The 72,089-nt window shown below is 36.8% G+C and overlaps 3 protein-coding genes across 4 annotated transcripts; all 3 read left to right on the top strand.

Annotated features, from left to right (window-relative positions):
• Positions 1-36,840: 36,840 nt before the first annotated feature.
• Positions 36,841-42,536, top strand: LOC104247004 (acetate--CoA ligase CCL3). Its single transcript, XM_009802931.2, has 3 exons — positions 36,841-37,104; positions 40,181-40,771; positions 41,400-42,536. The coding sequence occupies exons 1-3, from the start codon at positions 36,892-36,894 to the stop codon at positions 42,294-42,296; spliced, it is 1,701 nt and encodes a 566-aa protein (XP_009801233.1). The 5' UTR covers positions 36,841-36,891; the 3' UTR covers positions 42,297-42,536.
• Positions 42,537-43,609: 1,073 nt separating this feature from the next.
• On the top strand, positions 43,610-47,240 carry LOC104247005 (mitochondrial import inner membrane translocase subunit TIM22-4-like). 2 transcript variants are annotated; one of them, XM_009802933.2, is made up of 4 exons: positions 43,610-43,897; positions 45,062-45,252; positions 45,437-45,509; positions 46,749-47,240. In XM_009802933.2, the coding sequence occupies exons 1-4, from the start codon at positions 43,738-43,740 to the stop codon at positions 46,832-46,834; spliced, it is 510 nt and encodes a 169-aa protein (XP_009801235.1). In that variant the 5' UTR covers positions 43,610-43,737; the 3' UTR covers positions 46,835-47,240. The 2 variants fall into 2 exon arrangements, with proteins under 2 accessions (XP_009801235.1, XP_009801234.1); XM_009802932.2 differs by lacking the exon at positions 46,749-47,240 and adding an exon at positions 45,755-46,654.
• A 2,379-nt stretch (positions 47,241-49,619) lies between these two features.
• Positions 49,620-54,109, top strand: LOC104247007 (uncharacterized). The gene is made up of 5 exons (XM_009802935.2): positions 49,620-49,769; positions 52,327-52,389; positions 52,486-52,533; positions 53,740-53,802; positions 53,932-54,109. The coding sequence occupies exons 1-5, from the start codon at positions 49,716-49,718 to the stop codon at positions 53,980-53,982; spliced, it is 279 nt and encodes a 92-aa protein (XP_009801237.1). The 5' UTR covers positions 49,620-49,715; the 3' UTR covers positions 53,983-54,109.
• Positions 54,110-72,089: the final 17,980 nt, after the last annotated feature.

Below are 72,089 nucleotides of genomic sequence, written 5' to 3'. Positions count from 1 at the left end.
AAAGAAATGAAAGAAATAAGCCAAATCCGTGTTTAAAAGAATCTGCCCGTGCTTCGTCGAGTTGTACCTTGCACTTGTGTTATACAAGTTGTACATCCTATTAAAAATTTCCTTGTCGGATACCTTCTGTTTAAACATCCATAACGTATTGTATAAGTATCCAAATGACAAACGGTTTGAAGATTTAGAAACTAGACTCGAAGATCTTTAATTTGATAGGTTCTACACCATATAACTCTTTATATATCCCGAAATATGAGCTTCTAAAGTAGGCTCCCCGAATCAGAAAATTCTGGAGAACGAGCTCCACCAGTAATATTCAATCGACCGTAACATTCTCTACAGATGTCCAAATTACGATTTATTTAGCTTTCTGGAAACTAGACATGAAGGGCTACAACTTTCGTTTTTGAACCTTCTCAACATTCCTTGTAAATCAAAAGATATAGGCCTCCGAAATACGCTCCACGATTGCAGTCCAAAGACCTTCTGCAGAAAATTGCAGCAGAAATTTCTGCAGCTTTTTCTTTTCTTTTTGGTCCGAATTTCATTCTGTTAACCTTCCGAAATCCACCCGAGTCCCTCGTGACCTTAACCAATTATATCAACATGTCCCACAATATCATTCAAACTTGTCCCAACCTTCGAAACACCCAAAATAACATCAAATCGTCATCGGATTCAAGCCTATGAATCTCACGAACTTCCAAATTCCATTTTTGATCAAAAACCCAACCAAACCACGTTCGAATGACCTCAAATTTTGAAGACAAGTCCAAAATAACATAACGAAGCTACATCAACTCTCGGAATTCTATTCCAACTTTCGGATCAAAATCTCACCTATCAACCGGAATTCGCCAAAATACTAACTTTGCCAATTCAAGCTTAATTCTACACCGGTCATCACAAAAATATTCCGGACACACTCCTAAGTCCCAAATCACCTAACGAAGCTATCCGAACCATAAAATTCGCATTTCGAGCTCTCTAACACATAAGTCAATATTCGGTTGACTTTTCCAACTTAAGCTTCCTTAAAAGAGACTAAGTGTCTCAAATCTTACCACAATCATTCCGGAATGACTTCAAATTTTGCACACAAGTCACATTCGACATTGCGGACTTGCCCCAACTTTCGGATTCGCATTCCGACTCCGATATCAAAATTTTCCCTTCCGGTCGAATTTTTCTCAAAAACCTTCAAATTTCTATATTTAGCCAAATGACTTCAAAATGACCTCCAGACATCCGAATTCACTTCCGATAGCGCTACCAATCCTTAAGTCATCCCCCGAAACTAACCGAATTATCGGAAATAAATTCCGAGACTCCTACCTCACAAGTCAACTTCCGATTGACTTTTCCAAACTAATTCTTCATTAAAGAGACTATTTGTCCCAATTTCTACCAAACTCGATCCGAATTGACTCAAATTCACCAAGTACACATATTGAAGCATGAATAAGCATATAACGGGGAATACGGAACGGAATTACAGGAGACGACGGGTCGGGTCGTCACACTCAACTTCGCCAATTCAAGCCTAAATCTATTTCGAACCTCCAAAACTCATTCCTATCACACTCCTAAGTCCCAAAGCACCTCCTGAAGCTAACCGAACCACCATAACTCACATCCGATTCCTCTAACACATCAGTCAACGTCCGGTTGATTTTTCCAACTTAGACTTCCTTAAAAGAGACTAAGTATCTCATACCTTACCAAAATCATTCCAGATTAGATCTGACCAACTCGATACCATAAAACACGGATAACAAGGCATAAAGAAGCAGAAATGGGAGAAACAGAGCGGTAACTGATGACTGGCCGGGTCGTCACAGATTCACATGCCTAATGAAGACTTCTATAATAACAGACACTTGAAATCAACTAAGACCTTGATTCATGAATTCTAACGTAGTATGCACAAAGTTTAACACGAGATTGACGGTCAAAACAAGCCTAACAAAATTAATAAATAGAAATCAATTAAGGCAAACTAAAGCTTGGGTCGTGTATCTCAACATAGGGCACACGAATGTTGAACATGAAAAAGAGCCTAATAATACAAATACAGTTTCACACTAAAACTGAGAAAAATCAGTCAAAACAATACCAAACAGACCATTCAAATCAAAATATCAAACTTTATGTTTCAGCCAAACACTTTCACAATCAAAACCTTCAAACTTCATTCATTAGTGATAAAATTTAGATGCATTTGACCATGGAATAAAAGTAGACATTTATTCTCTTTAATAAACTTAGATCAATTTCATATCCTACAACTCATTTTAACCTAAAGCCCTCATCATGCTTTTTATCACACCAAAAACAGAGCAAAAGAACCAGAAACGAACCTGAGAAAAGCAAATTATCGATTAATAAAGAGATTCCGACAAATTACACGAACAGAAGAAAACCACAACTTCGATCAAAATTTGAAGCAGCGGTCAACTCGAACGGAACCCCGAATCTACCCAGAAACCTCAAACTACGACCTTCGACGAACTCGGAACTCGTCGAAAAACTTGAATTAAACCAAAACAACTTTTCATTTCATTTCGTTTCTCAACTTTGGTATTTTGGCTTTTTTCCGTTCTCTTTTTTTTTGCTTTGATCGAGTCCCTGTTGTGTGTCTCTTAGGAGATTAAATTTTGGTTCCTTTCTTTGTCTTCTTTCAATTGAGAAAGAGAAATCAAAAAATCAAGGGGGTGTCGTTCTCAGCTCTAGGTAGTTCGTCTCTTCTAGCTTAAAAAATTAGGTTAGGGTTTCTAACTATGGATATTTTATACGGAGGTGGGAAGGGATGATGGCCACTGAATAAGAATGGATGGCTAAGATTAATTTTTGCATTTTAAAGGGAGAGTTGGCTAATGGATTAGGAAGAATGGACATTTGTCTTGGCGGGCCACTAAAATCCAAAAATGCTCCCAATTGGCCCAAATTTAATTCTTTTTTATTGACTAAAAAATAAAAATAAAAAAATACTACCAAAATATAGTAATTAATCTTAGTTAATAAGAATAAACTATTAAAGCGAACTATATATTAAAAATAAAAATATTTTTGGTAATTTTTAAATGTTATAAATATTATAAAATAATAATAAGCTAAAAAATGTTATAAAACTATTTTAATGTTTTTAAACTTATGTTTCAAAATTAAAACTAAAATTTGACTGAAATCCTATTGAAATAAAAATAAATAAATATTTTTAAAAATACTACTTTTAAAAGTTGCGCGGGTCAAAAATTACGTGCTTACAATAAATACAGAATTTATGTATTATATATGTATAATTATTGATATTCTATGTATATGGCTAGAAAAAATAAACAATAAATATGAACGGTTGTTTATGTAAAGATCCCCTTTTATTAGGCTTCCATTTGTAGACGTTTGTTGCACTGGGATTAGACGTTTGATTTCCTAATGTTATTAGCAAATTTCTTGATTTTACTTTATCTAAACATTTTTTCGATGCTATTCTAATATAGGTAGTTTAATTTTTGTCCTACGCAAAGAAACGTGTATATGATAAAATCGGAGGGTCCAATTCCCTGTCATCGAGGCACTTCAGATGATCGTCTCGAAGGCTCGAGGCTACAAGGCTATTATCGAGTTTCCTCCCTCGAGGTTCGTCGACGCCCGACCTTGGGACAATGTTGACCGCGGCAATGGTAGAAATGAGGAGTTCCCAAGGCACATGGATAGGACTGACAGAGCCTAATGGACTACCCTAACCCTGAATAAGGGTGTCATCTAGTTGTCCCATCTCCGCTTATTTGTCATTAATGAGGGAAAAATAAAGCCAATAAAGGGTCTCTTTGACCCAAGGCGTAAGAGCCATTGTCACCAGCTCGCATAAAAGGCCCCATCAGCCCAAGGCGTAAGAGCCATAGTCGCCAGCCCACATAAAAGGTCGCTTCGACCCAAGGCGTAAGAGCCATTGTTGTCAGCCCACACAAATCCAAAACTTGAGGGTCGAATGAGCTCGAGTCGAAACCCGATTCGGATACTGAACCCAAATAGTTAACTAAAATGGTCGCATCAACCAAATGTGTAAGAGCCTACGGGCCAGCCTTATGAGCCTCAGGTCCACACACATCAAAGTTTGCTTAGACCCAAGGCATAAGAGCCATTGTCGCCAGCCCGCACAAATACAAAACTTGATGGTCGAACGAGCTCGAGTCGAAACCCGATTCGGAGACTGAAGCCAAAATAGTTAACTAAATATGCCTAAGGGTAAAGCGTAAGAGCCATTGTCGCCAGCCTCATGAGCCTCAGGGCCACACACATAAAAGGTCGCTTCGACCCAAGGTGTAAGAGCCATTTTCTCCAGCCCACACAAATCCAAAACTTGAGGGTCGAATGAGCTCGAGTCGAAACCCGACTCAAAGATTGAACCCAAAATAGTTAACTAAAAAGGTCGCATCGACCAAATACGTAAGAGCCTACGGGACAGACTAATGAGCCCCAGAGCCATATCACGAATCTAAGGATTCCTACCAACTCAAAGACCAGTTCACCTGGCCAAATTCGAGATAGAAAGAGATACAGAAGAAATAAAGCCGCAAGGTTTTCTTTTATACACATATACGAAAAATGCAATCTACATCTACAAACATGCTTTGAAAATGCTATATACAGATGAAGAATTCTACGCCCCCTGGGAGCTATGGCCTGCCTGCCTCATCTTCACTTTCTTCTTCGTCGGACAGAAGTAACCGAGCATCACGTTCGTCCGCCCTCGCTCGCGCCAACTCTTCCGAGAGGGTGAAACCCCTAACACGGATCTCCTCGAGGGTCTTTCTTTGAGACTTGCAATGAGCATATTCTTCAATCCTCTTTTCGTGGTCGAGGATCCTTCTCATCTCAGCTTGAGCATCGGTAGCGTCCTTTAAATAGATCGCCATCTCCTGGTCAGCCTTAGTTCGGATTATTACGGCTTTAGCCCGGGCATCAATGATCTCACCCCTGACCTTTGAAAGCTTTGATTCGAGCTTCGTAATCATATCTATTTGAACCAAAGCGTTATCACGAGCTAAGCAAAGTTGAGCCTCAAAAGCGAGAACTTTAGCCGGAGCACCCTTCCCCTCTAAAGCCTGAGCCTCCGCCCGAGCTTTTAGCTCATCATGCTCACACCTGGCTTGGCCAGCTTCATCTCGAAGGTGCTCCAGGGCCTCCGTCTTTTTCTGCAACTGAAATAAGCAAAGCATTAGCCTCAGAAGCTAGAAGGCAAAATGCAAGCTAACCCAAGACAGAAAATTACCTGCTCTTTCAAATAGTTCTCATAATTCAAGCTCCGGCTCGCCTCATACCACAAGTGTAACAACTCGACTTCCCTTTCATCATAAAGGAGCCTAAGGGATCTTTCTTCATCTAGAGCTTTCCGCAGCCTGGCCTCACGACGAAGCAGCCCAGACTTAAGCTTGTCGAAGGCCTGCAAAGGAAAACCCAATAAGGAAGGGAGGGCGCAAAGCTCGAAAGGCCTGTGCCAAAACTCACCACGAAGTAAAGCCGCTGGGCTTCCTCGAAGGCTGAACATACATCTGCCAACCTAGTTCCCTCAGCTCTGAAAGGATCGACTCCGATCGAGGCATGGTCACTCGATATATGCAACCCGGGTTTCTAGTATCCCTCGAAGTACTATCGACGAAAAAAGAAGGCGACAACAATGGAGAAACCATCTTTCTTGAACCAGGAACCACGACGAGGCAGGCTCAGACGATGTTTCCTCTCCGAAGCCCAGGTCCCGTTTTGCCTTGCTTTGAGCGTCATTGCCCCGTAAAAACATCTCCCATTTATTGTTGTCTTTCTTTAACCTGGAAGCTGGCAACCCTTCCCCCTCTCCAGAGGAGCGCGGCCTTATCTCGGAAGGCTCTCTGATGCCTACAACAGCAAGATTAATATGTGGAAAGGGAAAATGCCTCTCCAAATGAAGGAAGGGAAAGGAAAAAATAGCACAACACACACCATGATGTTTTGCTTCCCATTTGCACCAGGACAAAACTCGCCACTTGCGCTCATCACTAGTCGGGTGGGTCGCCAACTTCCGAACCCAATCCGACAAATCAGGAACGTCGCCTGGCGCCCATGAAATTGCTGTAGAAAAATAAAAGAAGGCACAGTTACGAAACCAGTTTTCGCCATAGACAAAACTGAAAAAGAAGGGTAGCTACTTAAAAAACGACCATATATATGGAAAAAAATGGAGACGATCCGCTTGCCTAAAAGGCCAACGCCATCATCGCCAGTCTCGAGGTGGTACCCGACCTCGAGGACCTCCATAAAAAAGAAGTTAGGCTCTAAAAGGCCAACGGTATCATCGCTAGTCCCGAGGTGGTACCTGACCTCGAGGACCTCCATCAAAAAGAAGTTAGGCTCTAAAAGGCCAACGGCATCATCGCCAGTCCCGAGGTGGTACCCGACCTCGAGAACCTCCATCAAAAAGAAGTTAGGCTCTAAAAGGCCAACGACATTATCGCCAGTGCGGAGGTGGTATCCGACCTCGAGGACCTCCATCAAAAAGAAGTTAGGCTCTAAAAGGCCAACAACATCATCGCTAGTCTCGAGGTGGTACCTAACCTCGAGGACCTCCATTAAAAAGAAGTTAGGATCTCAAAGGCCAACGACATTATCGCCAATCCTAAGGTGGTACCCGACCTCGAGGACCTCCATAAAAAAGAAGTTAGGCTCTAAGAAGCCAATGACATCGTTACAAGTCTCGAGGTGGTACCCAATCTCGGGGACTTTCGTCAAAAAAGAGTTATGATCCAAAGAAATAAGCATTTAAGATCCACCCACATAGGCTTGGCCCCAGGGTACCGTCTGAGTTCGGGCAAACCCTCTTCCAAGATCTATCTACAGCACCTTCAGGCTATCTACGCTAGGTTCAAAGCGAGTTTCCAGGTGGCCGAGTTTGAACGAACCCCTACTCGGGGACTACTCTCGAAAGCTTAAAGGAAGTCCCTATCCTCGAACCTCCGAGCAAATTTCCCTTCAAAGATTACCGTGAGGTCTAAATGATAAATCACGGTCTCAAGGCTCAAAACATTACTTTCCTTCAACTCGAAGTAAGGGTCCCGATGACCCGAGTTTATTGGCCAATCCATGCTCGATCTAAAGGACCGCAAAGGGTTCTGCAGGAAGCCGTATTAGTCAATCAAAGGTCAGGAGAAATACTCATACCTGGGCTCGATGTTGGCAGCAGCCGATAGAAGCATGCATTTAGAGTCTCCATAAACGTAAATAATAGGAAATATAGCAAACATCAAAGACAAAATTGAAGAAACATCTTCACATTCATAAAAATTTGATTACAAAATCCCACGAGGGGTCCTTACATACGATTACAAACGCCTACAAGGGGTCTTTACACTGAAACAAAGAAGAGAAAAAGTACACATATAGCAAAAGACAAGAGCCTAATCCTTTCTCAAAGGTTCATCCTCGGCAGTAGCATTTTCGAACACCACCTATTCGGGAGTCTTATCTCGATCCTCCAGAATGACATCTTCAAAAGGGAAGATGAAGAAGAGGAAAGCGATGGAGAAGAACAAAGTGAAGCAGAAGAGGCAGAAAGGAACAAAGAAGTGGCTGGGTGAAAAATCTGGCTAGTATGGATTTCGCTAGTGCTACTATTGTAAAGCCACTTCTTGGGACGTTGCCCCGGTACGGGATGCAATAGTTAGTAGATAGTACCACCTCACTCCACGAAAAGCAAAGAGAGTGAGGCGTCTCACCAGGTAATCAGGGGAGGTGAGCAGCAGTGTATAGTCCATGCTCCCTCGTGAGCAGCGGTGTAGAGTCCAAATATTTTCCTGAGTTAGAAGAAATCGGCCCCCTGCTTCATCGTCCCGAGCCAATTATGACAATAATAACAACAATAACAAAGCAGTGTAGTCTCGCTCGATAAAAGAAAGGCCAGTGATAGGCCATGGCATGGCTGATAGAAACGCCATCGTATGATCTTGAGGCTCTGTGCCTTAAACACGATGAACGACAACGGGTAAGGATGGCGAGAAGAGAATGATGGATAGATATGGGAAAACACTTGGGTGAAAGGTTGATCCCATGAGGCTCCCATTTATAGAAAGAGAGGCAACGTAACCGACGGGGCCATTATTGCCCTCGAAAAATGTAACGGCAGGCGCATTTAATACGTCTTTGGGAGCTGAACCGGCGGCGACATTATAGCTTTGAATAATGAGATATGGGAGCTTTGAAGAATGAGAACTGAAATGACGGGACGTTTCGGTTATCACGGAGGCTCGCGTCATCGGTATGACGTCATTGCGGGAAGTCCGAAGAGTCGGATGTCAAAATCGTTTCTTATTGCTCCTCTCTAAGAAACGCGGGGACTATCTGTATATGGTAAAATCAGAGGGTCCAATTCCCCGTCATCGAGGCACTTCAGATGATCGTCTCGAAGGCTCGAGGCTACAAGGCTACGATCGAGTTTCCTCCCTCGAGGTTCGTCGACGCCCGACCTTGGGACAATGTTGACCGCGGCTATGGTAGAAATGGGGAGTTCCCAAGGCACATGGCTAGGACTGACAAAGCCTAATGAACTACCCTAACCCTGAATCAGGGTGTCATCTAGTTGTCCCATCTCCACTTCTTTGTTATTAATGTATTTTGTACTATGTTGGGATTCCCCTCCTATATAAAGGGGATCCTTATTATTTTGTAAAGGTCGATTGTTGCTTCAGTTGCTCCACACGAAATATACAAGAACATTCTCTTTGCTCTCTAACATGTTCTCTTGATATTATTGCTTTCATTTACTATCTTCATTATTGTTCATCATTTATTGCTTATCATTGGCCATAAAGAGCCTTTGTTGATCTTACTGTAACTGTTAGCCATACTTCGACCACCTTCGATAGCTCCCAACCGAGCCCCGTAATCGACCTCGAGGCCCCCAAATCGACAAGCTCGAGGCCCAGATTGTTAACCTATCGGTTTGGTTATCACCTTATTCCTAATTATTATCTCGTTTCTAAGTCTCACACATAGCATCAACTGCTTAACAATTGGCATAAAAATAGATCACGTATTTTTAGAGTCTCATAATCAAATTTAATTGTTATTGCCATTTTCACGGTAAATAAAACGTTACTCCTCTTTTTAATTCCAAAATAAAGAATACAACAAATCTATCTATATCTTCTATACTATATTAAAAGCACGAATGCCCTTAGCGAAATGTCGTTCGTCTTTTTTACCCTTCTAAAATAAAGTTTTCACTAGACAAAATAGCCATTTGATTATTTTCCTAATATTTAGACATATCATTTAATTATTTTTCTAATGTTTAGGGATAATAACTTAATTATTATCCTAATATTTAGGGTTGACATTAATAATTTTACTCTTTTTTTAAGGAAAGTAAACAAAAACTACTGTATCAAGAGATAAAGAAGACAAAATATTAATGGTTTCTTTTAGTTTTGTAGAAGAACAATTTTGGTAAAAAGAATCCTAAAACTAAGGTGACATTAATTGTTGGGTCTTCTTTTTCCGTTGTCTCCTAGGCAATTTCTTAAGCGAAAAAAAATTAGTTTATGAGTAATATTTTAGAATTTGAGATCAACTAAAACTTCTCTAGCAATTCTTTAATGGTTACAAAATTGAATTCCGTCTCAAAGAGACAAACTTCATTGTCACCTTCTAACTTCATTGTCACCTTGGAACATAGGCAAAAGTTAAAGTCGCTCAATGTTCTTTTGCCTATGCACCGTTAGGCTCATAGTAAGTATGGACAGCTTAAAAAAAAAAAAATTAAAAAATATAGACAGCTTAATTCTGTCAGTAATGAAGTTTTTTTTTTTTTTTTGAAAAATATATTTACCTAGATATTTAAAGATAGGCTTCAGTTAGCGGAGTGGAAGAAAAATTATTGAAGATTCAATAATTATTGAAATTGAAATAAAAAGACAGGGACAATAAACAAATTGATACAGGTGTAGTTTAATATCATGTGTGTGTATATTGTTAAAGAGTGTTTGTGCCATCAATAGTTGTCTAATGCTTTCAAATCAAATTTCTGAGATTACATGCATCTTGTTTAATGTTTAAGGCCATTGAATGAAAGAGAACTTGCAATATATACGTTTTACATGAGATGCTCGACTTGAGCTATTTGAATTTATGATTTCCAAGACAGGAAAGAGAGAAGCTCTGACTTCTCACTAGAAATTATTACAATTCTCTCTAGCTCCAACCAAATTATCACCATGAACACTGATGACACCGCCATAGAACTGGATACGTCTACTATCCCTCCAAAATCACCCGACATCCTTAATGATGTGAAAGAAACTCAATTTTCATTAATCCAGCTATCTCCTACAAAGACAAATTAACTAAGGGAGAGATAGGCATAGACATTAGCATTGATTCTGACTCTTTTTCCAATACTATGTCATTCTCTATTTTTGAAGAGCCATAAAAGAACCCTCTAACTTCTAAGGAAAATAAAACTCCCTATCCCAAGAAGATAAAACCCGCATGTATCTGACATGGCAATATGCCTTAATCATCAAGCTTCAAGGCAAATGTTTGTTACATCAAATCCTTAGGAGGAAGGTCCAGGAATTGTGGAAAGTGAAAAAAAATTTCCCTCTAATCGACCTAGGAGCTGATTATTATATTGCTAAATTTCAAAATAAAGACAGTATGGCGGCTATTCTTGAAAATGGTCCATGGTTTATATTTGGTCACTTTTTATCATGTCAAAAATGGAAACCAAATTTTATTGAATTCGAGGCAAAACAATCTTTTACTGTAATATGGCTTCGTCTACCAAACCTTCCTACGACATTTTATGATGGATATATTCTCCAAAAAAATTAAAAATTCAATAGACAAATTGTTAATAGTTGATGCATGTACATCAGCAATATTAAGGGGCCGGTATGCCAGAATATGTGTGGAATTACCCATATATCAGCCAGTTGCAAAATATATCTATATAGAAGACTATAAACAATTAATAGAATATGAGGGTGAGAAAATGCTTTGCAAGAAATGTGAAATGCTAGGCCACACAAGTAATCAATGTCCATGCATAATAAATTCTCTGCCAGTAAAATCCATCACTGGGAAAGCAATTACCAATCATCAGGAGGCCCAAAAGGCTCACTTGCATCAAAAGGAAAATGACTGGCACACAGTGTCTTTCCATAGATTAAGGAGATTACAGAAGAAAGTATTAATGGAAGACTCAGAATCACCACAGGCAACAGGTATAAACGTTAAGTTATTCAATGCTGCTACGGGTAAGTATATTAACACTTAAAAATTAAAATGTGTTAGCAAAGATAGTGCTTCATCCTCTAAAGGCAGTAAAAAATCCCCTCAAGTACAAAATACCACTTTAATCTCTAAACAAGATCAAGCTATTGGTTTTCAAGTAGAAAACTGCTTCTCTAGCTTAAACTATGAGACCATAATTTTGCCAAACTACTCAAATACTAATAAATCGGTTTTTACCTTAGATTATAACATGTATAGAATTTGTAGGGATTGGGACACGTCAAACAAGGTAGACCCTACACATACAACTAAACCCTTTTGTCACGCATGGTAATAAAAATGTTAATCTACCTGTCAAGACAAATCAAGTACTCAACATAGCTAACTCCCCCCCCCCCAATTGCTAATGACATAATTAGTTCTACAATTCCTACTACAAACATTACAAATTCACCCAATAGAAGAGACCAGATGTTAGCAACCCCTCTATCCAATAACCAAATGTTGGAAAAGTGTCAACACGTGTTAATTGCATTGAATGCAAAATTTTCCATAATATCCCCTACGCTAAACCATTCTGATTGCATGCATCTAGATGCAATCATTCCCTTCACCCCAATCCCTCCTATTTTAACTATCAACATTCGCTCTGAAAATGCCAAGGTTTCCCATAAACAGTCGGAGAAGATAACGACTAATCCAAATTCTTCATCATCAACGTCCTTCAAACATGGACAATCTCCCTCCTCTCCCCGCATAACTCCAAAATCCTCCACTAATATTTGTTCAACCACCACCACCACAAGACCATCATCCAATGTCTTGGCTAGAGATAGGGCTAATAGAAGCGGTCTAGTATTCAATGTCACAATCAATAGCCAAGAAAGTGTGATCCTAATTCAAAATCCATGCTACTTAGCACAATTAGTGGTTGAGGGACTTCACTTGACAATGAACAATTACTTGAATCATGTTTGGGTAAACAACATCCTACAACTATTAGCTCCACAACTTAATACAAAGCTAGTGCAAGAAATGAGAGCCCAATAGAATCTAACCCCTCACTTCAATCCAGTCCCCATTCTCCCACAAAATCTAGGCTTGAACCTCCTTTTCTTCCCACCGAAAGCCTTAATTGCCATCAACCTCATTTTGATGCAGAGGGAAGCTCCTCACCAAATACCATCTACTCAAGCACATAACCCAAACATACAAATGCATATGGGGAAATGGATCCCAATCCCCCAATAATACCAAATGTAGAAAATCCAGTAGAAGATGAGATGAACGAAGAAATAGACTTAGTAGGAGAATCGGTGGTGGAATTATCAAACATAGACGAGGTAAAAGTATTCCTATTCCAGGAAACCCACGAGAAGGGGCATATTCTTGCATGCCCTCGAAACCTAATCAAATTCTCAATGGACACTCATCCCCCATACAACCCAACAGTGGGGAACAGGGCAATGATCCTAGTTCCCTCCTTAAGGAGGAACTCAACTACCCCTAGGGTGTTGATGGAAAATGGTCATCTACATGCACAAGAGTTTAACATGATCAGTCCTACTAATTTTATTATATGGAACTTTAAGGGGGGAACAATGATGACTCTAGAAGAAAATTTAGAGAGCTTATGATGCAACACAAGCCATGTGTAGTCACTCTTTTGGAGACCAGGATGTTTTCCCATGGTTCACTTCTTAATGAATTTGATTTTTCTGATATGATCGAAGTTCCAGTGGTTGGTCAGTCAGGTGGCATGATGGTTCTATGGGACCAAGCCAAGGTCATTGTTCATAATTTTGTTCGTAGGAACCATGAAATACATGCTACTATTGAGGTACGTCCCACTAGATCCTTATGGTTATTCTCATCTATTTATGCCAGCAATAATATGTTAATTAGAGATCAAATGTGGAAAAACTTGGAACATATATCTAATAATTTTCATGGGGCTTGGCTTATTAGGGGGACTTTAATGATGTTATTAGAACAAATGAAAAGGTAGGTGGTAGACCATTGAAACATAGCCGCATTCTAAAATTATTGTCTAGCCTTAACCATTGCAAGTTATTCGATCTTGGTTATAAAGGTAGTAAGTATACTTGGTTAAATAATAGGTTTAGTAATAACAGCCTTATTATGGAGTGTCTAGACAGAGTTTTTGGAAATGATAATTGGATCCAAACATTCCCTAATGCTTCTATAACTCGTCTTCCAAAAGCTTATTTGGATCACAATCCAAATCTTATAAACATTATTCCTAAGCAGTGCACAAATTTTCCTAAACCTTTCCGACTAGAACCTTTTTGGTGTAAGCACCCTCATTTTAAGGTCCTAGTAGCTACTACCTGGACTGATAACCAATACACCAGGGCTTCATCGATCTTTAAGGATAATGTTACAACTTGGAAACACAACACCTTTGGAAATATTTTTAAGCAGGAGAAGCAATTATTAGTCAGGCTTAATGGTATACAAAAATCTCCTGCCTACTACTCCAGTAACTTTCCTTCACAACTTAGAAGCTTCCTTAACATTAGAATTCAATAATATCCTAAAAATAGAGGAAGACTACTAGAAATTACGCTCTAGAATTAATTGGTTAAACGAGGAGGATGCAAACACCAAGTTTTACCACATTATGGCTACTAATAGGAAAAGAAAAAATAAAATTATTTTCTTTAAGGATGATAATAACAACTGGATTGTTGAGTCGGGGTCTATCCTCAATCATACTAGAGAATACTTTAGTAAAATCTTTACAACTACACATACCTCTAGTGATTGGAATGCAATGAAAAATGATCCTAAAAGCTTTAATAATATTGATTTATCCCCACTAGATAACCCACTCACAAAGGAGGAGATTACTAAGGCATGCTTCTCTTTCAAACCTTTTAAATCCCTAGGCCCGGATGGCCTTCATCCTTTTTTCTTTCACAAATACTGGCACATTGTGGGCAAAACAGTAATCGACCTTTGTCAAGATGATTTTATCAGTAGGAAACTGCCTAATGGCATAAATGACACCCTTCTATGCCTCATCCCAAAAATTTCAAATGCAAATAATTTTAAAAAACTTAGGCCAATTGGGCTTTGTAACACTATCTACAAAATCATAACAAAAATTATTTCAAAGTGTTTAAAGCCCTTCTTGAATAGTCTCATTAGCCCCTACCAATCTAGTTTTATGAAAAATAGGAAAGCTTGTGATTAATGATATTATTATTCTAAGAACTCATGCTTAAGCTACATAGGTACCGTGGGAAGAACCATAATATGTTTTAAAAAATCAACTTTGAAAAAACTTTTGATAGTCTTGAATGGTCCTTCATCCATATAGCCCTCATCTACTTTAAGTTTCCCCCAAACATTACGAAACTTATTGTGAATTGTATCTCATCAATTAATATTACTATCTTAGTTAATGGCTCTGGAGCTGAATACTTTGCTCCATCAAGGGGTACTAGGCAAGGAGATCTGATATCTCTATATCTTTTTATCCTATGCATGGAACTTCTTTCCACCCTTATCAATCACAAAGTGGATACTGGTTGTTGAGATCCAATAACTATATGAAAGAATAATTATCAATTATCGCACTTGTTCTTCGCAGATGATCTCGCCCTTATGTCTAGGATTACTAATAAATTTGTAAGCATGATTAAGCATTACCTTGATATATTTTATTTTTTGTCCGGGCAGATCATTAATAGGGCAAAATCAAAAATCATTATCTCTAAACACTACCCAAAGAGTATCAGTAACAACATTTCAAATCTGCTCAATATAAATATTAGCTACACATTTGAAAAATACCTTGGTTTTCCCATTACAAATTCTATAACCAAAGCGAGTGATTTTCAATACGTTATTGATAAAATGCTATCAAGACTAGCCTCTTGGAAAACAAGTTGCCTTTCTATGGTAGGCCGATGCACTCTTGCTACCTCCTGCCTAAATTCACTCCCAACCCACATTATGCAATATACACTCCTTCCCTCGAAGACTCTCAAAAATATTGATAAAATCTAACGTAACTTTTTGTGGGGTACAAATACCACCTCCAAAAAACTTCATCTCATAAAATAGGATACCATCACCAAAGACAAAAGAAAGGTGGTTTAGGGATCCATTATGCCAAGAGCAAGAACTTAGTGAACTTAGCTAACCTCTCTTGGAGGCTCATCACAAATTCTTACTACCCTTAGGCAAAAACAATCTATGAACTCCATAGTACTAGGAAAAATATTAAGAACTCTTCTTTATCTGGCATAGCATCATTCAAGGCTGGGATATTTGTAGCAAAGGGATTAAATGGCTCTCTCACAATCATCTAACCTAAGTGTTTGGAACAATGCATGAATTCACCAAACACCTCCCCTTAACAATTGTATTTATGGCCCCTTAACATCCCATAATGAAAGAATGACCATCAAGAATATATGGGTGGATGTGGGATTTATCTCAAATATCCTTCGAGCTCCAACCTCTCTTGATCAACAAAATCAATTCCACCACTCCAAACCCTACAAATTGGGATACTCCCATTTGGTCACTTACTACAAATGATCACTTTAGTAGCAAGACCTGCTACAGTCTCCTAGGCACCCAATCTGAGGAAAATAGGAATTTTGATTGGATTTGGAAAATGAACTGTCCTCCAAAAATAAAATTTTTGATTTGGAAATGTTACCATGAACGACTTCCTACTAGAAGCAATTGGTTGATGAATTTAAAGAGAAATTTAAGGGGTTTTGGCCTAAAGTTTCATAATATGAATTTTTGAGTTTTGAACATTGATTTGGAGTCAGATTTGAGTGAAACTAGTATGGACGGACTCGTAATTGAATGGGTTGCCGGATTTTGTGAGATTTGTTGGGTTTCGAGGCACGGGCCTTGGTGTGATTGTTGGCCGATTTTGGGTTTTGATTAAGGATTCGATCTTTATTATCTGGAATTATTTTCTTGGGCCTTATTTGATGTATTTGAGTTGCTTTTGACTAGTTTTGAGTCGTTCGGGGGTCGCTATGCGCTTGATGGAATCTTCGAAGCGTCGCTTCGCTTGCTCGGCATTGGTATTGGCTCGTTCGAGGTAAGTAACTCTTCTAAACTTAGCGTTGAGGGTATGAAACCCTGTAATACGTGTTATGTGATTGGTATTAAGGTGACACACATGCTAGGTGACGGGCTTGTGGGCTGTGAATTATGACTCCGTTGTTTCCATGGCACTGTATAGTGGCCCTATTTTATTGATATTTGTGTTTTCATCATGTGATAAAGTAAGTGAGCTATCAATCATGCTAAATATCATGTTCGGGCTTTATGTCGATATTGTTAGGACCCATAGTGTTCGTTTCTTACTGTCATCTCACTGATTTCATTGATTTTCATACTCAGTCATATTTACTCATTCATATCATAACTCAGTCTCAGTTATTGTTTATTGATACATCATATCATTGTTATCGAGCTAGTTTTATAACATTGTGAGCCCGTGAGTGAGATCAGAGAGATTGATGATTGAGTAAGGCTAAGAGCCTGATTATGAGTGACAGTTATGGGATCGGGTTGCACGCCGCAACGTGTTATATTGATTTATGCCTGGATCTGTCTTATAATAGCGCTTGGGCTGTAGGAGCCCCTCCGAAGTCTATACATACCTCCAGTTAGCGCAGTTGATTATAGTGAGGGATGAATCTTCCCTTGACATGGATCTTGTTCGAAGCATTTATATACCTGGAGATAAGGGCCGGATTGACCTTTCTCGGTACTGAGTGACTGATGGTCGGTGATGTATATATTCCCGAAAAGATCTTCCCTGGGCCGTATGGGCCATATACAGTACCAGTGGTTGAGCATGCTGAGTGCAAAGTGTGAGACAGTGAGATTGAGTACTCTGAGAGTGTGAGCACATTGTTCATCTCTGAGATACATGGCATTGGCATGCACACATGACATACATGCATAGAGTGCATAGAGATGCATTTTTCCTTATATTGTACGGTATCACAATATTCATGACTTTTTACACACATTGATATGTAGGCATAGAGAGGTATTTTATACTTACTATCTGGAAAAAAAATGAAACATCTTATTTATTGGGGAAAGGATATTTAGAAAAATTACAGTTTTCAAACTTACCCGTACTTTTGCCATTTTCGGTTAAAAAATTAGGTTTTCACTGAGATACTTGAAAAACATGATTATTTTCTGGAACTGTGAACGAGCTGAGCAAATTTTACTTCTGAGATACCTTTTTTATTACTTGTATTATGTTGTTATGAACTGTTGTGGGATGTTGGTATTGGACTCGACCCTGTATTAGCTCGTCACTGTTTTCAACCTAAAGTTAGGTTTGTTAGTTATTGAGTACATGGGGTCAGTTGTACTCATACTATACTTCTGCACCTTGCGTGTAGATATTGGATGTTGATGTTGTTGTATTCGATGGGAGATGGATTGAAGATGTACATGTGTCCCGGTTGTAGCTGCCCCTTGTTCATGGTAGCTTTAGATCTATAAAACTTTGTTTATGTACCTTTCAAACAGACGATGTATTTATTTCATTTCTGCTTTATAAATTATATTCTTAGAAGCTCATGATTTGTACTACGAGTCCTTGGGAGATGTATAAGATTTAGTAAATTGCTTTCGTTTAATTGTCTTGTTAACATTATTGGAATTGGATAGTTATTTGTTGGTTTAACTAGCAGGTTGGGTTAGGTGTCATCACAACTAGTGGATTTGGGGTTGTGACATAAACTTAACCCGGTCAGTTAAAATATGAGGGTTGGATTTTTTATACAAATTTTAGCATTTAATTTAAAATATTAACTAAAATTGAACAATAACATTGAAGAAGCAAACTCAAATATTATGAACTCTCTAATCAATTATAAATGGAAAACATATAAATCATCAAATTGAAATCTCCGAATCTATTAAAAATTGATGATATCAAAGAGAAGCTATCTAATAAACCTATAAAATTTATAAGAAAATGATAATTTAAATCCTAAAGTAAGTTTCAAACTCCTATATTATATCTTTAACTTTGGAATAGTTGTTGATTTCAGTTTGACTAGTCCTTATTAAATCTTGTTTACATTCAGTTCAAGATTTTATTCACAATGATTATTTATTTTAAGTTGAGCAGGACCAAGACAGAATACTTGAAGTGTAATTTCAGTGGCGATGCTTTAGGAGGGGAAGGGGAGGTGAGACTGGACTAGCAGGTCATCCCTAGGAAAGGAAGTTTTAAGTACATTGAGTGTATTATTCAGGAGAAGGGGAGATTGATGAAGATGTCACACATTGTATTGGGGCATGACGGGATGGATGAAATGGAGAAGAGGAGATTGTTGATGAGGATGTTGAGATGGATGTGCGGGCACACTAGGTTAGATAGGATCATAAATGAGGTTATTCGCGACAAGGTGGGTGTTGCCCCTATTGAGGGCAAGATGCGGAAAGCATGGCTTAGGTGGTTTGGTCATGTGAGGAGGAGCACAGATGCCCCGGTGATGAGGTATGAGAGGTTGACATTGGAGGGCCTACAGAGAGGTAGAGGTAGGCCAAAAAAAAGGGGGAGAGGTGATTAGGCAAGGCATAACGCACCTTCAGCTGACCGAAGACATGACCATTGATAGGAAGATATGGAGATCGAGGAGATTAAGGTAGTAGAGTTGGTAGTGTAGAGTATTCATAACAGTAGTATTGACACACAGTCTCACTTTCTGTTGGCAGTAGGTTTTTATGACTAACCGTTGTTTTCTTTCATTGTTGATTACCTTACTATCTTGTTATTTTATTCTGCTTTTATGTGACTTTTTGGTACTGTCCCTTCTTGTCTATATTTTTATTAATGTGGTGCTTATGCCTTCCTGAGCCGAGTGTCTATTGAAAACTGTCTATCTATGCTCGCAAGATAGGGGTAAGATTTGCGTACACACTACCATCTCTAGACCCTACGATGTGGGATAATACTGGGTATGTTGTTGTTATGTTGTTTGATTATTTATCAAACAAATAAATACATATATTTCTTTCACTTACTTATATTTCACTACATTAAATCACTTAATCATGATAAGTTTATAGTTTGACGTAAATATCAATACAAGAATACCCTCTCTTAATAGTTTTTATTGGAATCATTGAAAACAAAAGATTCTAGTTAGAGATATTAGAAATAATAATTGGTGCATAATTTATGAAATTTTGGTTGGTAGGAGATTATGGTAAATTCTATAAGTTTGACGTTATTAGATAATATCTTAAATAATTTATGTTGAATCTAAATATTATTTTATGTGAAATAAAAGGTAAAAAAAAAATGTGTTTATTGATAAAAACATATAAGGCCATCCTTAACGATATAAATTTAGATGAAATGCACCTCTAAAACAAATAAGGAAAAATCTTACCTTAACCGGAGACCTAACATTTGAATGGCTACATCATCATTAACTTTATTAAAAAGTAAAAAACTATTTTATTAGTCATGCAATAATATATTAGTATTATTATTACTTTCTTTCTTTTTAGTAGCATGCCATCAATACAAGTCATACGCTAATAATTATTTATTTCAGAATTTCTTAGTTGCCTAGTGTTTGTTTTAAAAATTATTAAAAGAAAATTCCGAAAAACTCTTTTCCAATTTCCTCGAAAAAATTTAGAACCTATTACGATTTGAGAAAAGTTCCAATTTTTTGCAAAAACTAATAAACTTTGGAAATTTTACGGAAATGTCCTAAATAAGTTCCAACATACCAACCTCTAGCCAATGGCAAAGCCATGTGGTCATAAGGGTGGCCAAGTGATCACCCTTCGTCGAAAAATTACACCGTATACATAGGTAAAATATTATATTATAGAAGTATATAACATATACTGAATACCCTTTATCGGAAAAAAATTTCACTGCTTTTAAATCTGAACATCCTTGGTAACTTCGTCACTGCCTCTAGCTATTAACCATAGACTTACCAAAACTAGCCAAATACATACAAAAATTGAAAACCTAAATAAATAAAGTTCTTTCTCTCCAAGAATCACACGCAAAGATCTCATTCTATATTTTTACGCGTGATCTACAATATTAGATGCAAGACGAAAAGAAAATTTCATGGATGAGGTAGCAAATAAGGCGAAATACAAAAAAAAAAAATTATATACAAGATTCCAAAAATCTAAGCAAGAAAGGAACTTTTTCAATGGGTATGGTTGAAACTCATTGAAAACACATAAACGAGTCAGTACACAAAATTTGAGGAAGATTTGAGGTGATCTGGACTGATTTGGTATCAAATTTTGTAGTTAAAATCAAGTTCAAAAAAATCTTCTGCGACACATGTGGCACACATGTATCTCATACACAGATATACATGGATATACATGTAATACATATTTGATACACAAAAGATACACAATGTGATACACATATCATATTTTTTTTTCATGTTCATCTTCTACTTCGAATTTTAAATTAAAATCATCTCAAAACTCCACCAAAAGATTAAAGCTCCTTAAAGTATACTCAATCTATTCTAATAACACTCACTCAAAAGAAAGCAAAATTTTGACTTTTTTTTTAGCTACAAATAGTTAATTGACTAATATTAATATGTAATATTTTATGAATTGACCAATTTTCGTAATAAGCCACTTATAAATGGGCATAGCTGGTATTTTCCCACAAAGTATTCTTGCTTTAATCTATGAGATTTTTTAGGGCGAATCCAAATTAATCCAAGTCTCAAAGCCGATAACGAACACTGAAACAAAATAAAAATATATAGTAACTTTTTCCTAAGTATATGTTTATCACTTAACCAAACGTATTTTCATTTTACTATGATTTTGTAACTATGCATTTTCCAAATGAAATGTATATATGAAAGAAAAAAAGAATATGATTTTGTAACTATGCATTTTCCAAATGAAATGTATATATGAAAGAAAAAAAGAATACATGTACATATCATTTAGGGAAATTTTCGTTCCTATACCATATAGGAAACTATATAACCAAATATGTTCATAGTTTGCATATTACCCTTCATACTAATAGTATTTCTACATAATATATGCAATGCATTAGATAAGAAATCATTATAGCTATAGGATTCCTTATTTAGGCGCGATAAAAAAGGGGAATTAAATATTTTCCAGATCTTCCAATGCAAATCATGCACAGTAATTGTAACACCCCATAAATCCGGATTAGTTGTGGATGTATTAGATGACTATTAATGTGATCTTTTAGACATGTGAAGCCCTATCAAGATGAGTATGGGTAATGTAATACTCCGTAAATATGAACCAGCTGTGTACGGACAAGGACTATTTATGTAATACCCCGTAATTTGAATCGGTTGTGGGTGCATTAAACGAGTATTAGCGTGATGGTAATTGAGTGGTTATGTTAATAAGTGTATAAGTTATGTTAGAGGTGAATTGGGGTCTAAAGAGAGGCCTAAGTCTAAGCCAAGTTGGAAAATTTCAAAATGGACTAAAGTTGTGAATGAATACGCACATGATCTCACTTTGAACAATCATATCTCCGGTTCTATAACTAGTTGTATGATTCATAACCTATCAAATTAAAGCCCTTTGAGTCTAGTTTCCAACGCAACAAACTGTTTGTCATTTGGAGGTGTATACAGAATGTTATGACAATTTTACTGGGCAGGTGTCACTAGCGCAAGGTCGCGCGTTTTTGCTGAGTATTCTGCCTCGCGCGCGAACTCGCGCGTCTGGAAGGTTTTAAATACTTTAAAGGCCGGAAATATTAGAAATTGAGTCACTTCTCCAGCTTAGGGTTTCATCTACACCCCAACTCGACCAAGGCATTCAATTGCACACCTAAGGTGAGTTTTTAAGTGTGTTTTCATGGTGATTTTACTTCTCAATCACTAGTTACAACATGATTTTGATTAGGTTTCATAGGATTTCTTCAAAATCTCAAGAACACTCCAAAAGTTGTCTTTCAAGATTTGGTCTACAAGAGGTAATCCTACACCCTTAGACTTATATATGTGATGTTATTATGGAATCATGAGTATAAATCAAGTATTACAACTTATGGTATGGTGATTGGAAGCCATAAATTTCCAATTTAAATACAAGATCATGGTAGGGATTTAAGGGTGATTATTTGATAGGATTTGTTGGTTGGGTGTGAATGGATGGTCATATACGTGATGTTGAAAGTTATAAATTGGTTAATCATGATGGTAGGATAAATTGTTGATGAATGGTGGTAATTAGATGAACTAATTATATGGTGATGAGATGTAGAGGTTTATGCCTACAAGGTGTTTGATAATATGCCTAAATGGCTTAAGTTATGGAATTTGTTACTAATATTGGTTCCATTGGATATTGCTATTGTAGATTGAAGGTTCTTATTGTTGTGGATCATTGTAGTATCACTAAGGGGCGACATTGAGGTATGTGAGGCTAACTCTCTATGTTTGAGAATGTTAATGATCCTCCCTACACTACGTTTCTTTTACGACGTATCAATTGCCTCAGAAATATAGTTAAGCCTAGTTCCTTGAATAGTTGTAGAGCTTCTATTCTCTAGCTTCATAACTCGTTCATGACTTTCATTCCGAACGCTGTGAGCTCAGTTCGTATTCAATATAGACTTGGGTTTGATGTCCCTAAGTCTCAGTATGGCTTACTCAACATGCCATAAACAGTTGAAGTTTCGGTGTTCATAATCAGTTCAAGAATACATATCTCATTCTAGTCCTATTCAGTATTCCAGTATTATGTAGTTCAGTATGATTCAGTATTCCAGTATTATGTACTCAGTATGACCCAGTATTCCAGTATCATGTAACTCAGCGTGATTCAGTATTTCACTATTATGTATTGCAGTATGATTCTCAGTTCCTGATTTTAAAATCCCTGAATGTTGAACACCTGTATTTGGGCCTGAGGCCGCAGTCAATGCTTTATGCATCTTTCGGCCTGAGGCCGCAGTTTATGATTTATGCATCTTTGGGCCTGCAGCCGCAGTTTATGCTTTATGCATTTTGGACCTGAGGTCGCAGTTATGTATACGTATACTTGGGCCCGAGGCCGCAGTTTGTGCACATATATATATATATATATATATATATATTGGGCATGAGGCCGCAGTTTATTATTCAGATAAATAGGTTGTTCATCACTTAGGAGAGGGAGTATTCATATCCTTACTTCCTTTGTTCAGTTCAATTATTAGTTATCATTTTAGTTGCCAGTTATCAGTTCAACTATCAGCTATCAGTTACCAGTTCAGCTATCAGATATCAGTTCAGTTATCAGTTATCATTTCAGTTTCAGTTTCAATAGTTATCATTTCAGTTATCAATTATCAAATCTCAGTTATCAGCTTAATTTCAGTTTCAGCATTTATAATTCTTTCTTTCAGTTGCTTTACATACCAGTACAGTTCAAATGTACTGACGTCCCTTTTGCTCGGGGCCTGCATTTCTCAATGCAGGTAATGATTTACAGGTTGATGATTCCGAGCGCTAGGATTCTCATACCAGCTATTTGTTGATCCCAGTTCTTTCGGGGCATTTTCATTACCTTACAGTCTTCAGTATTTTTTTTGTTACAGTCAGTGTTTTCAGTACTTTTTAGTGGGGATTTAAACAGGGTGACCCTTTGTCACCAACTCTATTTATTCTAGCAGCAGAAGCACTTTCTCGGGGTTTGAATTCTCTACACACTAACCTGTATTTCTGTGGATTTGGAATGCCAAAATGGAGCCCAAAAATAAATCATCTATCATATGCTGATGATACAATCATTTTTTGCTCATCTGATGAAACATCGTTGAGACTTGTCATGGAGGTTCTGCAAGCTTATGAATCATCATCTGGTCAACTGGTGAACAAAACCAAGTCAGCCACATACCTGCATCATTTAACGGATAATGAGGTGATTAACAAGGTAGAAAGGATTACAGGTATACAAAGACAAGGTTTCCCTATGACCTATCTTGGATGTCCTATTTTTATGCAAGAAGAAGGGGAGACTATTACCAGGGATTAATCACCAAGGTTATGGACAAACTTCAGTCATGGAAAGGCAAACTTCTGTCTGTAGGAGACAGAGCTGTTTTAATCGCAAATGTCCTACAGAGTATCCCAATTCATATGTTGTCATCAGTCAATCCTCCAAATTATGTGATCAACAAATTACATAGCATTTTTGCCAACTTTTTCTGGAGCAGCAATGTCGGAGGCAGCACTAGACACTGGGCGTCTTGGACTAACCTGTGTATGCCTTTTGACGAGGGAGGCATAGGTTTCAGGTCCCTGCATGACATATCGAAGGCTCTTTTCTGCAAATTGTGGTAGAATTTCAGGACTAAGCCCACTTTATGGAGTGCATTTATTTGTCAAAAGTACTGCAAGAAACTAAATGCAGTAATTGTACCTTAGAAACGTGGATCACGAGTGTAGAGAAAAATGCTAGAATGTAGGGATTTGATTGAGCATCAAATCTACTGGAAACTGAGAATGGGATCAGCTCAATTCTAGTTCGATAATTGGACTGAGATGGGAACCTTATATTTTCAGGTGGCTGCAGAGTTTGGTATCGATGAGGATATTCATAATGTCAACGATCTGGTTGAAAATGGTATGTGGAATGTGGATAAAATTTTTGAGAGCTTACCTGAAGATTTGGCAAACCACGTTGTGCAGAATATTAGACCACCAACTGAAAGTTCACAGTTAGATACTCCTTTCTGGATGCTTGAAACAATGGGACATTTTACAGTAAAATCTGCATGGGATTACCTGAGAAGAAGAGACAACCCAAAATTAGCTTACAAGATGATATGGGTAAAAGGTTTACCTTTCAAGATATCATTTTTCCTGTGGAAGGTGTGGAAAGCAAAACTGCCACTTGATAATTTCTTGCGTAAAATAGGATACTCCATGCCATCTAAATGTTGGTGTTGTGCTGATCCTAAGGAGGAGTCTTTAGTACATTTGTTTTTGACATCAAATGCAGCTAGAAGTGTTTGGAGTTACTTCCTGAGGAGAGCAAGAATTGCATTAGATAGGTTGTCATTACATCAAGCAATTACAAAGTGTTGGACAACACCAGTAGTACCAAGATTAAAGCCAGTTTTACAAGCTTTACCTGCATGCATTGTATGGGAACTTTGGAAGAGAAGAAACAGTTTGAAATATGGAGAAGCAGTGTTAGTGAGCAGAGTTATTTACCACGTGTCATCTACTTTGCAAGCGCTGGTCGAAATGAAAAAGCCAGGACTATATGTGCCTCACAAGTGGCTATACTTACTGACAATGATGGAGCAATACACACCTCGACTGAAATATGATAAAGTGTTATGGGAATTTCCTTCAAGAGGATGGATCAAAGTGAATACGGATGGAGCATGTAGAGGGAACCCAGGGAGGAGTTCAATTGGTTTCTGCATAAGGGATGAGGCAGGTGATTTGATATATGCAAAAGGAAGAGAGATTTCTGAAGGAACCAACAATGAATCAGAAGCGGTAGCTATTGTGGAGGCTTTGAAGATGTGCAAAAATTTTAATTATGGCCGGATATGGCTGCAGACAGATTCTCTGCTATTAAAGAACATTATAGAGGAATCATGGAAGCCTCCATGGTATATTACTGAACATGTAGAGGAGATTTTAAGATTGAAGGAACAAAGTAACGTCAAGGTCACACACATTTTCAGAGAAGGGAATACATTAGCAGACCATCTTGCCAATTACGCCCTCGATGAAGGAAATACTGAGTACCATGGTTTCTGGGATCTGGACTCAAAAAGAAGGAGGATTATTAACGAAGATAAGATGCAATGTCCTTACATAAGAGTGAAAGTTGCAAGGAATTAGGAGGAAAAGAGGATTCTTTTTGTTATCACACTCAAATCATTCTGGAGGAGAGTTTGGATAGCAATTTTTCGAATAACTCTTTTCACTTTTTTGCAGGTATTTCATCGAAGCTAAAGCCTAATCTTATAGTAGAATCTGAAATGGTGGTAGGAATGCATTGCTTTCAATCCATTGGGAGGACATTAAAGCTGGGTTTACGCAATTTCACAATATATCTCACATCAAAGGGAAGTAATGCAATAGCATGGGAAATAAGCTGAGCATGTATTGTTTAAGAAGATTTTGAACATTATCAGAAGCCAAATGAATTGGAGTGTGCAACGGCATAAAAAGGATCTGAGCAAAGGACTGAAAGAAATCAATAAAAAATGTGAGTTGGAAACATAAGATACATATGCTTTCATTAAAGATGGGCTTACTCACTTTCACAATATATCTCACATCAAAGGGAAGTAATGCAATAACATGGGAAATAAGCTGAGCATGTATTTTTAAGAATTTTTTAAGGGTGCATTGTGGAAACGTTTTCTTAAAAATCTTTTAATGTGCACACATGGTTTAATGTGGAAGGCATGGCAGACAACAAAGGCTGTCAAGCAAAGGAATCACATGGAAAAGTGTATTACACATGGAAAGTTATCTAGGATACATAAAAGAATGCAATACTCTAGGATGATGGTACTATGGGATATAATTCTTTATGCTTCAGCTGTATATGGAGCTCACGTGATTCTTTACCAAGCACAATGTTGTCTTCATTGATCAGCTCAAGGAATCAAAAGGAGCGAAGCAAGGACAGAAGTTGCGTGATACGCACAGAACCAGATGACATGCACGCTTTCTGCTGTCCAACTTTATCAAACGGATGCTGGCAGCTGGGAGGCTCGAACAGGAAGGCTTTGTGCGTTCTGTGCGTGATCGAACAGGGAGGCAGCTGGGAGGCTCGATTGCATGCTGGCAGCTTATCGAACAAGGAGGGTCGGCAAGAGTAAATCGAACAAAGGCTGTCGAATATGGAATTGCATGCCAAGAGTAAATCGAGTTCACGTGCTTCTGGATTACACAGCACAAAGCTGTCTCCATTGATCACCTCAAGGAATAAAAAGGAGTGCAGCAAGGACAGAAGCTGCAGATCACGCACACAAGACATGCACGCTTAATGCTGTCCATCTTGACGAAAGGTTACTGGCAGCTAGGGCGTGATCGAACAAGGAGGCTCGGCAATCCCAAAATGGAATTGCACGCTAAGAGTAAATTGAGGAGAGCATGCAAGGAAGCGTGTTTGAAACAAAATAGAAAACAAGTGTCGAAAAAAGCTGGAATTGATACAAACAACTGGAATTTTTAATAGAAGGAACGTTGCATTGTGCACTGTAAAAGCCTTTCACATGCACATTCTTGGATGCAGACTTGCATTTCAAAGTTTAATAGCATTAATGTGATATCAATGTTGAGTGCAACATTCAATTTTGATAATAGGCTATTTATTAAATTCAAACTTTATTTCTTTCATTTCGTAGGATATCATGACATTGTATTTTGTCTTTTATCATGTTATAAATAAAACTAACCCTAGGCGTTTGCCTAGCGGATTGAAAAAAAAAAAGTACTTTTTAGAGGCTTCATAGACTAGAGTAATAGTTAGACAAAGTCACGGGCTTTTCATATTAAGCTATGTTGGCTACAAATATGTTTTAGAATTGTATTAGTATTTCCGCACTTTGATTTATATCATCCAGACTTCCAATATATCAGCATGTGTTAGTTTATCTTCCGCATTCAGTATGTTATGATACCACATGTTGATTCAGCCAGCTAGTTGGTTCGCTCGATCACATGTAGTCAGGCACCGAGTGCCGTGTTACGTCCAGTCCCAGGTTCTGGGCGTGACAAAGCTTGGTATCAGATCACTAGGTTCAAGTGTCCTAGGGAGTCTATGAAGCCATGTCTAGTGGAGTTTCCTTTATATGTGTGTGCCGGTCACTCATATAAATGGTTAACTACCAAGACATTCAGGATTGTCTCATCTCTTTCTACTCTAGATCGTGCCATGAAGCTTAAAGCAATAGTTAACCTTCTTTTCCTATCGAATTCCAAACGTATTATACCCAAGCGACGCGCAAGAAAGGTATAAGGTTCTAGAAAGGATGATTTGCCTATTGTGGTATTACTATGGAATACATGTAGGTAACAAATGAGATTTGAGGAGATGTTGAAAGTGGGATGCAATGGATAGAAGTACAGATTATAGCATAACCTTATCAGAAAGTACCAAAGCAGTTATCATGTCTCATGGCTATTAGTTTACCTCAGTTACCAGTTATACAGTCTTTCAGTTAGCAAATTTATGGTTATTCAGTATGCTAGTATTCAGTTATATGTTTACCAAATATCCAATTTTCAGTGTATCAAAATTTCTGGAGACTTGTGAGTATACGGTGATGCATATGGATGCTCAAAGAAAATATAAGTAATAGTGATTATAGCGAAACCTTTGCATACTTTAGGTCTGGATTAAGACCAAGACTCACCGGATGGTGCAAGAAGTGATTTATCAAATGATGGTATACTTTGAAGGATAAGTTTGTGCATGGTAGTGTATTCGTATGCGTTTTACCTTAGAGAACAATTTCTTTTAATTCTTGGAAATGGAGCCACAAGTTGGATGATGATAGTTTGGATGTTAGACCCCAACATTGGTCACTATAGTTTTGGACAGAAAAGAGTCTAAGGGTAAAATACCTAGGAGTCAGAAACGTTTGTTATTACCAAAGATGTGATTTCGTACAACTCATGCAAATGACTATAAGATATGATGTATGCAATGAGAACTAAGAGCAGCCAATAGTGAATTTCAGGGAATGATTTTAAGTTGTTTAAATTTATTCAAATCAGAATTAGAAAGTACCACATTAGTGAATTGCTATAAGAAGCAGCTATTATTGTGAGATAAAGGATATGACAATTCCCCTTAAGTTATGTGACTAAGTGATTACCCGGGATGTTTATAGTATGATATGATTTTATATTATATAGAAAGTTTGGGATTACATATTCTAATTTTGTTTAAGACAGATGAATTTCCCTAAGTGTGATCTATGTACATAGTTCGAAAAGAATGATAGTATGCGGCAAAAGAATATGGTCAGATGATGAGGGAATTTAGGAGTAACCTTATGCTTCACTTTAGTTATTCAAAGCAGGAGAAAAAAATATGATGCTAGCAGGTGGTTAGTAAAAGAATAGTAAGTAAGTTTTGAGTTGATACAGTGAATTAGCACTTTCAGCAGAGCTAGTAGGGGTACAATTTGATTCACTTAGCCAGGTTTACTCTAGTGAGTGGATGACAGTTTGAAATACCGAACGTGTGTTAGAACCCAAAGAGTTTAAGTTAAACTCGAAGTAAAACAGCAGTGAGAAAAAAATATTAGCTAGCAGTGAGAGCACAAACTATAGAAGAATAGCCTTTAGGAATTATTGTAATGTGGTTTCTCCAGGATTGACAGTGTGAGCAGAGTTAAATTATTAAGATTGTATATGATAGTTGTGAATACATTAGCTTTCCGTTAAGTGAATATTTAGTTTTTCCTAGTAAGAAATATTTTTCAGAAGTAAGTTGGAAGATGAGTCGTCATTGACGTAGAGTGCAAAGAATTGCAGAAAATAAGGAAAGTTATTTGGATCCCAACAAAAAGAGAAGGATCCACAAGTATAAGACATGTGGTCTAAGGGGTGATGTGAAAATTTTCAGTAAGTCCAGTTGGAGATCTGAAACTCGAATAGTTAGCATGGGATATGAAAAAGAAAATCAGTTCGATAATGAGGGAAAATTGTATAATTACCACAAGAATTATGTCTAGTATGTGTAAAAAACACAAAGTGAGTAGAATGATTACCGAGCTTAGTTATTGATGATAAAGTGATCACAGAAAGGCTATAAAAAAATCATGCCCAGTTATGTATCACGAGGGTAGTGCCATCGCATGAGACTCTAATTTTCGGAGTATAGACTTAGCTCACAACAATTCTATAAGTGTTTTCAGGAAGTTCTTAAGAATATAATCAAGTGTGGGAAGTAAAGCTAAAGAATAAGGTAGACAAGAGAACTATGTTGAAAGAAGTTCACTGCTTAGCCAAGGTAGGAGTTCGACTTTCAGACACCAAAGATAGTGGAGTTATTGTCTAGAACATGACCTATTCCTCCTTAGTAGCCGAAGTGAAGTAGAAATGGTTTGATGATCCCTACTTATTGTAGTTGAAATAGAGGATTCACATGCTTAAGATGATGGTTTTTGAACAAGGGGGAGATGATGGTACTTTGAGGTACCAGGATAAATTGTGTGTTCCAACCACAGATGGACTTAGCGAGGGAGGAAGATGTTATAAGCCCAAAATTTCAGGTATTCTATCCACCTAGGCTTCCCAAAGATGTATCATGATCTTAAGAAGATTTATTGGTGGAACGACATGAAAAAGAAAGTTGCAGACCTTATGGCCAAGTGTTTAAATTGTCAGCAAGTGAAAGTCGAGCAATAGAAAACCAAGTTCAGAATACACACATCCATTAGTGGAGATGGTAAATATGGACCTTATAATAGGATTATCTCGCTCATTTTGAAAGTATGATTTTTATGGGCGAAGGTGTAGATTGCCAATTAGTTGGTTCGAAGTTGGCGAAGTAGAGTTGCGGGGACCAGATTTGGTATATCTGTCTATGGAGAAAGTCAAGTTGATTCAATAGCATTTGTAGACAGCTCAGAGTTGTCAAAGGTCCTATTTGAATATGCAACATAGAGACCTAGAGTTTCAAGTTGATGATTGGGTGTTTCTAAAAGTTTCGCCTATGAAAGGTGTTATAAGATTTGGAAAGAAAGGAAAGCTCAATCCCAGATACATCAGCCCATATAGGATCCTATGAAGGATCGGGTAAGTAGCTTATGAGTTAGAATTTCTACCATAATTAGCGGTTGTACACCAGTATTTCACGTTTCATGTTATAATATTCAAGTTTCGAAGTATTCAAATCTCATGTCACGACATTTATGTTTTCAGTATTCAGATCTCACGTTAGAACATTCAAGTCAGTTCAGTACTCAGATACTCATGTCAGTCCAATACTCAGATATTCATGACAGCTTAATACTCAGGTGTTGATGTGAGTTCAGTGAGTAGATATTCACGTCAGTTCAGCACTCGATTATTCGTGTCAGTTTAGTATTCATGTATATGTTTCATGTTATGCATATTATTAAGCCCTATGGAGCTAGTGTTATGCTCGGTTAGCTGGTAGGTATTTTGGAGAAATGTCGAAGTTATCTAACCTTCTCATTCAGGCCTTATATTAAAATCTCCATGTCTTTCAGTGTTTAGTAAGTTTAGTAGCCATTCAGTCTAGTACCTATTCAATTCAGTACCTCATCAGTTCAGTGATCGTGTATTCATTCAGTTTAGTATGCACGTGTTAAGGAAAGTTCATGTTCCCACTAGACCCATTTATGGTCCAGAGTTATCCTAAGATACGACCAGAATAATCATTCGAGGACGAATGATCCCAAGGGGGAGATAATGTAACACCCCAAAAATCCGGATTAGTTGTGGATGTGTTAGATGACTATTAATGTGATCTTTTAGACATGTGAAGCCCTATCAATATGAGTATGGGTAGTAATACTCCGTAAATATGAATCAGTTGTGTACGGACAAGGACTATTTATGTAATACCCCATAATTTGAATCGGTTGTGGATGCATTAAACGAGTATTAGCGTGATAGTAATTGGGTGGTTATGTTAATAAGTGTATAAGTTATGTTAGAGGTGAATTGGGTCTAAGGAGAGGCCTAAGTCTAAGCCAAGTTGGAAAATTTCAAAATGGACTAAAGCTGTGAATGAATACGCACATGACCTCACTTTGAACGATCATATCTCCGGTTCTATAACGAGTTGTGTGATTTATAACCTATAAAATTAAAGCCCTTTAAGTCTAATTTCCAACTCAACAAACCGTTTGTCATTTGGAGGTGTATACACAAAGTTATGACCATTTTACTGGGCAGGTGTCACTAGCGCGAAGTCGCGCGTTTTTGCTGAGTATTCTGCCTCGCGCGCGAACAAGCGCGTCTGGAAGGTTTTAAATACTTTAAAGGCCGAAAATAATAGAAATTGAGTCACTTCTCCAGCTTAGGGTTTCCTCTACACCCCAACTCGACCAAGGCATCCAATTGCACACCTAAGGTGAGTTTTTAAGTGTGTTTTCATGGTGATTTCACTTCTCAATCACTAGTTACAACATGATTTTGATTGGGTTTCATAGGATTTCTTCAAAATCTCAAGAACACCCCAAAAGTTGTCTTTCAAGATTTGGTCTACAAGAGGTAATCCTACACCCTTAGACTTACATATATGGTGTTATTATGGAATCATGAGTATAAATCAAGTATTACAACTTATGGTATGGTGATTGGAAGCCATAAATTTTCAATTTAAATACATGATCATGGTAGGGATTTAAGGGTGATTATTTGATAGGATTTGTTGGTTGGGTGTGAATGGATGGTCATATACGTGATGTTGAAAGTTATAAATTGGTTAATCATGATGGTAGGATAAATTGTTGATGAATGGTGGTAATTAGATGAACTAATTATATGGTGATGAGATGTAGAGGTTTATGCCTACAAGGTGTTTGATAATATGCCTAAATGGCTTAAGTTATGGAATTTGTTACTAATATTGGTTCCATTGGATATTGCTATTGTAGATTGAAGGTTCTTAGTGTTGTGGATCATTGTAGTATCACTAAGGGGCGACATTGAGGTATGTGAGGCTAACTCTCTATGTTTGGGAATGTTAATGATCCTCCCTACACTACGTTTCTTTTACGACGTATCAATTGCCTCAGAAATATAGTTAAGCCTAGTTCCTTGAATAGTTGTAGAGCTTCTATTCTCTAGCTTCATAACTCGTTCATGACTTTCATTCCGAACGCTGTGAGCTCAGTTCGTATTCAATATAGACTTGGGTTTGATGTCCCTAAGTCTCAGTATGGCTTACTCAACATGTCATAAACAGTTGAAGTTTCGGTGTTCATAATCAGTTCAAGAATACATATCTCATTCTAGTCCTATTCAGTATTCCAGTATTATATAGCTCAGTATGATTCAGTATTCCAGTATTATGTACTCAGTATGACCCAGTATTCCAGTATCATGTAACTCAGCGTGATTCAGTATTTCACTATTATGTATTGCAGTATGATTCTCAGTTCCTGATTTTAAAATCCCTGAATGTTGAACACCTGTATTTGGGCCTGAGGCCGCAGTCAATACTTTATGCATCTTTGGGCCTGAGGCCGCAGTTTATGATTTATGCATCTTTGGGCCTGAGGCCGCAGTTTATGCTTTATGCATTTTGGATCTGAGGTCGCAGTTATGTATACGTATACTTGGGCCCGAGGCCGCAGTTTGTGCACATATATATATATATATATATATATATATATATATATATATATATATATATTGGGCCTGAGGCCGCAGTTTATTATTCAGATAAACAGGTTGTTCATCATTCAGGAGAGGGAGTATTCATATCCTTACTTCCTTTGTTTAGTTCAATTATTAGTTACCGTTTTAGTTGCCAGTTATCAGTTTAGTTATCAGTTATCAGTTCAGCTATCAGTTATCAGTTACCAGTTCAGCTATCAAATATCAGTTCAGTTATCAGTTATCATTTCAGTTTCAGTTTCAATAGTTACCATTTCAGTTATCAATTATCAAATCTCAGTTATCAGCTTAATTTCAGTTTCAGCATTTATAATTCTTTCTTTCAGTTGCTTTACATACCAATACAATTCAAATGTACGGACGTCCCTTTTGCCCGGGGCCTGCATTTCACAATGCAGGTAATGATTTACAGGTTGATGATTCCGAGCGCTAGGATTCTCGTACCAGCTATTTGGTGATCCTAGTTCTTTCGGGGCATTTTCATTACCTTACAGTTTCAGTATTTTTTTTGTTACAGTTAGTGTTTTCAGTACTTTTTAGAGGCTTCATAGACTAGAGTAACAGTTAGACAAAGTCACGGGCTTTTTATATTAAGCTATGTTGGCTACAAATATGTTTTAGAATTGTATTAGTATTTCCGCAATTTGATTTATATCATCCAGACTTTCAATATATCAGCATGTGTTAGTTTATCTTCCACATTCAGTATGTTATGATACCACATGTTGATTCAGCCAGCCAGTTGGTTCGCTCGGTCACATGTAGTCAGGCACCGAGTGTTGTGTTACGTCCAGGCCCAGGTTCGGGGCGTGATAGTAATCACTATCGTCGACTTCGTTACAAAATTTTCGTACTCTGTTTTTTGCACTAAACTAGATTTCAACATTTTCTCTGATTTCACAAATCAAAATCGACAAAATCTTCTACAATTCTTCTGCAACAAAAGTAATTATGGCAAAAATACAAAACAAAGGAAAAAAGAGCAGCAATTCCACCATTGATAGTCATTAAAAATCTTTGAAGCTTTGAATTCAAATTTGGGTTTTCAAAAATCATTATTTGTTTGGATTGGGTGTCGTTGAAAATAATTGGGAATATTGTTTGGAGTTTATATCTCAATTTTGAGGGGTTTTAGTGAAGATTAGACTTGGTTTTGACTGAATTTTAAATTGAAACTCGAAGAAGAAGAAGAAGAAGAAGAAGAAGAAGAAGAAGAAGAAGAAGAAGAAGAAGAAGAAGAAGAAGAAGAAGAAGAAGCATACATTATATTGCAGAAATTGTAGAAAAATTATAAATAAATTGTAAAAAAATTATAGACAGTTGTTTATTTATTTTTCTTTTATTCATTTACTTATTGTATGAAAGTTGAACAACATTGTATAAAAATTATATTTAAGTGGATGATTTAGTACTATTTTGGACAAAAATATGTATCAAAAATGTGAAACATACATTTCAGGGGAAGCATGTCGAGTCCAAATACGTACCCAGTTTGTAGATATTTTGTAGATAAATTGTAGATTATTTGTATTCTGATTGTAGATGCTTTATTTTCTGTTTTCACAAATAAAAAATGACTAAAACTTCTACAAATCTTCTGAAAAAATGCAATTATGTCAAAAATCCCAATTATGCTACAATTGAATGGGAATTGGGATATTAAAATTCAATGTACCCAATTTGTAGATATTTTGTAGATAAACTATGGATTATTTGTATTCTGATTATATATGCTTTGTTTTCTGTTTTCACAAATCAAGAACGACTAAAACTTCTGCAAATCTTTTGCAAAAAACGCAATTATGTCGAAAATCCCAATTATGCTACAATTGAATGGGAATTGGGATATTAAAATACAATGTACCCAGTTTGTAGATATTTTGTAGATAAATTGTAGATTATTTGTATTCTGATTTTATAGATGCTTTGTTTTCTGTTTTCACAAATCAAAAATGACTCAAACTTCTACAAATCTTCTGCAAAAAACGCAATTATGTCGAAAATCCCGATTATGCTACAATTTTGTGATTCTCCTATATGCTCTTGTTACTCTTTATGAAACTGCAGTGCTAAATATGGAATCCAAAAAAACATGATGAGGGGTAGATCTTCCTGAGAAATTTTGTAGATAATTTATAGAAACATTGAAATTCTGTATTTTCATATTAATTTTTCAAATGATATGTAGTTTTGTTGTATATTAAATATAGAAAATAAGCCATTGTGAGTCTTATTTGACTTATTCCTCACATTCAACCTATTCTACAAATTCGCACCTCTTTAAGTACAATACAACCATACTTTCTTGAATTTAAAGGTATAGCAATATGTATAACTTAAAAAACATCTTCTCTTCTCCACAAGTTAGCTCCAAAATAGAAGAAGTGGAATAACAAGCTCCCATCAAAACTTTTAACACAAAAACACAAAGCTCAAAAATAAATAAACAACAGTCTACAATTTTTCCAATATAATGTATGTCATGTCTTCTTCTTCTTCGAGTTTCAATCTGAAATTTAGTCTAATCTTCACCAAAACCCCTCAAAATTGAGATATAAACTCCAAACCATATTCCCAATTATTTACAACAACACCAATCCAAACAAATAATGATTTTGAAAACCCAAATTAGAATTTAAAGCTTCAAAGCTTTTTAATGGCTATCAATGATGGAATTGCTGCTCTCTTTTCCTTTTCTCTTATATTACTGAAATTTGGGATTGCGAGATAGAGAGACGTAGACAGAATTCTCATTTTTTTGTAACAACATCCAATCCAAATAAATAATGTCTTTTGAAAACCCAAATTCTAATTCAAAGCCTTAGCTATGAAAGAAATAATGGGATTTTGATACAGAAATAGTGGGTGTGGGAGGGAAACGTGGGTGAAGGTGTGGAAATTGGAGAGAGAAGCGTGTGGGAGTGGTATTAGAAGGAATATACGATACCATTAAATTAAAAGTGTAATTAATACCCTTAAAAACTACTAATGATTATACTAAATGTAATTTCTTATATAGTTTTTTATATGCTATAGTAATAAATTCCATACCGTATCATTTATCATGGAGCAATAATTGAATTCTACTTGACTACTACTACTACCTAATTTCAGTTCTGTGACGTGTAATTCATGATCCAAGTCTACAGCCATTTGTACATAAATAGCATTTTCGAGTGTGTGTGTGCGTGTGTTTTTGAGAGAGAGAGAAGAGAGGGAGAATATGGCGGAAAGAGACATAGATGATCTTCCAAAGAATTCAGCGAACTACACCGCGTTAACTCCGTTATGGTTTTTAGATAGAGCAGCGACGGTGTATCCAAATCGCAAGTCGTTAATTCATGGCTCCGTTGAGTACACGTGGCACCAGACTTATCGCCGTTGCCGTCAATTGGCCTCTGCTCTTACCAAACGGTCCGTCACCTTTGGTAGCACGGTAATTAAGTTCTCTGTCTTCCGAGTTCTGCACGGTATTTATACATGTGCCGTTATTGTTAGTAGGATCATCGAGATTTGTTTTTTTATATAACGATAGTGTTTGGATCAACTTGCACGCATTAAAAATTATTAGGATCATTGAGATTTCATTTTCTATATAAGGATAGTGTTTGGATCAACTTGCGCACATTAAAAATAATTGTAATCCTCCGTATATATCACCTTTCTAGTTTCTAGAATATGGAAAATATAGAAAAGTTGTACTAAATCCAGCATTTTATTGTTTGCTCGTCAATTAATTAAGAAAAAAAAAAGGGGCAGCCCGGGGCACTAGGCTCCAGCAATGCGGGGGTCAAGGGAAGGGCTGAACCACAAGGGTTTATTGTACGTAACCTTACCCTTTGTACGTAACCTTACCCTGTTGTAATCATCATCATTATTACTACTACTATTGTTATTGCTATTGCTCTAGAATATGGAAAATATAGCATATTTGGTCTAAATTAAGCGTTTTGTTGTTTGCTCGTCAACTAAAACAGACAAAAGAAAAAGATCAGATTTTCCCTTGTCCGGGGATCGCCCCTTTAAAAGTTGTTGTTGTAGCAGTCGTCATCATTATTATTACTATTATTGTTGTCGTTGTTGCTGTATAGTTCCATCTGACCTGAACTGAGCTAAGAGGGATTAGTTATATAGCCAAGCCCAAGTGGAAGACATATACTTGACATTGTTGTTATTAGCATCTTCTTCAGTATTACCTTTCTAGATATGGAGAACATGTTGAATATCTACTAATCAGCATTTTACTCGTCAAATTTTTTCGAAAAAGAAAAATAAGAAGAAAAAGATCAGCCTCTATATCTGTTTCTTAGTCCATTTATTTATTATTTATGTTCTTTTTATCAATATTATTTTTTTGGGCTTGAACAAAGCAAAATGGATATACAGGATTGATATAGCTGTCTCCAACTGGTTTGTTATTGAGACATAGTTGATTGATGCATCGGAAGTTTCATTTCTCCCCTTTGTAGTGTCTTTAGTATTCTATGTATTGGTCCGCTTTCTTATTTTTCTCAATTAAGCTCATTTTTTGAGTCATTGAATTATGGAAATTCGTCCATTTGTCTGCAGAATACTCTGATTACTCTGGTTTGGTATGTCCATTCCAAATCCAAGAATGGATTTTTAGTTGATGTTTCTGTTATTTATCCTCTGCGTGTGCAGCGCTTGTTATCTTTGGACTGGTGTAACATTTTCATCTTCTATTTTTGTTGAAGACCTGCTATTACTTAGGTGCTATTATTGTGCTTTCTCTTTTCTATTCTTGAACTAATTGCTACTCTATTTATTTTGTACAAGCTATTGACTAAGTGAACCTGAAAGTGATTTCTGCTGAAATTTGGTTGATTTTGAATTTGTTTCCCGCAAGTTATAGTCTGATCTTTTGAAGAACTAATGTCAACTATCCGATCCTTGTAAAGGCACCAGCTGTTTTATTTCCTTAGCGTGTTTGGTATGGCGGCAAATTTTTTTGGTTACCTTGATTATTGGAAAATCTTTTTCTCCAAAAAAATGTTTTTCGCCAAAATGGGGAAATTGACTTTTGTCACGGGTGGAAGTCATTTCCTTTTAGAAATAATCCAACTTTATTTAATCTCACTGTCCTGTTTCCAAGTGTTATTGCATTTTATGAGATCTATTACAAAAAGTAGTGCTTGGTAACCTATATTTTAACGGAAATCTAGCTGAAGAAATTACATTTCTTTGATGCAAGTCTCAGTCTCTCAGAGATGCAATATGAGCCTTAAAGTGATTATGCATTGGTATTCGAGAGAGCACCACGGCACTTGATCAGTTGATCTCACTGTAGCACTGCATTATCTTTGTTTTCTTCAAACTAGTTTTGGCTTCATCTGCTCTTTAGCTCTTTTACTGGTGCAATTGTTGTTCGGTTAGCCTTAGAACCATATAAGGCTTGTGTTAGAGTTTCAGTGAACTCTTAACCATATAAGGCATGTCATTTTGGTATTTCAGTGAACTCTTAACCAGAGTGGTTTTATACATGCTGTCCCATGAAAATCTTCAGTTATAAATCTCTTTGCTTTTTCTGCAAAAGATAACTTGAACTAACCATCAAAGTAGAGTAGATTTTGTATATATAGGTAAGATCTGTGCTATTCTCATGAGGCAATCCATTACGCTGTCATCCACAAGCAGATTCTGCAATAACAAGGAATAAAGAAAGATGAATCTAATATATAATAGGCTCAGTCTGATTCTTGGTTGAAAGTGTGAAACATGGTGTGCATGCATGCTTGCATGTATGCGAGCCTGAGAGAGAGTGAACATGAGGGGTAGAAGAAGAGAGAACGTAATTGGGCTCCATATAAGTAGGAAGTGACAATTAGATATTAGTATGTTATATACTATAATAAACTAAGCTAGCAAGGATAGGTTCACAGCTTTTCATCTACTGGTATTATACAACATAAACTATGTATACATCGAAAACATTCCTGCTATCTGTTGACAAATCAGACAGCAGAAATGATATTAACTTTGAGTTTACTAGAGGATCTTTGTTTTCTCAATATAAATATGTAGAATGTTAGTTTTTCTGCCTCTCAATCCCCAAAAGTTTCATTCTTTGCTGTAAGTTGACCTTTCCCATATTTTTCCTCTTGTAATGGGCTTGCCAATTTCATTCATGGCGTCATAGTAGGATATAATAATGCATGGTTCTGCTTCTCATCCTACATGTTTTAATCTATTTAATGGCTTTTAAGATTAGAAAAAGATGAGTAAAGATAGTTGGATGAAAGAAGAAGCTAAAATTTACATATTGGGTTTTTGGATCATCAATTTAAGAAGAGGCGATTAAGTATTATGTACACCAACTTTTATTTGTTCTGTTGCCTGTTGCACTTTGTCTCTCCATATTAAATGAACAAAAATGCCAAAACTTTGAATTAGTTTGTTGTGGACATCAATATTGTTGTCCTCTTGATGAAATGCATTTCCTGTATCCCTGTGGATGCGCCTAGTTATCCTTGTTTTGTCCACTTCATTGGCAGGTTGCAGTTATTGCCCCAAACGTCCCCGCTTTGTATGAAGCTCATTTTGGAATTCCAATGGCTGGAGCTGTTTTAAACGCTGTCAATGTCCGTCTAAATGCACAAACGATTGCTTTTCTTTTGGGCCATAGCTTGGCTGCTGTTGTCATGGTGGACCAAGAGTATTTTCCCTTGGCCGAGGAAGCTTTAAAAGTATGGGAAAATAACAGTAAAGGAAAATTTAAGGCTCCAGTTCTGATTGTAATTGCTGATAAAAACTGTGATCCAACACCGGTCCAATATGCTCTTGAGAAAGGGGCAATTGAATACGAGAAATTCCTAGAAACTGGCGATCCAGACTTTCAATGGATGCCACCAGAGGATGAGTGGCAAACTATTGCTTTGGGCTATACTTCCGGCACAACAGCTAGTCCTAAAGGAGTGGTGCTGCACCATCGTGGGGCTTATCTTATGGCGCTGAGTAATGCTGTGATTTGGAGCATGCAAGAGGGAGCTGTTTATCTGTGGACTCTACCACTGTTTCACTGTAATGGTTGGTGTTTCGCTTGGACAATTGCTGCAATTTGTGGGACTAACATATGCCTTAGACAGGTAATTCCGTTGTTCTTTTTTCTGCACACGGAATTCTCATGCCTTATTTGCAACTTAATAGAGAGCAGTGCGTAATCTGCTTGGTCATAGGTATGCCAAACTAATTGGCACATGAAAAAATAGATTTCAGCTATAGTATGCTTTGACCTACGAAGTATTGGATTACCAAATCCTAATTGAGTAAGATGGACGACTGCAGTCATAATTGTTTATTTTGCACCATATCTCCTAGTGCTGACATTTAGAGAAAATTCAAACTATATAGAATGGACAATAGCGTTTGGGTATATTATGAAATTGGACACTAAGGCGGGAATTTAAAAATTAGAGGGAGGACATGACAGGAGTTTGGCTAGGTAGCACGCAACTCCATTTCTTTTCTTCCCTTTTTGGAGTTCCGAGTTTGGTTGAATTGTTTTCCATTTCGCTTGGTTGGTTTGCAGTGTAAAACTTAATTATCTCAATAGTTATTGAAATGGAAGCACTTGGCTCTTAAGATCTATTTCTAAATTGGAGGAGGTAAAAAGAAAATGCCTTTTGAGTTGGTTTTTGAACACACTGCTCCTTATATCTGCTTTGTTTCTGGTTCTTTACAAGCTTGCCTTCTGTTCCCGTTTTCGGCATGCAGGTAACCGCAAAGGCTGTTTACTCGGCTATAGCCCATCTTGGTGTGACTCATTTTTCTGCTGCACCTGTGGTTCTCAATACCATAGTTAATGCCCCAAAAGAGGAGACCATCCTTCCTTTGCCTCGTCTTGTGCACGTCAGCACAGCCGGTGCTTCTCCTCCTCCTTCTGTTCTTGCAGCAATGTCACAACGTGGCTTCCGTGTCTTACACACTTATGGCCTTTCTGAAACCTATGGCCCCTCCACTGTATGCACGTGGAAGCCCGAGTGGGATTTACTTCCCCCGGATGTCCAGGCACGTCTGCATGCACGCCAAGGTGTGAGATATGTTGGTTTGGAGCGATTAGATGTTGTTACCACGAAAGACATGAAACCTGTCCCAGCAGACGGAAAAACAATAGGAGAGATTGTATTCAGAGGTAATGTTGTAATGAAAGGGTACCTGAAGAATCCTAAAGCTAACGAGGACGCTTTTGCTGGAGGCTGGTATCACTCGGGTGATCTTGCAGTTAAGCATCCGGACGGATATATAGAAATCAAAGACAGATCAAAGGACATCATCATTTCCGGTGGTGAAAACATAAGTAGTGTCGAGGTCGAGAATATCCTATATCTACATCCAGCAATACTAGAGGTATCTGTAGTGGCAAGGCCGGATGAGCAGTGGGGCGAGTCGCCTTGTGCATTCGTGACATTAAAGGCTGATGTGAAGAAAACAGACCAACAACAGTTGGCAGAAGATATTATGAACTTTAGTCGATCGAAAATGCCTAAGTACTGGGTTCCAAAGTCAGTTGTGTTTGGACCATTGCCAAAGACTGCTACTGGGAAAATACAAAAGCACTTGTTGAGGACAAAGGCAAAGGAGATGGGACCAGTGAAGAAGAGTAGATTGTAATTATAATGGTCTGCAGCTAAATAATACAGAAGCATGTTTTCTCATTAGTCATTATCAATAAAATTATACTACTTTGATCAAGAAAAATAATACAAAGGCAACTTTGAGTTTGTCTTTGTAGCTTAGGGTCGACATATCTCTATCTATCTTTGGTCTTTACTGTACATAAGTAAGTCTTACGTATTAACTGAACCTTTCTTATATTTCTTAGTATGTGAAACAAAAACTTTTCTTTGTTAATGTCCTCTCTACTAGGCAAATTACTTATTATAATTTGTAGGATGAAACATACTTGACGGGAGCCTTGGCGTAACCAGAAAAAGTTGTTGTCATGTGACCAGGAGGTCACGGGTTCGAGTTGTGGAAATAGCCTCTTGCGGGTAAGCCATTGTGGTTTGGCCCTTTTCCGGACCCTGCCCATAGCGGGAGCTTAGTGCACCGGTTGCTCTTTTTTTTAGGATAAAACATAGTAATAACCACTTTATAATTTCAAAACGTTGTTGATTTTTGGTTAATTTTTTAAAAAGTAACCTTATAAATCGCGTTCATTGATAAGAAATTAGCTATAGAGTACACGTTCATCACCAAAACTCAGAATGATACATGGCCTGCGACACATTACATCATCTATTTGCATTTAGTTTGGTAATCGTTCATATAACCAAGGTAGAAATAGCCCGCTGGCCATTTTTCGTCCATATTTTTGAAAAATAGCCACTATCTTAGTAATTCAAATTCCACAAGTGAAACTCTAGGAGACACTCGGGGAATTTGAATTCTCCGGACAATAGCTATTTTTCAATTTTAAAGGCAGAAAAGTGGGTGAAGTTTTTACCGATTGTCCCTCTTTGTATCAATTGTTTCGTAAACGAATCACTTTTATTTTTCTGCCAACGATGAACCTTTTAATTCACCAAGATCCTTTTTAGCAAGCTTAAAATCTTACGAGAAAATATTGGACCACAATCTAAAATTTTGCATGGTATTATAAAATTTAGATCATAGTTTAATATTTTATGAACAAACTATAAGTTATATGAGCAAACATTAGACCTGAATTTACTATTGTCCGAAAGGGTAATTTTTCAAAGGATATATGTGCACAAAATCTTATAATGGGGACAAAATCTAAACAGTATCCTTAAAATGGACATTTGTGCAAATCAGCCGAAAAGTGGCTATTTGTGATTTTTCCACAAGCGACTTGAAGCCCATTTATATTCGGGTTATGACTCCAAACCCGTGAACCCATTTTGAATCTGACCAGTGTAAAGTAACCCGCCATAAATGATGAAACTAAACCTACAAAAGCCGCCGGTTGCCGCCCAACCGCAAGCCTCCTCTTTACCTAAGATCATTTTCAAACTTTTCAATGCAATATTTTCTTTTTTCCAATCTATTTATCTTAAATTAATTGCAGTTTCATTTTTCCTGAGCTGCAATGAGTGATCGAGCAACTGAATCAAATGAGGCACAGTCAAGCTCAGAAGAAGCTCAGAAGCCTCAGATTGAGCCTATTCGGATGCCTACTGTGGAGGAAATAAGGGGACAAGACATTTGGAACAACTGTGCTGTTCGTAGTGTTGTTAGTGGAGTCATGGGTATGTTTTAATTACACTCCTAGTTTGATTTAATTTTTGTGTCATATTGTTCAGTTTTTTGGTCATGTCCTGCATCGACCACCAGATGCACCTAGTGGGAAGCCAGGAATTTTTTCAAGTGTGTTCAAACTTAAAAGAAGTAAAAAATGTTCAAAATAAGTTGTATGTATCTAAAACCTAATATTTTACCTATATACGCAGTGACGAAACTTCGAAAATGTAGCTTTGCCCTTGGATGCACCGGTATGTTGTTGTAAAACCATGGCTAGTGATGGTGTTAAAAGAGTACGAGATAGAACTAAAATCAGATGGAATGAAGTTGTCTGACCTACAATTTCTAGGATACATGCAGACTTAGCAAAACATAGGGCACACTAGAAGAAATACAGCGGTGGAGCTAAGATTTAAACTTTATGGTGTTTAAATTCTAGGATAGCAGCATAACGTGTTAGTAACTGGATTCTGAATTTAATTTTGTATATATTTAGTGATTTTTTTAATATAAATACAAAGTTTGGACTAAAGCTACTAGGTTCGGCTAAAACCATGTGGCTTCTAGGGTTCTAGCTCCGCCCATGCATACATATTAGTTGAGAATATGTTCTAGGAGTGGTTTAGCCTTTTAGAGATTTATACGTTTAGAATACTTGTATAATATTGGCGTGAGATGAGTTTAAATGGAATAACGTAGTCGACAAGGATTCATATAGCTGAATCCAACTTCTTTGGGACTGAAACGTATTAGTTGTTATTTTTGTTTATTGTTCATTGTTATTTTAAATGGATAGTTCAAATTATCATTCTTGCAATACATTAACATAATGGATGACAATGCTTGTCTTATGCCGGAAAAATTGGATGACACTATTTCTATGTTTTATGTCATAATTATGTTACGAGTGCCGAAGTAATGCAAGAGTCTTTAATCTTAATCCTGTTGCAATGACTGTTATTCTCTTGTAGAGAGCTTCATTCCAGTTAGCTTACAAGCTCTATCAACTGTTGTTGTTTTGTGAACAAAATCTGGTTCCAGAGCTTCTCGTTGTATCTAATTTGATAATTCTTTCCGGTAACTTAAATGGAATATCTCAGTGGATGCTTATGGACTGTGCTGTGAGGTTACTTTGTGGGTTCATTTGTTGACGCATTATTTCCGTTTTGTAGGAGGGGGACTAGGGTTGTTCATGGGTCTGTTTCTAGGGGCACTGGATAACCCAATAATGCAAGAGGAAATGACAACGAGGCAACAACTTGTATACCAAGCAAAGCAGATGGGTCGGAGGAGTTGGAGTTCCTGCAAAACTTTTGCTGTTATGGGTTTGGTTTTCTCTGCTGCTGAATGTGTCGTTGAGAAGGTACTTTTGATCTTAGCGATGGTAACTATATGGGGTTCTACAGCTCTTGTTTTACAATTTTCTTGTTAATTTTTTAAAAAAGGGATAAGAAGTTGGGAAATCATTCTTACAATTAGAGTTCGGTACTTTCCAAATATTCTGAAGCTCAAATGTCATAAGTAATTATTTTCTATTATGTTAAAAGGCACGGGCAAAGCATGACATGACAAATACAGCAGTAGCAGGGTGCGTAACAGGAGGCACATTATCAGCTAGAGGTAACATTTGTTGCTTTGACAATGCAAAATCTATACAAAAGGAATCTTCAGTAGATATATTTTCATATCTTGCATATGTTACTTGATTCATATATTTTTGGTCTAGAATTCTAGATAGAGCTACATGGATAGTGAGATTCATATAGAAACGAGCAGGATAATAGTTTCACATTGAAAAGCAAAAGAACAAATTTGAGGGTCATGTCATTGGAATGTAACTGGTAAAGTTGTTGTTATGTGACCAGGAGGTCAGGGGTTCGAGCCGTGGAAACAGCCTCTTGCAAAAATGCAGGGTAAGGTTGCGTACAATAGACCCTTATGGTTCAGCCCTTCCCCAGATCTCGCGCATAGTGGGAGCTTAGTGCACCGGGCTCCCTTTCATGTCATTGGAATGTAACTCACACGTACAAGAAGAAAGACAAAATCAAATGTTATAACGTAAATTTTCCCCAAAGAGGTATTAGCAACTTAAAGCGATCCAAAGATTTGAGAACAATGTGTTGGTTGAAACAGTTGTAGCCAATCACAACTAGCTTGGGATTAAGGTGTTTGATGTTAATGTACCTTTCTCTTAAAAGAAGGCGTTCACGTTGGTGTTGTTGCATTTCTTCCTCGATTTTGTTACATATGCTCGTCCTGCTAATTTCTTCTTACTTGAATGAAATATTAGCTTACCTCAGTAGATTATTTTTGAGACCTACATGAATATTATGTTTTGTAACATATGGACTTGGGACAATTAGGATTGCAGTAGGATTTCTTTTCGCTGTGGAATAGGATTGTATTTTGGTATTAGTGGGAGACAGATATCTTTTAACATTAAATACGGATGGAGTGATACATCTTCTCATAGTAGTCATTGTTGTTGACATGAGTACTAAAGTAAGATACAGAAATTCATGGGGGCTTTACCTGAGCCCTATATATATATGTGTGTGTGTGTGTGTAGTGCTGCTATGTGACAATGTCAAAAACCAGTTTCTTATTCTTGACTTAATTCATTATTTATGAGTGTGGTGAAGAAAGGGGGGTGGGTTGTTGGGCTGCTTTCCAAGGATATAAGGGAAAAGAGTTCTTCTTCTGGCTTTTGACATTTGATCTAAACTTGCTTGTAGAATGAAGCCTGTATCGGGCTGTTTAAATTACAGCTTTTCTATCACTGATGAAGCAAGTAATTGGACTGTGCTATTCCAAATTATTATTTCTTTTATATTTATAGTACAATCCCATTTGTTTCAGGTGGCCCAAAAGCTGCATGTGCAGGTTGTGCTGGCTTTGCTACATTTTCAGTCCTGATTGAGAAGTTCTTGGATAGATATCACTAATCCAGTGAGTAATTAGACAATATGGATCATTCATCAGCCTGAAATATGGAAGTTACACCAACCTACATATATATAGAGCCCGTTTGGATTGGCATAAAAAAATGGCGTTTCCGCAAAAATAGCTTTTAAGCCAAAAAATAAGTTGGAGCTGCCCAGCTTATTGTTTTTGGCTTGTTTTAAGCAGTTTTTATCTTATTTTAAGCACTTTTTAACTTTTGCCAACTACCGAAAAAAACTTAAAAGAGTTTAAAAGCTGATTTGACCAGCTTAAAGCCAATTCAAACACCCTCATAGTCACATTCTTTTTTACCCCAACTGTAAGATATTGATATAATGATATCCTTTTCATAAAAGATATTGATATAATGATATTGGGCAATGTTGTAAACATGCAGCTCACTTCATACCTCATATTTGCCCTCTGTTAACTTTCTTGAGTCTGTGAATCTGGTCCAGGAAAAATCTAGCATTTATTTAGACACGTTTAAGACATTTTTGTCTAATAAGGTAGTCAGTCAGGAAAATATTAAGCTTAAACTTGCTATAATATTTTGTTGCTATTAAATGAGAAGTCTAAAATTAAATTGTTTACAAATATGATAGCGTTTCATTCATTACAGAAATAACTAATAAGAAAATAGTATCATATAAAATGAAATAAGGAAAGTAATTGTTTTTGAATGGGAGTTGATTTACTTGCACTAAAATTCTAACAGTAGTTAGTTCTACTTGTATATGATATAATAATATTAAGATATCATTGTGTTAAATTGTATAAGTTGCGCCTAAAGATGAAGGAAATATTACTTGCACGTATGAGCTTTTTCTCTCAAACAATATTCCATTAATGACAATTAGACAAACTATATTTTCTACTTTTGGTTGAATTTGGTGTTGTATTGGTTTAGGCAAGAAAAAGATGAAGTCTGTATATTTTTATTACAAACAAAAAAGATTTTAAAAAAGGTTTTAGTATTTCTATTCCTCACTTTTGTGAAGAAATAATAAATGAATGAAAATATTTTAGTTAAATAAATATTGATAACTTAATTGTACTTTTTATATACACATTTTTTAATTTATAGTATTAAATTACTACAAATTTTTGCAGCGCCGAAATGCATAATTAGGAGTTATGGAGTAAAAATTGCATGGGGCAATCTATTTGGTCGCTCTCATTTAACTTATACCCATTTTTTTAAAAAAATTTAACTTGTACACACTTTTTAAATAACGTCAGCCCCTTTCTCCTCCTCCTTCTCCTCCTTCGTTTTCTATTTCTTTTAATGTAGAAGCTAAGAGCTAATACCAAAATCCCGAGTCTTGATACCAAAATCAGTAGGGGAAGCAGGACTTTGAACTTTAGGCTCTGTTCCAAACAGAACCATTTCCTCACTCAAAAGAAGAGCAAGATTAATACCTTCTGATTCCAACTTATCATCTACTAATAAAGTTGACTACTTTCTGTCCATACAAGTGATTGGATTTCCGCAGTTTCTATCATAGCCAAAAGGGTTGCCAAAAGTGAACATTTGTTTGCCGTCAAGAATGGATTTTGGGCTATTAATTCCAGCTTCAACTACATCAGATAAGCTTCTGGTGAGAAATCCACTGAAAATTCTTGGCGAAATGGGTGGGTTTGTATGATCTTTTGTGGGAGATATTGGAAATGAAATAGTGTTGTCAGCCATAAGACCTTGCTATTTGCTGCTCACTGCTCTTTTTGAATTGTTCCTCAGCATCGCCATGAACATTTAACAGCTCTTTCTCAGAAAAACAAAAAGTTTAAAAGAAGATGGATAAGCTACGAAAATAAAAACTTCAGTTCTTCGCTAGTTACAAAAATAAAAAATTCAGCTCTAAAGCTGAAGTTCGTCAGTTACAAAAATAAAAATTTCGTCAGTTACAAAACAAAAACTTCAGCTTTAGAGCTAAACTTCAGGCCCGGCTACTAGAATGCTGAAGTTTTGCGTGATTGTCTTTGCTACTTCAGCCCCGTATAATGAAGTTATGTCAAAAAGCGGGTACACTTGCAATTTTTTTTGCAAAACAAATATAAATTAAAACGTGACACAATAAACGGGTATAGATATAAATGCAAGCTAGTGTGACTATTGGGCCTGTTGGTGGGGCTAAGCCTAAAGAGTCCAATTGATGTTGATGTGGTAACAGCGCAACTCCGATGTTTTCTACTTCTCTAGGGCAAGATACACATTTGTCGGTCGGCCAAAAATAATTATATTCGCTAGTCAAATATATATATATCGACTATTATTTTTTTAGAATGACTATATTATGTAGTTTTCCCTACTTTTTATGTACCTATACGTAGTCATCCTTCTTTTTAATTTTTTCATATTCTTTGTAATATCTTTTTCTTTTGTTACAACGGTGATATTTGGATCAATTTGTGCACGCGTACTCTATCAAAAAGTGGCAAAACTACTCGTAATGAAGGAAGTTTAATTGAATCCTATTCTCGAAAAATTATACTGCAAAAATAAGATTAAAAAAAAATAAACTTTTGAATTTTTGAATTTCCTTTAACATAAGAGAAAATTTCAATATAGTGACAAAGATATTCAAGAAATTGCTTTAAGTTCTAATACTAGATTTGCCTTTATTGTATTTTTTTAATCTTCTTATTAAAAATTTTATATTCCTCCAACCAGCACAAATATAGATAATTACCTACCCTATGAAATATCTTCTATTGAATGTCTTTAATACGTGTAGGTTAAAATAAAGTAGCGATATTATAGTTATTGTCTTTTACTCATATACTCAATCACCCTTTTTTCTCCTAACACCAACCTTTTTCCACTTTCTCTTTCTATATAAATAAATTTTTCTTGCCTTTGTTTGCTTCTATAATATAGAGATGGCAGATTCTAATAGAAGTGAAGAATTTTCTGTCTGCTCTCAAAATCATGAGGTACTCTTTCTCAATTTTTACACACAAATTATAATACTAGAAGTTGGTTCTTGTGTTTAATTATCTTCTTCTATTTTTCCTTCTACATCCGTTAATATTTTCTTGAGCAGAGAGTCTATTCAAAATCGTCTTTCTACTTCACAAGGTAGGGGTGAGATTTGTATATACACTAACCTTTCGAGACCTTACCTTGTGAGATTACACTGTGTTTGTTGTTGTTGTTGTTGTTATTATTTTCTTGAACCGAGAATTTATTGAAAATAGTTATTTCTATCTTCATAATATAGGGTAAGGTCTGTTTTCTTTTACATTCTTTTCTTTTTTTCTCTACAAAAGGAAATCTTTTTCTTTTCGGTGATTTTATTCTTTTGTTTCTCATATGGTGTTTGGTTTTTGTTTTGGTATCCCAACTATTCGGATTCGCGTCGTGTAACAGCTTGTTTGGATGGTTGTTACACATTGTATTGTATTGTATTGTTATGTTAAATACGATGTTTGTTTTGATTGTTACTTAAATTTTATTGTATCGTATCGTTAAATCCGTCCTTACGTAACAATGAAATGTGTCACTTTATGTAACGACCGATTTGGTGTGCTCGTGTCGTTACCTTGTCTTTTTCTCTCAATCTCACCCTTCATTATTATTAAATAATTTTATTTTACTATTTACCATACCTTTTTATATATTAATTTTACCCTGTATCGTAGTTTTTCTTTATAATATTGCAAGTTTATTCTTCATATTGCTGGTGCCTGGTATCATGAAACAATGACAAACGATACAATCTATCCAAATATTATATTTATCAAACGATACAGTACAATACAATACAGTACGATACGATACATTATAAAACGATAGGTAACCACCGTCCAAACAAGCAGTAAGGGATAATTATATGTTGGAAAAAGAACTATTTCTCCTTTCCCACCAGTGTTATTTGAACTTTTGTTTTTCAAAGTACTTATGTAAAAATGAAAAAATACTTCATCACTTGTCCAACCAAATGCTATTTTGCTATACTTTTATTTATCAAATGGATTTTATTATATACATCTTTATGCTAACATGTTGTATCATGTTACTTGTATATTTTTCAAATTATCAAACAACGTGTGAAGTTCTATAATTATTCGTAATTGGCTTTTAAATAACCTGAAAGTGTAAAAAAAACTGTTTATTAAGTTATTTGTTTTTTTTCAAATATATTTAATTGATTAAGTTACTTGTTGGACAAAACTTCACGTAATAGATAAGTAGCTTTAACTACCACCAATAGCATGTGAAATTTGTGAATTGAAGATTGCTTTGTTGCACACCTCTTGTGCCTTTTTGGCAATCTTATCTCTTGTTTAATTCCAAATATTTCATTCTCTTTTATCTTCAAGTAAAATTGGAAGAATATATATAATAATTTTTATTTGTTGAGTGTAATTAGTTATGTGTATTAACGATGTATAAATTATTATAGTATCCGTTTAAATTAACCTATATTTAAAAATAAAAAAAAAGGTAACTCTTCATAACAACTTAACATGATAAGTTTAAAGATAGTAATGATGGAGTTGATATAATTCTTTAATTTGTTAGTGTATATAACTTAAATTCTTAATTGTTTTTTACCTTTAAACTAAACACCATTACATAAGTTAAAACTCCCTTCATATATTCGTTTAAATAAGATGTAGAATAACTTTTCTTACATGTAAATAATCATCTTGTTCATAATAAAATAATGGATTATATCTTCATATATAAGTTTGATGTAGGAACACTTAGCTTCTTCTAGTTTGAATAATGTGTCATTAATTACGAGATTCTTTTTCTATGTATGTGTGTGTATGTTTTTTTTAAAAAAAAATTAAGTTTATGGGTATATTGGGAGACTTGGGAAGAGTATACAGGGCAGCACGGTGCACAAAGTAGGGTTCGAGGAAGGACATATTCTAAGAGATGTGATCAGTGGCAAAAGCATGATTTTCACCACATAGATTCAAAAATAATAAAATATATACATGCAAATAAGCTAAGGGGATATATATATATATATATATATATATATATATATATATATATAGAGAGAGAGAGAGAGAGAGAGAGAGAGAGAGATTAACCTTTCGACTGAACCCCTTTTGTCCACCTAGCTCCGGCCTCGGATGTGATGTGGACCGCCTTATATAATTTGTGAGGTTGTGAACCATATATATGCATCTATAGGCTATAGTATGCAAGATATCAGTAGATTTATTCCTGATTCCCACATGATTTTCTTTGTATTTTTCTTGATGTGGTCCAAGAAAATATCATGAGAAATTTTGAATAAATGTCATAAATAATATATATGTTTTGAGGGTTAATATGGGTCTACAATATGTGGCCCTAAACATGAGTGAATATTTTGTGTATATTTCAGCCACTCATAGCTCAAAGCATTTAGTTTTAGCACATTATTACTTAAAATCTGTTGGCAAAAAAACATTTAGTTTTTATTCATAAATTTAATGAGCTTTAATGACTTTAACCAAGCCTAATCTGTTCATTTGTGAATTGTTATAGGCCGTTGCTTCAGGTAAAAGATATGGAGAACTTGTGCCAAAGAAAAAGCCTTTAATTTTAAAGGCGAGTTTTTTTTAAGTGTTTAAGTTATATACGTCGTCAGTATAAGAATTTGACAACGTCATTATAAGTTATTTATAATGTATGGTCTGCGTGCAGGACCATAAACGTGCATTTTTTGATTCCGCAGACTGGGCCTTGTGCAAGGTAATATAATATTAACCTCAATCTCATACTTCTTAAAGTCTATAAATTCGGACTATCTGGTTACCTAAATAAAATTATACTGCCATATACAATAAGAAGAAAGAGTTTATGAAAAATAAACCAAATAACTTGCTATAATAATTACTTACATTAATTCTGTAAAAAAAAAATAAAGCATTTATATTGTCAATATATATAAGTTAAATTCAAAATGAAAAGGATGTTTTGGATGAGGGAGTTTGGGGGGGGGGGGGACAAAAATTTATCTACACGTGGTGTTACTATCAAATTGTATTAATTTACCGTGGTTAAGTGATTTGATGAGGTGATAATGTATGCTAATTAACCATGATTAAGAGTGAAAACGTACATGTGCAAATACATGTCATGCATGATGCATCTATTCACTTTATATAATTATGGAAAGTGTTTATATAATTATGTAAACACTTTATATATGTGAAGGGTTTTCAGCTCATGCCTAATACTTAAGGTTCCATCATTTCTGTCTTGTATTTTTCTTATGCATTTTAGGTTCCTATTTTTCCTATAATCTCTATGGTGAAACTAATATTCTCCCCTTTTGTTGTTCTTGTTTTTCTTATTATCTTGAGCCGAGGGTCTTTCGGAAACAGCCTCTCTACCCCTTTGGAGTAGGGGTAAGGTCTGCGTACATACTACCCTCCCCAGACCCCACTTGTGGGATTTTCCTGGGTTGTTATTGTTGTTGTTGTTGTTGTTGTTGCCTAATACTTAAGGGATCGTTTGGTATGTGAGATAAGGGATAATAATCGCGGGACTTAATGTGTTATTATTTTATCCCGCATTTGGTTAAATTTTGAATTAGAGATTAGCAATCCTGGAATTAATTAATCTTGTACTGTTGATTAATTGAATTACAACAACAACAACAACCACCTAGTATAATCTCACAAGTGGGGTCTGGGGAGGGTAATATGTACGCAAACCTTACCCCTACCCCGAAGGGTAGAGAAGCTGTTTCCAGGAGACCCTCGGCTCAAAAAAGCAACAGGAGACGATATATTAGTACCATAAAAATGCATAATAAAATAACAGCAATATTGGAGATATGAAATACAGAATACGATCAATTGAATTAGTGTTTAATAAAAGCGATTTTCTTGAGATTGTTGATTATCTAACTTGTATTTTTCATACTACCAATTATTTCACTATATATAACAGCAAGGTGCAGGAGTTAGTCAAAATTCAACAGTAGCTATAGAGACATTGAGCCCAAAGTTGCAGGTAATTGCTCTAACATTCTAGAGATTATGTTTTCTTAAGTATTTTAGCAATAATTATAGTAATATATTAATTTGCTACTAAGTATGTAAAATTAAAAATGTAATGAATATTCCATTTGAATTGTAACAGAGAACGCCGCATCAACAACTACCTCCTCGAAGACCTGCGTGCACGTCTTGACATGTTAGCTTTTATTGAAAATCTCGTCAATAAAATAATCAGAAATATTATGGGGTTATATGTAAGTAATTATAAATAACTCATGTGAAAAGTTTCACTAATTATGAAATGGTGTTACTTTCTACCATTTGTTTGAGAATTTCAACATTATTATAATTACTTCGCTCCAATTTTCATAGTGTGTAAATGTAACTCTCTAATGTATGTTGCTCAAAAGTGTGAGGAGCTGCATGTATTTGCGTAAAAATAGCACGGTATAACCAGTTTTCGGATCGATCATTTAAAAATAGTCAGCATTTACGAAGTCAATGAAAAATAGCCACTATTTTGCTGCAACAGAGACCGGTCCAGCATAATATACTGGAGTTTGGTGCACCTGTGTATGAACTCCACCATATTATATTGGACCGATATACTTTGCTGACTCCAGTATAATATACTGGAGACTGGAGCACCGGTGCTCCAAACTTCAGTGTATTATACTGGACAATTATACTTGCTGGAACTCCAGTATATTATGTTGGAGTTCTAGTGCACTTATGCTGGAACTCCATCATATTATGCTGGAGTTCTAGCATACTTATCCTGGAACTCCAGTATAATATGCTGGAGTTCAAGCATACTTATGCTGAAACTCCAGTATAATATACTTGCGTATTTTTCGGATTTTGAACAGTTTTTTCGCTTAGATTTATCTTTACATGAAAAGTGGCTAAATTTCGATTACTTTTAAAACTGGGCTATTTTTGAACGACCAGTTGTAAATCTGACTATTTTTGAATTTCTCCTTGTATTTGCTCCCCTCAAAATCTTCCTATCGTTGGTTCAAGTCGAATTTCAAATCGAAGAAATTTAAAGATATTCACGGCCAGATAGATCGTAATAACACAACTTCCTATTCAATAAACATTTCTACTTCGACAAGCTTTTGCCGTTCCATCAATGTTAGTTTATCCATGGAATTTTGGGTCTCGGGTAAAATATTATTTGAACCTGAAGTGAAATGTTTAATTATCGATTTTAGTTTACAAATCTTCAAATTTTATAAAATATTTGTTATATGTCATGACCAAATACAATTTTAACTTGAAAAAATTACTTTCAACTTTAATTTCACTAAGGACAGAAAACAACATTTTGTTGAATCCAAGTATCAATAGTGGCCTAAAATTGGCCTTTAGTAACACAAAGATCTTGTACAAGTTCAATTCGGTTTGACTTTGGTTCGCTTAGAAAATGTGGTTCTGAATATATTTTTATATTTATGATCTGGTGAATTATCAATAATTCATTTAAAAATGTATAAATATATAATAAACTTTTTAATACTCAATTTATATGAACCCATAACATAAGCTAAATCCACCCATGCCTAGTACTTACATTTTTTTTCCTGGCACGCCATAGCACATTCACACAAAAAATGAAACATGACAATGTGTAGCTGCTCTCAAAATAATAGTCGAAAAATGTATATATATATATATATACATTTTGTATGTTATATACAAAAAATATATAAATTTTGTATACTTTTCTCGGCTACCGAATATAAATAATTTCTAGCACGGGTTAAAAGTAAAAAAAGCCCTACAAAAATCCATTAAATTTTTTCTATTTATCGGGTTATGACTTGCATAAAATGCCGAAAAAAAAACATTCTCGAGAGTTTGGATTTTGTATATATTAAAAAGAACAACTTTGTAATTAGAGAATCTTAAACTAGAAGTAATTGTGTTTGCCTCGCATAGAATCCAATATGGGATTGAAAAATAGCCACTATTTTATAAAAATGTAAAAATAGCACGGGCTAGCCACTTTCTGACTGGTCATTCAAAATAGCCAGCGGTTGCAAAGTAATTGAAAAATAGCCACTATTTTGTTGCAACACGGAAAGTTCCAGCATAATATACTGGAGATCGGTGCAACTATGTATGAACTTCCAGCATATTATGCTGGAATTCCAACACACGAAAAGTTCGAGTATATTATGTTGGACATGTGCATTATACTGGAACTCCAGTATATTATGCTGGAGTATTTTTTCGTATTTTTCGGATTTTGAACAGTATTTTCGTTCAGATTTATCTTTACATAAAAAGTGGCTAAATTTCGATTACTTTTGAAACTGTGACTATTTTTAAATGACCACTTGTAAATTTAGCTATTTTTCAATTTCTCCCTTTCAAAATTAGATCTCCTAAATCCGATTCCATTAAAGAAGCTTTCACATGATATAAATGGAACTTTAGTTTCTAAAAAGGCACTCATTAACCATATCTCTCACTAGGGGCGGCAAAATAATTAAAAGAAAACAGTTAATCACCCATATTATCCACTAAAATATGGGTTGGATTATGAACTTTTTTAAAACGGGTTAAATATGGATAAGAACCATATTATCCATTTAGAAAATGGATAACTAATGGGTAACTAATAGATAACCAGTGGCTCTAACTTTTAAATTTGTAAAGCCTCAAATCTGGGTTTTCTCAAGTTAAGGAGATTAAGAATTCTCCTAAAAGTGATCATATGCGAGAAGTCATGGATAATATGGTTACCCATATTATCCGTCTGTTAACCCATTTTTTATCTGTATTAAATATGGGTCGGGCCAGATAATTTATCCATTTTTTTATTATCCATTTTTTACCCGAACCATATCTGACTCGATCCGCCTGTTTGCTACTCCTATCTCTGACCATTGGTTTGAAGGAGGCTTTAGCCACTCATCTACAATTCCACGTAAAGACTATTATAGATAACAGTATCAAGTGAAAATAGTACGGGCTAGCCATTTCTCGGACTAGTAATTAAAAAATAGCCAGTATTTGTAAAGTCATTAAAAAATCATTGTTCTGCTGAAACACAAAATGTTCCAGCATAATATATTGGAATATGGAGCTCCTGCATATAAACTTCCAGCACATTATGTGGGAACTCCAGCATACGAAAAGTTCTAGCATAATATGCTTGATTATATAGAGGTCTCATATGTAAACTTCCAGCATATTATGTTGGAACTCCGACACATTATAAAACTCCAACATATTATGCTGGAATTTCATATGTAGATAAATTGAACTCCATCATATTATGCTAGAATTTTTCTGAATTTTTAAGGGTGATTTTGTTCAGATTTTATCTTTACATGAAAGAGTGGCTAAATTTCGATTGCTTTTGAAATTGTGATTGTTTTTCGGCTGTAAATCAGGCTATTTCTAAAAAAAAATCTTCAATATGAAGGATAGTATCACGACCCAAAATTCGTTAGTCGTGATGACACCTAACTCGACCCGCTAGGTAAACCACCTGACAGTCCAAACAATCCAAATGAGATTTATAGGAAAACACTGAAGAATTATCGGAACATTCATATATTAATCCAAAGACTGGTAGTACGACTCATGAGCTTCTAAGACTTGGAATTTACAAAGCTGGTACAAATAAATACACGATCTGTTTGAAAGTTACATAAACAAATTAGCATAAATCTAAAGCTACTAAGGACAAGTGGCAGATATATCCAATGCACGAACATCTTTAGAGTCAGCTCTCAGCATCACCCGCAGCTCCACTCTGAAATATGCACGCAAGGTGCATGTCACGACCCAAAATCCAATAAGGGTCGTGATGGCGCCGAACACCGCTTTCAGACAAGCCAATCATATATACTTAATTAAATTCTCGTTTAAATAATTGTGAAAACTATGGTTTTCCTTCAATTTGGCTAGTAAAAGATAATCTTTACAAAATAAATAAATAAATGTTTAGAAGTTAATACAGAATACACCATAATCATCCCAAAACCCGATGTCACAAGTGCATGAGCAATTTCTAAGAAATAAGGTAGTACAAGAACTGTCCAGAATACAATTGGACAGAAAACAAAATAGAGTGCAATACTCTGAAAGAGACTCTGCTGGCTGTGGATCGTCTCGAGAGGTGCAGCTCGCCTAAGTCCCCGTATCAACCATGCCGCTGCGCCAAACTAGGCCACTAGGATTACATGCGCCTGTGCAACATAATGCACAACAAGTGTAGTATGAGTACAAAAACAACGTGTACCCAGTGAGTATCCGGTCTAATCTCAAAGAAGTAGAGACGAGAGGTCGACTTCGACACTTACTAGTGGTCCAATAGTAATATATTAATAATGTGAATAATCATGGATTTATTAAAAATGGCAGTAAATCAAAGTAAGTCAAGAAATAAGTAAACATTTCTTTTTATATTAAGAAGTCTCCAAATTCATAATCTATTATTTATCAATTTATCTCAGACCAGGGAGGCAATGTCAATTTATAAATCTCAAGCAAGCATTACAAGCATGTGCAAGTCATGCCGAAGTCCTACGGCCCGATCCAATAGATATTTAAATTGTGCACTGCCAGAGGGTCGAATGGCGCGAACCATAGATGCATCTATTTAATCTGCCGAGGCGTTCAACCCGTTCCAAAATTAAACACACATAGACAGTCAATCGAGAAGTCATTGGGGAACAATTATCCGGGAAAATTGAAATTTCTCTTTTATCAATTAAGAAAATGAGGTTAAACCTTTTAGAAAATTCATTTACTTATTCGATATGATTTAAGCAATTTAGATTGTCAATAAGATTACAAATATTTCAGGTATAGCACACTTTTGGGTCCTAGACTACCCGGACTTAAACATAATAGTAGATGTGTATGGACTCTCATCACCTCGTGCGTACGTAGCCCCCACAAATAGAAGCACAAATCCAATTAATTCACCTATGAGGACAATTCCCTCTTACAAGGTTATAAAAGAGACTTACCTCGCTCTGAAGTTCCATCACCAGCGTTCCATGCCCTTCCGAAGACTCAAATTGACACACAACACTCCAAAACTAGCCAATAATTATGTAAACCCATTAATATATGTTCAATTAATCATTATAATCTAATTTATAACAATTCCTAACCCCGATCTTAAAGGTTACAAAATTTCCCTCGGATCCACGTGTCAGGATTCTGAAATTTTTCGAAGATAAAATTTACCCATAACCTCACGAACTCATATATATAATTTACTCTTAATTTCATGCCCAAAATTGTGATCAAAATCCAAGAATACCAATTTTCTAGGTTTTCCCTCAAACCTCAAGTTTTCCACAAATTTTCATGCTCAAATCCATATACAATCATGTAGTTAACTCAAAACTAGCATAAACCACTTACCTCATGCTTGGTGGTGAAAATGACACCTAGGCTCCAATGGAAGAAATAGGGTTGAAATTAACCCAACCCCCGATTTAAAAAAACCTCACTGCCTCCAGCATTTCTGCACCTGTGGTCACTTGAGCGCTTTTGCGGTTCCGCAGGTGCGACCCACCATCCGCTTCTGCGGTCCTCCTCCACGCCCTCAACTTCCGCATCTGCATCGTTCCTTCCTCAGGTGCGGTTCCGCTTCTGCGGCAAGATGACCGCATTTGTGGTCCCAGTCTAGCCCAGCCACTCTTGCTTCTGCGGCACCGCATCTGCGTCCAAGACCTCGCAGGTCCGGTTACACCAGATGACATCACGCTTCAGCTCTTCCTCCCAACTCCAATTCGATTCGTTAGCTACCCGGAATCCACCTGAGGCCCCCGGGACCCGACCAGTAATACCAACCAGTCCCAAACTATAATGCAAACCTGCTCGAGGCCTCAAATCATATCAAACAATGCCGAAATCATGAATCACACCCCAATTTAATTTTTTTTGAACATTCGAACTTCAAACTTCTACATTCGATGCCGAAACCTATCAAATCACCTCCGACCGACCTCAAATTTTGCACATAAGTCATATTTGACATTACGAACCTACTCCAACTTCCTAAATCGGAGTCCGACCCCGATATCAAAATTCCACTTTCGGCCAAACTTCTCAAAAACCTTCAAATTTCTATTTTAGCCAAATGACTCCAAAATGGCCTACGGACCTCCAAATTCACTTCCGATCGTGCTCCCAATATTAGAATCACCGTACGGATCTATTCACAGTCTCGGAATCCCAAACGGGCATCGATAACATTGAAATGCACTTCAACCCAAACTTATGAAATTCCGCAAAAGTGCTAACCTCTACAATGGGTGCCAAAACATTCCCGGGTCTTCCAAAACCCGATCTGGACGTACGTGCAAGTTCGAAATCATCATACGAACCTGTTGGAACCTTCAAATCCCGACTCTGAGGTCTGTTACCCAAAAATCCAATCTTAGTTAATTCTTTTAACTTAAAGCTTTCAAAATGAGAATTCCCTTTCCAAATCAACTCCGAACTTCTCAAAATTCCATTCTGACCATGCGTACAAGCCATAATACCTTAAGTGAAGTTGCTCCTTGCCTCAAACTGTCGAACGACGCGCTAGAGCTCAAAACGTTCGGTCGGATCGTTACATTCTCTCCCACTTAAATATACGTTCATTCTCGAACGTGCTAAGAATTGCACTGGAGTTGTCCGAAATTATTGTTTAACACCTCGAGCACCTACCCATACTACCACAACTCAATTGAGCACATTAGCTCGAGCACATCTGAAGATATTCTCTTTCATTGAAGCAAATAAGCTTAGAGACCAATTCCAACATCCCGAATTCACTGCCAGGCCTATTTACAACATATAAACGTTGTATCAATCGCCACACGATGTACCCAAACATGACTGCATTTCTTTGCTGAATTCACACCATGCACCACATAATTCACGGGACCATAATAACATTCTCTGATCATAATAGCCGACATTCCCACGATTTCGATGCTCCCATTGCACCTCATGACATACATAGGACTTGCCATAATCTCACAGTACCACCATGACAGAAGATGTGCATAGAAATTCGTAACCAACTGCTGAATCAACAAATCATCGGGTCTATACCCTTGATAAGAACCATTACCTCTTCTTTAACCAAATAATGATCTTTGCTTTTTAATATACTTCACATAATCTGACCGCACTGGTCCTAGATCCAATAATCTCTTCTCACCCAGTACGAAATGCTCCAGCAATAAGCCACTACAATCATTATCAAAAGTCTCATATGATGCCACAACGTGCCAACAGGCTACAATCTCGAACGTAATACCTAAGGAAAACGAACTCTAGAAGGAACTACTCAACTCACGCAACTAATATGAACCTCCCTTAGAAAATGGGAAACAAAACACATAAAAACAGATATAGGGAACTGTACTCAACATCACACTGTTTGCGGCGTGCAACCCGATCCAAACAATATACTCGTGGCGGTGGGCCACCTGATCCACACATAAAATTCACATAAGAAGATACATACCAAGCTAAATTGCTCATTACTACAAAATACCGAATATCGGCCACAAGCACACTAAGTGCATAATACCATATCTGGGGAGACATATAGCGTTATTAGCTACAAAACTCAAGCACAACTGAAGTGCATTATATGACCTTAATCTCAAGAGCCATCCTACTCTCATAACACCATCGCTACGCGGAACCTCAACATATAAGGAATTTATCGATCCATCTCGCAACTCACACGACACAATATAGCATCACACGAATAGCTGACGATGAAATAACACCCAACGTTTGATCCTCCATGAGGAGCGCATTACTGAAATGAACATATCTTGCCTGATATAGAGCCCACCTTCATATTTAAATCCATCCACAAATCTCAAGTCGATTCTGATCGTACCGAACTAGGCCAATAGTCTTTCCTGGGTCCATAATAACCCCCTTTTCCCCATAACACACAAAAACAACCATCATAACCGGAGCAATCCTCCACAGTCCACAACCCAATAAACTGAGTGCCCTTCAGGCATGAATTCTCAAATTAGCGATATCACCGCAATCTTCATACTTTGTTTACTCCTTCAATCAATCAAGTAACTACTTGACACACTTATACAATCTTCCCGTAGGGCACGCTCTCACGACCTTCCATAACAGATAACAAGTCTGCACATACATACCACCAGCCGCACTAACCCTGTAAAGTAAATCATGAATCCGCAAACCAATACACGAAGCCTTTTGCACAAGGCATTGATCCCAGGTGACGCTGAGGATAATACCAACCTACTTTAAACATCCAAACTCCTTTCCTGCTCATTCGAGCTCGTGACGTCCTTGCCCACACTGAACCGTAACCTTGATCCTCATTTTCAAATTCTATACCACTCACTGCATCTAACATGCCAATATGCGATAGCACCAGAATTTTTTCTTAACTCCTGGACCACTAATAGGTTAATACTTTACCATATAGAAAGTTTTTACTTAACTTATTTTCAGGGAAACCATAGCAACATGCGAGTGAATTCTCATAACCGTAGAATATGCAAATCTTCAAATAGTGGTCTAAGCCACTATAGCCCTTCCGGGATCCGCCTACACCTACCATGACATAACACTAGAATACTTCCAAATAAAAATCAATTACGACGGTCAACAAGCCTCACATGTGCCGTCACAAATCACTTGCATAATTTAATTATGCTGAAAGAACTGATCACTGCCATTAGTATACCAATTCAACGATGGCTAACAAATCTCACATTCTTCTAATTTATCCTTAATCACCTCGGAAATAATAATAACTCCATTCAACATATAATGAACTCAATCTGCACTCCTCCCGAGTGGCTTTGTATCACGAGACCATGCGGTCTCAAATCCCACAGACCGTCCCATACCTTCCTTATGCGTATATTTATATCTTCATGTGATAAACCCATTCTAAAAGTCCCTTTACGAATCTGAAGTAATTCTCTCTTATTCCTCCAAAAGATATACTACAAGCCGAAGATATCATAGAACATTCAAAGCCTCCTTTCATAATCTGCTGCAAAAGCTCGATTCTTAACCATACTTATAGGCTCAAAATCATTAAGCACCACATTTTAACTTTTGACTCTACTAGGACTGTTGTTGAGAGCCGCCCACTCTGAATTGGTCTCGAATATAGTCAACTCCAAGAATCTTCTAGCACATGAACACCCTCTCGACGAAGCACCCGGCCGAATCACTTTCCTTGAAACCTGCAACTATACAGGGCATAAATCCTGAACCTCCCCCAAAGCCTGAACACAATCAAATAAGGCCAACCGTAGCACATTTTCATCAAATACCTTACCTCAAATGACCACTTATATTTTTTCCCTTAGCTGTAATAACTCGCCAACGCACCGATAACCCGAGATCTCACAAATAGACGACAACGTGATCCAATCATAGGCGGTGGGACTCTTCCACTTAGCTTGACGCCACTGTTACACCACTCTAGATCCTACCAGGATTCTTTATCTATTATTGACATGATGCTCGATCAAACCGCCAAATTCCTCGAAATCCTTCCGTTAGTATTTCATGAACGCTCTGAATCTCTAGCAACATTCGCATACTCAACCTCCTACTGGATAGTAAGCAAAATCCTTCGCAGAAGCTTCGCCAACCACACAACCGCTGAACTTCTTATAGGAGATAACCCACTTGAGCTCGTGCTCATCTGCTAGCTGCACAGGTCCATTCACTCCCCGTGGACATCAACTGAATGTGCGACAATATCTATCAATTCAAAATTATGGTATATCCTTCTTCATATCAAGCAACTCCTTTCCGTCATATCAAATCTCCCGCCGTATGCTAGCCAATATTTCAAATTAACCTCGTAGACCCTATCACCATCCACCAAAATTCCCAAATCACTCCAAGCTTTCCTCAAGGGTGTAGTTATCCTACCACTGAATCCACGTGATGCTTTGCCACTCTTCCACTTTGGCCAAACTTACTCCTTTAAGCAACTACTCGACCTTCTCTCCTTACACCTGGCCTTCTAGGAATTTGACCACTGTCTGGCACCTCCCACATGTCATTCCTCATCCTTTGTTTCCCAATTGTTGCCTTAAATTAATATCTATCTCTGTACATTTGTTCCAATAGCTCGTCACTAACTTTAAACCTTTTTCGAAGGTCATCCTTCTCGAGCCGTCAATATTAGAAACACCGATTCAATCCTGAACCACCGCGATCTCTGACAGTCGCTTCTCCAATATCATTTCACAATACCCTGTCCAAAGGCGAATTGAAGTAAACTATAACACCGACGAACTTAACATATTCCATCGAGGACGACGACACCATATCGCAGATAAAAATTCCACCACACTTGAAAACACCAAGTCTCGCTACTCCATCGATCCAAATCTGGACATTCATAGGCCAATTGCTTTTCTCCACCGGAAATGAAATACTGAATCTCAGAATCATGCACTAAGTAGACCTCATTTCAAGTCAGTCACTGCCCCAACACATAGGCAAGTACCTTACCATTACGTCAATATTGTGCGATAATCGTTCGCGAGCATCATTGCAACATGCGTGTAGCCTCGAAGCTCTTAAAGTGCAGCTACCGAGTTGAAATGACAAAATATCCTTCTGCAAGGTGATGACAATAGCCCCACCAACTATGCCGGGAGAAACATCCCGCACCACATCTGTAGTACCGTTATAATTCTTTAATTCTCGATTTATAATAAGCGATTTGCGTCGTATAAGATTGAGTATGAAGGAAACAAGGTCATAAGTCTAAAAAGAATCAAATCGCACGATGAGGAATCAAGAAGGGAAGTGATCCTAACAGCCCTGTAGCCTCTTGAATATAAGTACAAATGTCTCAATACCGATCCGCAAGACTCTACTAGACTTGCTCATAACTCGTGAAACCCAAGGGGACCTAGTGCTCTGATACCATATTGTCATGACCCAAAATCCACTAAGGATCGTGATGGCGGCGGACACCGCTGTCAGGCAAGCCAATCATATATACTTAATTAAATTCTCGTTTAAATAATTGTGAAAATTATGATTTTCCGTCAATTTGGCTAGTAAAAGATAATTATTACAAAACAAATAAAAGAATATTTAGAAGTTAATACAAAATACCCCATAATCATCCCAAAACCCGGTGTCACAAGTGCATGAGCAATTTCTAGGAAATAAGGTTATACAACAAATGTCCGGAATGCAATTGGACAGAAAAGACAATACAGTACAATACTCTGAAAGAAACTCTGCTGGTTGCGGATCGTCTCGAGAGGTGTAGCTCGCTTAAGTCCCCGTATCAACTATGCCGCTGCGCCAAACTAGGCCACTAGACTTACATGTGCCTATGCAACAAAAATGCACAACAAGTGTAGTATGAGTACGAAAATAACATATACCCAGTGAGTATACCGTCTAATCTCGAAGAAGTAGAGATGAGAGGCCGACTTCGACACTTACTAGTGGTCCAATAGTAATATATTAATAATGCGAATAATCATGGATTTATTAAAAATGACAGTAAATTAAAGTAAGTTAAGAAACAAGTAAACATTTCTTTTTATATTAAGAAGTCTCCAAATTCATAATCTATTATTTATCAATTTATCTCAGACCAGGGAGGCAATATCAATTTATAAATCTCAAGCAATCATTACAAGCATGTGCAAGTTATGCCGAGGTCGTAAGACCCGATCCAACAGATATTTAAATTGTGCACTGCCAGAGGGTCGAATGGCGTGAACAATAGATGCATCTATTTAATTTGCTAAAGCATTCGGCCCGTTTTAAAGTTAAACACACACAGACAGTCAATCAAGAAGTCATCAGGGTATAATTATCCAAGCAAATTGAAATTTCTCTTTTATCAGTTAAGAAAATGAGGTTAAACCTTTTAGAAAATTCATTTACTAATTCGATATGATTTAAGCAATTTAGATTGTCAATAACATTACAAATATTTCAGGTATAACATGTTTTTGGTCCTAGACTACACGAACTTAAACATAATAGTAGCTACGTACGGACTCTCGTCACCTCGTGCGTACGTAACCCCCACAAATAGAAGAACAAATCCAATTAATTCACCTATGGGGACAATTCCCACTTACAAGGTTAGAAAAGAGACTCACCTCGCTCAGAAGTTCCATCACCGGCGTTCCACGCCCTTCTGAAGATGTAAATTGACGCACAACGCTCCAAAACTAGCCAATAATTATGTAAACCCATTAATATATGTTCAATTACTCATTATAATCCAATTTATAACAATTACTAACCCTGATCTTAAAGTTGACAAAATCGCCCAAGGGCCCACGTGCCCGGATTCCTAAAATTTTCGAAGATAAATTTTGCCCATAACCTCATGAACTCAAATATGTAATTTACTTTTAATTTCATGCCCAAAATCTTGGTCAAAATCCAAGAATGCCAATTTTCTAGGTTTTCCCTCAAACCTCAAGTTTTCCACAAATTTTCATGCTCAAATCCATATACAATCATGTAGTTAATTCAAAACTAGCATAAACCACTTACCTCATGATTGGTGGTGAAAATGGCACCTCAAAATTGCTCCAAAATCAACTCCAATTGAAGAAATGGGGTTGAAAAGAACCCAACCCCCGATTTAAAAGAACCTCACTGCCTCCAGCATTTCCACACCTGCGTTCACTTGACCGCTTCTGCGGTTTCGCAGGTGCGACCCACAATCCGCTTCTGCAGTCCACCTCCAGGCCCTCAACTTCCGCATCTGTGCCCTTCCTTCCGCAGGTGCGGTCCCGCTTCTGCGGCAAGATGACCGCATCTGCGGTCCCAGCCTAGCCCAGCCACTCTTGCTTCTACGGCTCTGCATCTGCGGCCAAGACCTCGCAGGTGCAGTTACACCAGATGATAGCAGGCTTCACCTCTTCCTCCCAACTCCAATTCGATCCGTTAGCTGCCCGATCCACCCGAGGCCCTTGAGACCCCGACCAATCATACCAACCAATCCCAAACTATAATGCAGACATGCTCAAGGCCTCAAATCATATCAAACAACACCGAAATCATGAATCACATTTGTTAGTTTGTATGAGTCCACCAAACTGTAGAGTACCTGATCCTCTATGAGATAATGTTGAGAATGCTAATAAAATTGAAAGTAAAGAAGACAAGGGATTTTTACGTGGAAAAATCCCACACAAGGGAATCAAAAAAACACGACCTACACTTGTAGGCTTTTAACTTCACTAACTTGCAATCTCACTATTACAAGCCATTTTGCAATAACCCTATTACAAAGACTTCAACTAACTTGTGATGCTCTCACCACAAGCCACTTTATAACTCTCCTAGTTACAAAGGCTTTAAACTTATGACTAATCTTAGTCACAACATAAACTCAGAAGTTTACGGATTTTTTGGTTTTTCCTAAGACAAAGCTTCTAAGAAAGCAAAATAGGAAATACAATGAAGAACAAATAACAAGATTACAACTCAACTACGGATATACATAAGCTCATTGTGAAATTGATCCTTAGTGGAGTTGTCTTCTTGTTCTTGACACACCAGTGACTTCAATGCCGGATGAACACTGTTATGCTTGAGAGAATATCACTGAATGCACAAAGATGTTGTGCCTTGCACCAGGTTGTTATATCACAAAAGACATCACAATAGATAGTGATGTCAATTCTTGGTACACGCTTCTTCCCAATGAGAAGTGACTGTTGCATTGTCTGCACAGTCACTTCTGTGTAGTTGCATTCTATTTGTATAGTTGACTTGTACTTCTGTCAGAGAGCACTAAGGGACCAGGTCCTAGTTGTGTTCCTCTTTTGTAACAGTTGCGAGATAGTCAATTTCTGCTGCTACGTTCTAGTTGTACAGTTGACTTGTACTTCTATCAGAGAACCCTAAGGGACCACGTCCCTGTTGTGTTCCTCTTTATAATAATTGCGGACAATCACTGACTTGTACTTCTGTCGTAGAATCCTAAGGGACCAGATCACCAGGTCCCTATTGTATTCCTCCTTGTGGTTGTTCATTCATTTGCTGGAGACCAGACTAGATATTATTCATTTGAAATGTATACCGCGTGGTCAGGTTCTTTATTTGGTTCTTCAATAAGTTTGTTAGATCATCAAAACATAAGAAGCATAATGCAAAGACATTGAAAACTCATCAACACCCCAATTCGAGCTTTATGAACTTTAGAACTTCAAACTTCTACATTCGATGCCGAAACTTATCAAATCACCTCCGATTGACCTCAGATTTTGCACACAAGTCATATTCGACATTACGGACCTACTCCAACTTCCGGAATGAGAGTCCGACCTCGATATCAAAAAGTCCACTTCCGGTCAAACTTCTCAAAAACCTTCAAAATTCTATTTTAGCCAAATGACTCCAAAATGACCTACGGACCTCTAAATTCACTTTCGATTGCGCTCCTAATACCAAAATCATCGTACAGAGCTATTCATATTCTCGAAATCCCAAACGGGCATCGATAACGTTGAAATGCACTTCAACCCAAACTTATGAAATTCCCCCAAAAGTGCTAACCTCCACAATTGGTGCCAAAACATACCCGGGTTTTCCAAAACCCGATCTGGACGTATGCCCAGGTCTGTTGGAACCTTCAAATCCTGACTCCAAGGTCTGTTACCCAAAAATACAATCTTAGTCAATTCTTTCAACTTAAAGCTTCCGAAATGAGAATTCTCTTTCCAAATCAACTCCGAACTTCCCAAAATTCCATTCCGATCATGCGTACAAGCCATAATACCTGAAGTGAAGCTGCTCCTAGCCTCAAACTGCCAAATGATGCACTAGAGCTCAAAACGACCGGTCGAGTCGTTATAGTGCTGTGAGCACGTGATTTTTGCCCTAAATATGATTATTTCCAAAATCCCAAACAAAATAATTTTTCTTTATTTTTACAATTGTTTTGCATTTTGGTGTCATTTTCTGATGATTGTTGCATTCTATTTGCGCATGTTAATTCTTATAAAATACAAAGAATATGCATTTGCATTTAGATTTTAAATTTTATATTTAGTATCAATTAAGGGATAATTAGTTTAGAACAAAGCATGAAAAATCACAAAAAATAGCTCACTTTTGCATGTTAATGATTTTTATTATGAATTTGTCATGAAATAGTTTTTAAACAATTTTAGACATTAGTCAGTTTTAGTTTTTGAAGTATATTAGGAATTTATTTTAATTGTTGCAATTTTATAAAACCATAAAAATAATTACAAAGTGGAAAATAAATAGATAAAATGAAATAAAAAAAACAAGGAAGGAAATCGAGTGAGAGGCAAAGGGCTGGCCAATTTTGGGCCAAATTAAAAGAAATTTTCAGGCCCAAATGCTTTAAATTCGTTCCAAATCAGCCCATCCCAAGTCCCCAACCCAGTCCTCCTCTCAGGTGTTGAAACGACGTCGTTTCCCCAGCCCCAATCACGATCGTTGGATCTCATCAATCCAACGGTCTGGATCTAACTAGGTTATTTGTATATAAATGTCCGAAATCTTCCCCCCCCCCCCATACCACATTTGCTTCATCGTCCTCACCCTACCCATCTCAACAAACCCTAATCCGCGCCGCCATCAAACCCCTCGCCGGCGGTGAACGCCACCTACCCCGTTCAAACCCAGATTAACACCACAGATCCCCCATGAATCCCTCTTTCCATTCCCATTATTAGTTTTTCTCGAATGTTGCCGGAGCTCGTCGAATCTTCGTTTGAAGTTTCCGGTCAAATCGAAGGTTTATCCAAACCAGCCCAAAATCACACCACACAATCCCCGGCCTTCCCTCAACACTAATCCATGTTTATTTTCCTTCAAATCACTGTGAAACGGCTTGAATCTTAGATCTAAGAATTTCTGGCCAAAACCCTAAACCAAAATCTTTGTGATTTCGAACCGTAGTATCCTTAACCATGTGTTCTCTTGTAAGAACACACGGTTAAGGATGCTACGCGTCAAAAATCTGAAAGGATTCAGACATTAATGACTGGCTGGATTTCCTCGTGCCTCTGTGAGTTTTCCTGTTTCTTTTTACTCGCATGTTTGAAGTTCTAGTTACAATTTTGGTTTCATTAAGTGTTCTGTTAAATTTATGATTTATCTTGTGTATCAGTATAATTTTGTCAATTGCTGTTAATTCTGAGTTGATATTTGTTTGAATGATTGTGAGTTTATGGGTTAAGAATTAGTTGATCATGTTAGCTTAAGCTTTGCTTTGATCGATCCTGGTTTCTGGTTTCCCTTAGTTTGACTGAGTTGGTATAATTGAGCAATTGAGTTGGTCAGTTTGATTAGTTGATTTTTGAGTACTAATTAATCAATTTCAGTTAGTTTTAGATTAACTTAGGGGATTGGTTATAGTTGTTAATGATGAGGGTAGGTTCAGTAACTTTGAGGAGTTTTCAGGGGTAGTCTGGGTATGGAAAAGGGTAGTCTGATAGGAATAGTAATTTCAAAGCATATGAAAGGGTAGTATAGGTATTGTATGGGTAGAACAATACCCTAGGGCCTTCTAGAATGGGGTACAAGTGTAGATTTTAATAATTGTGATGCATTTACTTGTTTAGCAAGTTAAGAATAGAGGAACCAAACTGAAAATAGGGGAGGGACTAAAAAGAAAACCCAAAATCTGATTGACTCTCTTGTATCACCTATAAAAGGGGCATCAAGTGCCTTGAGGAAGGGGACTTGAACTTTCATCCTAAAAATTCCACAAAAACATATTCTGCAGTCTCCAGATCTGAAGTTCCATTAGTGGAGTCACAGCACTTTCCTAATTCAATGTCGAGTGGGTTTTGAAAATCAAACAAGTAAAACTGGGAATCATTTAGCTAGGATTTTAAATGGTTGATATGCCTGAATGTGTTTTGGGTTGATTCATTGAGTTTGCCCTGCATTTCAACTCATTTCTGCTAAATTGACTGAATCTGGGTGGACTGACATGCTCCTTCACTAACTGTGACTGGGATATTACCTTAGTTTCTGAGCTGCTGAACTGTTACTGCTGCTAATCTCCTCTTCTCTATTTACATTCCAATTTCCAGGTACATTTTCAAAAACCCCTTGATGTAATCGCAATGTGGGATGAAATGCAATCACTTTGGTCAATCTGTGTTCGTGGGATGCATATAGCTGTAATCAGCTGATTGATAAATAACTATATGTATTTGATTCGTTGGGATTGAGTTTTATTAATTCAGACCATATCTAAACTGTTCAGACTGTGCATTTCATGTTTATGTAATTGTAGTTTTCAGTTTTGCTTAAGTTCCACAATCTGCTGAAGTTAAATTTGCAAAGTTGTAATTGATTTTGAGTTCAATACACGTGACTGCTTTTAATTTTGGTTTAATATGAATTGTACATTCAATAGCTTCGTACTGGGCCAGTTTTTGGGCCTGGCGTATTAATAGGTAGCCCAGATTTTTTGGTTAGGTGATAAATTGAATTGGGGCCTAGGTGCATTAAAGCTTAAGAAATTAGTTAAATCAAAAGGTGCCCCAAGGGCTCGATCCCTGGGCTGTACAAATGCATGTCAATAATTTAAAATTCTGGCCTGCGTTAGGCCCGATGCTTAGAGCTCTAGGAGTCTGCGCCTGCAGCATGTGCAACTGCATGATTTGGACCTTATGGGCTCAGAGCCCATTTTCTCAGCATTTCTTCCTGGATATTCAAATTCAAATTCGACAAAGTACTGGCCTTAACCACTCAGGATCCTTAAGTAATTAATAGCATAATTATCTCAGTGTTTAGATTTGGAAAGGTTATTTAGTAAATTTCACCACCTTCCTCAAAAATAACAATACGTTAGAATCTTTAGGCGCGATTTTAATTAAATGACCTTCTTAAACTCGGGTGCGCATAGATGCGACTCAAATCCAAATCTCGACGAAGTCGAAATGTGTCAACAATCACGAGTGCATTGATGTGATGTGGTTCGAAACGCATTTTCACGATGTCGCAGTTCTTATTAAAAAATATAATAATAATAAAAGCGGTGTAAAATTAAAAAGCACTTAAGCTAGCATATAATTAAAATCAGATAAAATTAAATACAACAGTTAAGCGACCGTGTTGGAACCACGAAACCTGGGAATGCCTAACACCTTCTCCCTGGTTAACAGAATTCCTTACTCGGATTTCTGGTACGCGGACTGTTAACAGAGTCATAAATTTCCTCGGTTCGGGATTCAACCGGTGACTTGGGACACCATTAATCTCTCAAGTGGCGACTCTGAATCATTAATAATTAAATCCCGT

This window comes from Nicotiana sylvestris, chromosome 10, assembly GCF_000393655.2.
Source record: "Nicotiana sylvestris chromosome 10, ASM39365v2, whole genome shotgun sequence".
In the NCBI taxonomy this organism is placed as follows: domain Eukaryota; kingdom Viridiplantae; phylum Streptophyta; class Magnoliopsida; order Solanales; family Solanaceae; genus Nicotiana; species Nicotiana sylvestris.
Note: the sequence above shows the minus strand (reverse complement) of the source record. Positions and strands in the feature narration are given on the sequence as shown.

Coding starts and splice junctions, on each gene's coding strand:
- LOC104247004 (XM_009802931.2), top strand. CDS start 36,892: ATGGCGGAAAGAGACATAGATGATCTTCCAAAGAATTCAGCGAACTAC. Junction 37,105..40,180: donor CCGTCACCTTTGGTAGCACG/GTAATTAAGTTC, acceptor CTTCATTGGCAG/GTTGCAGTTATTGCCCCAAA. Junction 40,772..41,399: donor CTAACATATGCCTTAGACAG/GTAATTCCGTTG, acceptor TTCGGCATGCAG/GTAACCGCAAAGGCTGTTTA.
- LOC104247005 (XM_009802932.2), top strand. CDS start 43,738: ATGAGTGATCGAGCAACTGAATCAAATGAGGCACAGTCAAGCTCAGAA. Junction 43,898..45,061: donor TGTTGTTAGTGGAGTCATGG/GTATGTTTTAAT, acceptor TCCGTTTTGTAG/GAGGGGGACTAGGGTTGTTC. Junction 45,253..45,436: donor CTGAATGTGTCGTTGAGAAG/GTACTTTTGATC, acceptor TTATGTTAAAAG/GCACGGGCAAAGCATGACAT.
- LOC104247007 (XM_009802935.2), top strand. CDS start 49,716: ATGGCAGATTCTAATAGAAGTGAAGAATTTTCTGTCTGCTCTCAAAAT. Junction 49,770..52,326: donor TCTGCTCTCAAAATCATGAG/GTACTCTTTCTC, acceptor GAATTGTTATAG/GCCGTTGCTTCAGGTAAAAG. Junction 52,390..52,485: donor AAAAGCCTTTAATTTTAAAG/GCGAGTTTTTTT, acceptor GTCTGCGTGCAG/GACCATAAACGTGCATTTTT.